This window comes from Oryzias latipes, chromosome 13, assembly GCF_002234675.1.
Source record: "Oryzias latipes chromosome 13, ASM223467v1".
NCBI lineage: Eukaryota > Metazoa > Chordata > Actinopteri > Beloniformes > Adrianichthyidae > Oryzias > Oryzias latipes.
In genome coordinates, this window is record NC_019871.2 from 26,550,203 (window position 1) to 26,614,331 (window position 64,129).

General features: G+C 41.1%; 1 protein-coding gene across 3 annotated transcripts; it reads right to left on the reverse strand.

Moving 5' to 3' along the window:
* Positions 1 to 16,412: 16,412 nt before the first annotated feature.
* LOC101159690 (protein c-ets-1-B) lies at positions 16,413 to 53,591 on the reverse strand. Of its 3 annotated transcripts, none has more exons than XM_011482903.3 (10): positions 53,390 to 53,591; positions 52,235 to 52,311; positions 46,096 to 46,243; positions 27,574 to 27,693; positions 26,855 to 27,055; positions 26,491 to 26,568; positions 25,985 to 26,230; positions 23,111 to 23,371; positions 19,640 to 19,758; positions 16,413 to 19,432 (listed from the first exon to the last, which is right to left on the reverse strand). In XM_011482903.3, exons 2-10 carry the CDS (start codon positions 52,301 to 52,303, stop codon positions 19,217 to 19,219), a joined length of 1,458 nt encoding a protein of 485 aa, XP_011481205.1. In that variant the 5' UTR covers positions 52,304 to 52,311; positions 53,390 to 53,591; the 3' UTR covers positions 16,413 to 19,216. The 3 variants fall into 3 exon arrangements, with proteins under 3 accessions (XP_011481205.1, XP_011481206.1, XP_004075911.2); XM_011482904.3 differs by having other exon boundaries at positions 25,985 to 26,182; positions 53,390 to 53,498; XM_004075863.4 differs by lacking the exons at positions 46,096 to 46,243; positions 52,235 to 52,311; positions 53,390 to 53,591 and adding an exon at positions 37,581 to 37,943.
* Between the last annotated feature and the right edge of the window lie 10,538 nt (positions 53,592 to 64,129).

Sequence of the window (64,129 nt, forward strand, 5' to 3'; positions counted from 1 at the left end):
ACGTGGGTATTTACCTAATTGGCAGCTCAGTCAGCTATTGTTTTCATTTTTATATAAGTTGCTGTATTTTTGGCTCGACTGGCTTTAGATCCATTTTGATAGAAAATGTTTTTCATCAGCCTCTCAGCTGCCTTGTTGTAGGTATCAAGGGAGCTACTTTTTTTTTTTCCTTCTTACCGCCTACTCTTCTCCCACCTAAGAGGCTGTAAGAGGGCAAAGACAGTAACATTATTTCTATATCAAAAGTTCATTTGTGCTTTTACATAAATACAGTTAAATGTTTTGTTCCATAAAACTATGACAGCCAAAGGTCAAACCATTACCCTATTGCCTTTGCAACATAAACAGGCATGAACTTCTTTTAAAAACTATATATAAAAATGCCCCTCTCACACTCCGCGGGTGGTTTCTCCTCCAAGCTTGGGTCCTCTACCAGAGGCCTGGGAGCTTGAGGGTCCTGCAGTATCTTAGCTGTTCCTAGCACTGCGCTCTTCTGGACTGAGAGGTCTGAGGTCTTTCCAGGTATCTGTTGTAGCCACTCCTCCAGCTTGGGGGTTACTGCCCCAAGTGCCCCAATTACCACAGGCACCACTGTCACCTTCACTTTCCAGGCTTTCTCCAGTTCTTCTCTGAGTCCCTGGTATTTCTCCAGTTTCTCATGTTCCTTCTTCCTGATGTTCCCATCAATTGGCACTGCCATATTCACCACAACGGCTTTCCTCTGTTCTTTATCCACCACTACAATGTCTGGTTGGTTTGCCATTACCATCCTTTCAGTCTGGATCTGGAAGTCCCACAGGATCTTTGCCCTCTCATTCTCTACCACCTTCAGAGGTGTTTCCCATTTTGACCTTGGGGTTTCCAGTTCATATTCTGCACACATGTTCCTGTATATTATTCCAGCCACTTGATTGTGGCGCTCCATGTATGCTTTCCCTGCCAGCATCTTACACCCTGCAGTTATGTGCTGGATTGTTTCAGGGGCCCTCCTTGCACAGCCTACACCTTGGGTCTTGTCTGGTGTGGTAGATCTGAGCCTCTATCGCTCTGGTGCTCAGGGCTTGTTCCTGAGCTGCCAGGATGAGCGCTTCAATGCTGTCCTGTAGGCCAGCCCTTTCTAGCCATTGGCAGGAATTTTTGTTATTAGCCACTTCAGTTATGGTCCAGTGGAACATCCCATGCAGGGGTTTGTCCTTCCATGAGGATCTGTCCTCCAGCACTGTATCCTCTGTTCTCCATTGCCTGAGACATTCACTGAGCACACTGTCATTTGGGGCCTTGAGCTTGATGTACTCATGCATCTTGGATGTTTCATCCTGGATAGTGGCTTCCAAGCTCACTAGTCCTCGGCCTCCTTCCTTGCGGCTAGCATTCAGTAGGGTATCTGATAACTGCCAGTGCATAGCTGTTTATTGCCCGGGTCTTGTTCTTGCCATTGAGCTGGCTTCTCAGGACTTGCCTTACTCGTTGGAGGTATTTAGCTGTTGCAGCTTTCCTTGTTGCCTGCTCCAGGTTGCCATTTGCCTGCGGAATTCCAAGGTACTTGTAACTGTCCTCAATGTCTGCTATTGTTCCTTCTGGGAGTGAAACCCCTCATGTGTAGACAATGTCAGTACTGTAGATCCTGGTGGTGTGGATCACGGCGTCAATGTCACGCTCGCGATATATATATACAGTAAACCCTTGTTTTTCGCGGGGGTTACGTTCCAAAAAGACCCCGTGAAAGGCAAAATCCGTGAAGTAGAAACCTTTATTTTTTTAAACTATTATTATACAATTAAATACTCTATTATACATTGAAAAGAAAGAACAAACCAATTTACAGGCTCAAGCATTTATTTCACAAATAAAAATACTTTAGAAACCTTTTTTTCAACAAATAACTCTGTACTGTACTGTCAAATAATAATTTCAATGAATGTGAACAGAAGGCTTCAAATCGCGGAGGATAGCCCCGCCCACCGCGACCCGAGTATTGGATTAAACGGAAGAAAATTTAAAATGATTATGGAAAAAATACAAAGTACAGTTTGACAAATAGTGACTCAGGTGTATTTCACTGCTCTTCAGTCTGAGCCGCTGCATCCTGACTCCACTCTGCAGTGTTTTCTTCTTTTGAAGCCCGCGGTGAAGCTGTGTTTGTTCAGGAGAAGAACATAGTGATAGGCAGTGTTGTCGCTCTTTTTTCTGCTTTGCAAAAAGATCCTTATACACCGACATGCCACCATCAAGAGAATTTGCACGTAGTAATGAAAATTTGGCAAGCTGATTTACGTACGTGTACATATTAAACTGCAACGTTATTGACGCACAGGTAGAGAAGAAGCGGAGTGACTTTTTAGCCAATCAGAATGCAGAACACAATGCACGATGCAAATCCGTGAAGTAGCGAAACCGTGAAAAGTAAACCGCGTTATAGCAAGGGATCACTGTATATATACATATATATATATATATATATATATATATATATATATATATATATATATATATATATATATATATATATATATATATATATATATATATATATATATATATATATATATATATACATACATATCATAACAAGCATAACAATAATAAGAGCACGTTCAGAAGAAAATCTTGTATATTACCGAGCAGCCAAATATATGCATGTGGCAGCTCGGCTTGTTTACAGCGAAACTCATTTCCTCTTCCGGTATTTTAGAGAGTACTGCGCATGCCCAAACGATTTATTCCGACAGAAAGTGTGGCGCATGTAAACGTTTGTTATAATCGGAAAAAGTTTTTTTGTGCCAATGTACACGGTTGAATTCTGATCCGAACAAAACATTTTGCTCATGTAACCGCGGCTAATGTGTTCTTCAAAAAAGGGTGGTGTTGAGACAGATTGGTGACCTGCCCAGGTTGTACCCCACCTTTGCCCAACAGTAGCCGTTATCCACTTCCTCATTTAGCATTGCCCCACTTCGTTTTCAGTTTTTTTGTTTTTTTTATCATTTTTCGCCCAATTGCAAATTTCTCTACTCGTTGAAATCATTGAAACATTGCAAACAAAGCAAAAACTGTTAAAACTTGGCTGTTTGTGATGCATAACAGAGAGTAGTGAATGATTTGTAATATCGTCATTTTTTGTAGTCACACAAAGTCATGTAAAAAATGTTTTACATCTTTTAAAAAGTTATCTTTTTTAGAAATTGATTGTGCCAAATTTTTTTAGAGACTGAATAAAATATTTTTTTCAAATTAGCTTCAAATATTAAGTCCAAAAAATAGCTACATGTATGACGTTGACAGGACTGTCTGTGAAGGGGTATGTTTGTGTGGCAGGATGAGTTAATTGGGCTCCCAGGTGTAGGCACTCCCATCCTGGTGCTGCTAATGAGCACCAGGCCACTTATAAAATGGGAATGAGCTGGCTTCCCTGGCTGGTTTCCTGCAACTGTCAGTGCAGTGCATGATATCACCACCCCATGTCTCACAGCGGGTCGGCTTGTGACTAGAGTGGAGGTGAAATGGGCTCCATGTTCCACGCCGTGATATCCCGCACTGACTGGGTGTATAGGTGGAACCCACTGCTGCTGGGATGGTTTTTGGCCTTCATTTGGGAGTGTTTAACAGTTTTTTTACACGGGTCCCTCTCATCCACTCCACTGGTCCAACGGGTTAGCCGCTGACACCTCTCTTGCGGCCGACCACGTGACTGCACAGGTGCTTCTAGGACCTGGAGGCCTGTTGGTACTCGTGACCACCTACTCCTCTCTGGCCACCTGCAATAGTGACTCTAGTACACAAGTGGGAATTCACTTGTTTGTTGTTTACTTTTCTTTGCTTTAATTTTTTACAATGTATACCTGCATGTGAATGGGGTGTTTTGTTCTGTTTTGGTTCTTGTTGTGTGCCAGCTCTGCTTGCATGTGGGCTTGAGGCCCCTCATGTTTTTTATTGTTTTAATTTTGTCTTTTATTCTATTTATAATACATATTTTTAAAAGTTGGAACAACGCCTCCACTTGGTTGAATCCCCTTTGACTAGTGTGCCTGAACCCCTCGTGTTGCCACATTTGTATCACTTAAGTATGTGTGTGGACAAACCCCACCACTTCTGACTAACATATACACCAGATAGTAATGATGATAATCACCTCTGTAATCATCCACCAGATTTCTGTAACCCCCCCCTTTCGTCTGTGCCCTTTGTCTCTAACATCCCTCCCTTCTTCTTCTTTTCCATCCGGTCCAACAACAAAAATAAAGGCTATAAATGTAATGAATATAGCTAAAGTTTAGCCTAGATTACAAAATACACATCTTGTTTGTCAGAAGATCCACAACCCCCTGTTCTAACAGTAAAATATGTCCAACACAAGAGGCATTTAGCTCCTTTCTGTCTGCTCAGCATTGGACAGGACGAGTAAAAAAAAAAAAAAGACAGACACTGGATTTATTAAGTGGACCTGACCCAGGATTACTTTTGTAGATCAGGTAGCTATAGTGTGTTATAAATTAGGACTTGCCCAGCAGGAGCCTGACCAGTAAGTCAACAGGGTTTAGAGTCAAAGGTCAACAGGGGGGAACATAAAATCCAGGCAGCTATTCTCTGAATTCTGCAGTTTTTGCATAAATATTTTCACTGCATTGTTTTTGAAAAGCCCAACACTAAAAATATTTATTCTAAAAATCTATCTGCACAATATCATCAGCTGGAGGCAGTCTCCGCTGTTGGTGGAAATTGTTGAGCCTTGTAGAAAGCTAGCCTATTACCCATCTGTAGCAGAGGACCAACTGTAATAACTCCTAAATTTCACTTGACCAGCCTCATAACCTCCAAGTTATTTCTCCCATGATTGTTTAGCGGTGGGGGCCAAAGCCTATTAAGCAGTTTTCTGGCAGAAACAAAACAGCCGGCCTTACTAATAGCAAGCTATTGCTAAGAGCTGCGGGGAACAGTTGCTTACATGGTGTGTTTGTCTTTTTAGCACAGTGAATCACCATGCTTATTTCTGAATATCTGTGGAAAGTACCTGCTAAAATAAGCAGGATTGGCTTTATTTGTTAATCTTGTATCTGAAAGTCATAAAATCGAAACAACTGTCATGACCACACAAGACGGCTGAGCTGTGAAAAACTGAAAAAGGAGTCGGAGGCGGTGGCAAAAACTAGCCCTTGTGGTCAGAGAAGTTTACCTTTTGAGGCAAACTCTCGTGAAAATAGTGGGTTAAAGAGATGATGGCAGCAGCAACAGGGATATTTAGTGTTTAGCTGAGTTTTCAACCTACAATTTTGTCACCATCCACTTCAGCTAAATTTGATTCACTAACCACATAATGATATTGCATATTTGTGTCCAAACGTCCTCCTTTATCTCCTTAATCTTGCCATCTATAGTACAGTATGTGTGTATGGGTGTGTTGAAGCCTGTGTACAGCCTACGGGCCAAAGAAAGAATGAAAAAGCAGCCTTTTCTCGAGCATTGATTGGAAGCAGATGTTGAGCCAAGCAAAGTCAGAGAATAAAATGTTTCGGAAAATTCTCAGGGCTCTCCCTTCCCTTTCTGGGCTCTGGCCCGGGGAGCCAATAGTTACGCAGCATCTACCGGTCTTTGGGGTGAAAGAAGCACTTCAATTGGATAGTGACACAAACGTGGGTGTTGGGAGCAGATGTCCTGGGAAAGTTGCTGAAATCCCACTCGACTCACAGCAAATGCAGAGCAAAAACATTTACTTGTTGAACTGGACAGAGACTGAAAGCTTGTGTTCATCCAGCGGAACTTTTTATCCTTTAAACTCATCAAAACGTGAGGTTTTGGAACGACTCAGTTTCACCTTTATTTAAGGTGTGGCATATCAAGCAGTCGTACAAATAAAAATGTGGAATAATCATTTGAAGTTGACTTTATAGCGGCTTTCTGTTGTGTTTGCTTATGGATGAGTTTTGAGCTAAAGGCAACTGAGCCTCTCCACACCGTTGAGATCTCTCATCACTCATCTTCCTGTTCTTTCACCCCTCTGCTACTCCATTACTCCTTTCCACCTCCTAACCTTTAACCCGCCTTCATTCAGCATTCGATTCCATCTCTCACCTCGCTCCGTCTCCTTTGCCTTACTGCCCCCCCCACACACCTTCTCACCCGTCATCAGCAGCCCTGACTCAGTCACACTCTGGTTTGCATCTGCACACAAAGCCCCATCTCTTTCTTTTATTGTGCCAGTCCATCGCCTATTCACAGAAACGGTACAACACAAATCAATCATCTTTCCCTAATGGAAAGTCCACATTAACATGAGAGGACACTCCATTTCCGTCCCAGAATGCCAGGTCGACAGGTACCTGAGCGTCAGCCAATCTCCATCCAGGGGCCAGCAGGCACTTTCATTTCGGGAGGTATAGTAAGGTGATTCCGTCGAGCCCAGAGGTGGCTCGAGGTGTCAGTGGTGTATTAACTGAGAATGTGACAATGGCAATAAAAATGCAAATTACCAGCCAAACAGGGGATGGCCTGGACCTGCCCTTCATAAGCCTTGATAATACATTCACTGCACCTGCCAAGACATGTGCTTCAACACATCTCAGACACAACAAAACAGCAAACCAGAGAAAGGGAAGGCAGGTGAAGAGGTTCAGAGTGTGTGTTCAACCTTGAGACCATTAGAGCTTTGGCAGAAGAAGATGTTTTTGTTTTGCTGACAGTCATTTCTGATTTGTCGAATAGCTCTTATTCTACTCAGTTAACCTTTGTCTTTTGTTAAGTTAATTAAGGAAATGTGTGGTTGAAAAGCAGTAAAATGACTGTCACATAAAATGATTTTGGATTCTCAATAAAAAACTTATTTTGAGACTGTTGATGACCACAGATTTTTTTAAGAACTTCTTTACAATCCTTATGGAATTGCAAATTTTTTATGAGTTTTAGATACTTTCAAAAGTGTGATAAACAAAATGCAATTGCCGTGACTTTACTCCATTCAAACATTGCCCTTATGCTTGAAGTTTAGTTGCCCCCCTGCATTGAACTGATCATCTGTGTACTTTAGTTAACAATTATGATAGATAATGTTTGTTAATGTCTTAATACCATTATAGCTGACATTGGCCCCAGGAACCATGTATTCAGTTGAGCAAAAAAGAGCCTCCTGGGAGAGATTGACCATATTTTGTAACTTTGCTGCGTAATGGAACCAGTGACTTGGTCTCTGGTGTGTCATGAAGATTCTCGCTTGATGGAGACCACATTATTTCAATGCTGCGAGAAGAAATACAGTTATGTTAGAACATGAGTTATTTTAGGCCTTATACACATTCAGGCTATGCTGCAACTTAAGTAAATAAAACAAGTAAATGAATTTCAGTAAATCAAAACAAACAGAACATTCTTTGTTTTAGCTTAAGAATTCAAATTGTTCCAACATTGCTTTTTCATATAACGGTCAGTTATTGTAAATGTAGATTGAACCCCTTTTAACCCTTGTGCTATCTTAGATGACCCCACCCTTACATTGACGTGTTCTCCCTACCATGACAAAGGTGGATAAAGGTGGAAAGATTTCATGTAATCCATGGACACCAGTGAAGATCACAAATCATCGAAGAAAAAAGGTTCAGAGCACTGTCTAGTGGGTCTAGATGACAACTCCCAATGTTAAAGTGCCTAAGATAGCACAAGGGTTACAAGAAACTGCACACAACTTAATGGTATGGTGGTTTGGCCATAAATATATATATATATATATATATATATATATGCGCATGTAGAGTGTCTTGACAATCTCTGGTGTCACCTGTATGTGGTCCCCAGCCAACAGGCCACAGACAAAGACCGGTCTCTGGAGCAGATGGTAACATGCCGCAGAAAAATAAAAACATAACTTGTGTTTTTTTCTGTTTTATTTATTATCTGATTCTAAAGGAAGTTTTATTTTGGAAAATTTCTGGATTCTCCCCACCACATCTTGACGCATGTCAAGTTGCTCGGTCACGTTTCGAAAAAACATCTCTTACTTTCTTAAAGCGGCTGCGCCGATTGCTAAATGACAGACCTCAAGCTAGCAAAATTGACAAAAAACAAACTTTTGGAAGGTTTATTCCTGCAGAAAAGATCCAGAGAGGAAACAGAAGAAGAACCGTTGACTTAAAAAAAAAGAAAGCTGCTTTTAAAGGCCACAAAATCAAATATGGATTTATTGTGACACACCAAACACGCTCTGTATAATATTCAGCAACCAGCTGTCTAATATTGCAAAGATGCTGCTAATAAAGGTGGATTCACACGAAATACTAGCTATTTTTCTAAAATGCCAATTCTAGCGACCATTTTTTTTTTTTTTTTAGTCGCACCTTAAAACTCTGATGAGGTTGAAGAAGGTGTCCAATTTATTTAGCTTTCACTTTGACAGTTATGGGTTGAGGGATATGTTTCATTTCAATAGTTCCTGCACAAATTCTAGAGTAAAAAAAAAAGAGTTTAAACCAACTGTAGGTATTTAACAGAGGATGAAGATAAACTTCACCCAAGTTAAAGGAAACTGGAAGCTAAAAAAAAAAAAAAATCAAACGCCCACTTTAGCCTTGTACAGGCCGGTCCATGAAAACATTGTCTGACATTGGACCGGTCTGAAAAAGGTTGGAGACCTCTGACCTAAGGGGAGCCTTAGCCCTGAAGTAGGATGAGCATCTTGACTGTAGTTTACTCCATCTGAAAAGTGGAGTTATAAAATGAGTTGTGTTGACTAAATTAAGACAGTGCAGGCAACCCTGCTGACATTGGTGGCTTAAGGAGTTTGTTATGTGGTTTATGGTAGTAGTCATTGTACGTTAGCACTCATTTTTTCAAGTAAAAAACAGGTCAATGAGATCTACATACTGTACCTTCTCAAAAGTTTGCATGGCAACAACATTAATCAGGCAGGCATATTTTCCTCTTCTCCGCACACTTGCTTTTAATCTTTCTCAATCTCTCCGGCTCTTATAAAAACTGCATGCATGAAATAGATGTCTTTCTGTGAAACCCCTAGAATAAATATTTAAGTTAGAATCTGACAACGAGCTCCACTCTGCTGTCAAAAGAGCTGCAAACTGCTGACATCAGGAGGTGATGCATTTTGTCAGGGGTGGTGAAAATTATGTCTTATCTCTTCATGACTAGGTGTCACTGTTTTTGACTTGCATACTCATCTTTTCCATTAAACAATGTTGCTTAGCACCACATATCAGAATTTGAATTAGTGGACGATGTCTCTGAATAAAGATGGCTGTTGTTCACCAGGTAAACTGATAGATTGTGTGAGTTAAAATATGTAGACTACTTCCAGTCAAAAGTAGGTGACAATTAATTTTAAAACAGGGAAAGGGAGCTCTGTGTTTAGCTGTTGAGTAGTCTGTTATGAGTGATATCACAATGACTTGGATTTTGTTCAAAGTCTGTTGAGCATGCGGTGTCTGGGGATGTATTTTAAAACCTGCCCGTGATCACGTCTGGTCTGGATCATCAGCTCAGACAGAGTGAAGGAGGTGGAACACGAGCAGAACCACCTGGGTAACTTCAGTCTGTCCTCTGCCAAGAACACATGCAGCAGGGATTATCTGAAGGGGAGCCATCTTTACATGTTTTAGGTTACATCAGTAGAACCATTGCATTTCTGTGTTTTTTTTTAAATTTATTTTTCAGTTTTACACTACTTTTGACAATCACACTTTTCCGGCTTGCAGGTAACAGTTTCAATGCTCAATTTTATATTGAGCATTGAGCACTGACTCCACCAGCTGGGACCAATTCACCTCATCTCCATTTCCGGGTGAGCTATTCCCAGTGCTAGCTGTGTGACTGCTGTCCTCTTGTTTGGCATTAGCCTTACTACTATTGCTTACTCTAAGGGTTATCTGGGTTAATATTCACATCTAGTACCTTTTATTAGCGAATTCACCACTGTTAAACCGCTTGCTGTTCACTTTTCTCATTTTGCTAAATAAACCACTTCTCTTTACTTAAACACCACTAGCCTTAGCTTAGAACCTAGTATGGCCACCACCACTCCTTCCGCCTCTCCTCCTCTCTCCTGCCCCATGTGCCATATGTTTAGTGATGATCCTGCCTCCTTTAGTGAAGATAGGGGTAGGTGTGTTAAGTGTAGTCTTGTGTTAGACTTGGAGGCCAGGCTGGAGCAGTTAGAAGCGCGGCTCCGCACAGTGGAAGCTAAGCCGGCTAGTCAGGTCGTTACTCGTAGCGCGGGCCGCGCTACCAGGGCTAACTTAGCTAGCACCCCAGCGCCCTCCCAACAGCCGGGAGACAGTCAGGGGTTTGTACCGGTTGGGAGGAAACATAGTGCTAAACGCAAAAACTTAGAGCACCCGAGACTCCACGTTAGTAATAGGTTCTCCCCCCTCAGCGACACACCCGCTGAACACTCAACTCTGGTTATAGGCTCTTCTGAAGTTAGAAACGTGGAGCTCCCAGCGGCTACTGTCAGGTGTTATCCGGGGGCCAGAGTTGGTGACATCGAGGGGAACCTTAGGATGTTAGCTCAGAGTAAGTCCAGGTTCCGTCGAGTCGTGATTCACGCAGGCGGTAATGATGCCCGACGGAGACAGTCAGAGGTGGTTAAGTTAAACGTAACTTCGGTGTGTAAACTGGCTAAGACGATGTCCGACACTGTAATTTTCTCTGGTCCCCTGCCGAACTTAGTCAATGATGAAATGTACAGCCGCTTTTCATCATTTAACCGCTGGCTTTCTAGATGGTGCCCAGAAAACGGCGTTGGTTTTGTGGATAACTGGAGCGCGTTTTGGGGGAAGCCCGGTCTCATGCGGAGAGACGGCGTCCATCCCACTCGGGACGGTGCCGCTCTTCTTTCTAGAAACATTTCTGCTAGCCTTAGTCTGTTAACCTGACAATCCAGAGACGAGACCCGGGCGCAGAGCAGCAGTGTAAAACGCTCCTCTGAGCCTCCCTTAGGGTTAGTGCCGGTGCAAAACCCATGCAGGGAAAGTCAAGCAGGTCCGAGCTTTAGCTTATGTGCTGAAAGACAAATGAAAGGAGCGCGTCATAGAAACCTTAAAGTGACAGACAGCAGTTCTCACAAGCAGAATTATGATGTCATTAAATGCGGTTTATTAAACATTCGATCCATTTCCTCCAAGTCCCTCTTAGTCAACGAGTTAATTACTGATAACAATCTTAGTCTTTTAGCCTTAACAGAAACTTGGCTCCATCAGGATGACTATGTTAGATTGAATGAAGCAACCCCCCCCACTTATGCTAACTATCAGAAATCCAGGATTTCAGGGAAAGGAGGTGGTTTGGCAGTAATATCACAGTCTAGCTTACTTCTCAGCCCTAAAGTTAAAAATGCTTATAATTCATTTGAAAGCATCATATTGTCTTTAAGTCACCCAAACAGGAAAACTCGAAAACCTGTTTTACTCATAATTATTTATCGCCCCCCCGGCCCATATTCAGAATTTTTAACTGAGTTTTCCGACTTCCTATCGACTATTGTCTTAGATTCTGATCAAATTATAATATTAGGGGATTTTAATATTCATGTTGATGACCCCAGTGACTGCCTAGGAAAGGCTTTTGCAGCTTTATTAGATGATGTTGGTTTCACCCAAAGTGTGAATGAACCCACTCACTGTCATAAGCACACCCTGGACCTTGTTCTAACCCATGGGATAGAGATCAGCCAGCTGAGTGTCCTTCCTCTTAACCCCATCATTTCTGATCATTTTCTGATTACCTTCCAGCTTACACTGGAACATCCTTCTGCCCCAGTGAATAAGAAACAGCTTAGAAGAATCTTAACTGACCGTTCTGTGTCTGAGTTTAAACACACAGTTCAGCCAGTACTTAGTGATATTCTGAGAAAATACTCTGAGACCAGCTCCCATAGTATCAGTCCTAGTATAAATGACCACTTTGTTAATGATGCCTTACAAGCCCTCAGGAGTACACTCGATGTTGTTGCCCCCTTGAAACCTAAGTTCGTCAGACAAAACCGAGTAGCACCGTGGTTTAACGCTGAAACTCGTTCTCTTAAACGAGAAACCCGTAAGTTGGAAAGAGAATGGCGCCGCTCCGGTTCAGAGCAGTCTCTGGATATCTGGAAACATAGCCTATTAAATTATAAAAAAGCTCTGCGTAGAGCTAGAAGCCAGTACTATTCAACCTTAATATCAGAGAATGGAAACAATCCAAGATTTCTTTTTAGCACTATAGCTAAATTAACTCGCAGTCAGAGCTCAGTAGAACCACATGTTCCTGTTTCTCTCAGCTCTGATGATTTTCTTACATTTTTCGATAGTAAAATCTCAAATATTAGACATAAGTTAAATCAAGTTATTCCTACTATCAGCCCAGAACAGGCTGAAGCGGTAGAAATGGAGGCATCCATAGAAACCTCTGTAACATTAGACTGCTTCACTGCTGTGGATCAAGCGGAAATAACATCAATTATTACGTCCTCCAAATCCTCAACGTGTCTGTTAGACCCAATTCCCACTAGACTTTTTAAAGAAACTTTTCCCCTAATTAATGATCCCATATTAACAATGATAAATGCCTCTCTGGAAACGGGTTACGTGCCACAGTCTTTTAAATATGCAGTTGTTAAACCTCTTCTGAAAAAGCCCAGTTTGGATCCTAGCATCTTGGCCAACTATAGACCGATATCAAACCTGCCCTTTATTTCTAAAATCCTAGAAAGAGTTGTAGTTAAGCAGCTTTACTGCCACCTACAGGACAACAGCCACTTTGAAGACTTTCAGTCGGGGTTTAGACCCCACCACAGTACGGAAACTGCACTAGTTAGAGTCTCTAATGACTTGTTATTGGCCTCAGAAAAGGGACTACTTTCTATTCTGGTCCTGTTGGACCTCAGTGCTGCCTTTGACACTATCGACCACGGTATTTTACTCCATAGATTAGAGCAGGACATAGGGATCAGAGGATCTGCTCTCCAGTGGTTTAAATCCTATCTGTCTGATAGGTATCAGTTCGTTAATGTAAATGGCCATTCCTCTCAGTGCACTCGAGTCAACTATGGAGTCCCACAGGGCTCAGTCTTGGGACCGATCCTGTTTACGCTTTATATGTTACCCCTAGGAAACATAATCAGGAAACACAGCATTAATTTTCATTGTTATGCCGACGATACGCAGTTGTATTTATCCATGAAGCCTGACCAGAATGACCAGATAGAGAAACTGAACGCCTGCATCAGTGACATCAAGACCTGGATGACAATTAATTACCTCCTCTTGAACCCAGAAAAAACTGAGGTCATTATACTTGGTCCTAAAAACCTCAGAGATGCTCTGTCTGCTCAGATAGTCTCCCTGGATGGTATAAGTATAGCCCCCAATTCCACAGTTAGAAACCTTGGGGTTTTACTTGACCAGGATTTATCATTTAAGGCTCATATATCTCAGGCGTGTAGAACTGCCTTTTTTCACCTGCGGAATATTGCTAAGATCAGAAATATACTTTCTAAGAGTGATGCTGAAAAACTCATCCATGCATTTGTTACGTCGAGGCTGGATTACTGTAACTCCTTGTTAGCAGCGTGTCCTAAGAGTTCCTTAAGAAGTCTCCAGCTTGTTCAGAACGCAGCTGCTAGATTGTTAGCTGGAACCAGCAGAAGAGATCACATCACTCCTGTGTTAGTTTCGCTCCATTGGCTCCCAGTTGATTCTAGAATTAAGTTCAAGATCCTCCTGTTAACCTATAAGGCCTTACATGGAATGGCCCCGTCCTATATTAAGGACCTCATAGTCCCTTACCAACCAATCAGAACACTTCGCTCGCAAAATGCAGGACTGCTTGTGGTTCCTAGAATTGGTAAAAGTACGGTTGGAGGTAGAGCGTTTAGCCACCAAGCCCCTGTCTTATGGAATAAACTCCCAGCTCATATAAGAGAGGCCGACTCAGTTTCTACATTCAAAGCTAGACTGAAAACATTCCTCTTTGGACAGGCTTATTGTCAGACTAGTTAGTATTCAGAGATTATTTAACTTAATGTTAGTTTGTTTAAATTAAACTTAATAATAACTATTTCTTTTAAAAGGCTGCTAGAAGTTGAAGCTGGGGTAACTATGGTACACTGGGGTTCTGTCCTCTTTCCTTTTTTACTTCTACCCTTCCTCTCCTCTATTCTTGATCATAATTTATCATTTAGTTCTCCATGCCTCTGTTTGGTGCAGTGCGATTCATGTATTGTCCCTCTTTTCCTCTCCCCTCCTGGGGAGTGGGAGTGCTTCCAGACTCCAGTTGGCTCATCCGTGCTCCAGTTCCTGACCGTTTACCTCGCCTTTGCTCCTGCTCCTACACCTGGCTGTGGATCCTGCCTCTGGCTCATCTCTGGCTCGTCTCTGCTTTGTACCTGACCGAGTACCTCGTCTCTGCTCCTGCTCCTACACCTGGCTGTGGTTCCTGTCTCCGGCTCGACTCGCGCCTTTGACTGTCCCGATAACCACGGCTGGATGAAGCTCGTCTGCTGGACTTTTATATATGTAGTTGTAGATTTAGATAAGTTAATTCTTCTCTAAGATTTCTGGTAAATCGCCTGTCCGTCCTGGGGGAGGATCCCTCCTTCATGTGGGCACCCCTGAGGTTTCTTCGTTTTTTCCGGAATCCGGTTTTTTTGGGAGTTTTTCCTTACCGCGAAGGGGGGTCTAAGGGCAGGGATGCCAGTATAGCTTAGTCAGTTTGTTAGTTCATTTTAGTATTTTTCTATTGAACTCTTTGTATTCGTGATCCTTTTGATTTCATGTTTTACTTCGAAGCCCATCGAGACGACTGTTGTTGTGATTTTGGGCTATACAAATAAAATTGAAAATTGAAATATGGACCATATTTAAAACACAGCCTTAAATTGTTTTCTGTTTTTGATGAACTCTCATCTCATTTATTCCTTCAGACTTAGCCAACTGAAACACTCAGGGATCTTGACCTGGATTTCTCTGTTTAACAGCAGCACCGCTGAAGCTGGCCCAAACAGCTGTGCAGTTCTGGCCAACAGGCCCTAGAGCTGCATGTTTTCTGTCTGTAACAGATTTTATGTGAGGGGTTAAAAGCACATGAATGGGCCCCTCTGTGTTGGTTCCAATTTAACTTCACCTCATCTGTGCACAAGTGCTAGTCAAAACTGAGGAGCCAGCGGCCAGCAAGTAAGTGAATCTACAGTCAAAACATTCAAGCCAGAGTTAGAGGAAGCCAAACGTGTTCCCATTGTAGTGTGCATTGTTCTTCTTGAGCCCCAAAATGTTGCAGGATTATTAGATGACAGACCAGTGCTCCTGCACTTGGCCGTGGACCTCGCCTCTGGCTCGTCTCGCACCCCCAGGCGACCCCATTTCAATCTGGATGAAGCCCTGCTGCTGCACTTTTCAAACATGTACAGTAGTTGTAGAGTGAGATAACCTAATTCTTCTCTAAGATTTCTGGTACATCGCCTGTCCGTCCTGGGAGAGGACCCCACCTTTATATGGACATCCCTGAGGTTATTCTTTTTTTCTGGAATCCGTTTTTTTTAAAGAGTTTTTTTTCACAGAGAAGGAGGGCAGGGATGTCCAGTTTAGCTTAGTCTGTTTAGTTTAGTTTAGCAGTTACCTACTGTATTTTATGACAGATTTCATGTTCTTATACAATTACCGGCATGAAGCCTTTTGAGACAAGTGTTATAATATTGGGCTATATCAATACAATTGAATTAAGTCTAAAAATATTCCGAAGTTTTACAATTAAACTTGGCAAAGCAAGTTCTGTTTTGCAGGATACAAACTGAACAAGGTGTTGTCCTTGGGTGATGTACAAAATTATTATATCCTTGGTTAAAATATTCTTAAACATGTTACATTCCCAAATGGAGCAAGTCATCACCGCATATATTTCTTATTTATGTTTTGAACAATAAAGCAAAATCATTCTTACATATGTACTTTTAAAATTGGCCTACAGCGACACATAGTTGGGGCAAAAGAAAGGTCCCAAGGCATTGGGGGGGATCAAACTATCAATATTTCAGTTCAAACTTTATTCCTTTGTGGAAACTTTTTTGTTGCCAATTTTGATAATTTATGCGTTAAATAGATTAAGAAAAATGTATTTTACGCATGGGTCGCTCCACTAATGTTGAGATGATGCTCGTTTTGTTTCATTCTTACCCATCCCTGTTTGCTGAAACAGCTTAAGATTTACGAACCTAGCATGTCGATGAGTAAAAGCAAGAAAAACTTGCGACTACAAGTCTTTTTACATTAGTTTGCTTAAAAAGTGATATTTAATTAGTTATGTTGCTGACTAGAAAACAACTGAAATGTGTTTTAATGACGTAAATGATGCAAGAAATATTGTAATTTTGAAGAAAATTAAACATAATGGTGATTTTTATTGTATCCATATGAGAAAGAAATGAAAGAAGACACCACACAGAGTTATAAAATCTGTCTTCACATATATTTTATACCATTTGGAAGTACATTAAGTACATTTTAGAAATAGAAGCTACAGTTTATAAAACCTTTCCAGCAGAATCATTGATGGGCCAGCATCAGCCTTTTTTTTCCTAGCAGACAGGTCAATTTTGTTTTAAGAGAAAAAAGAAAAAAAAATACAAAAACAAAAAAAAAACAGATCGCTACATTGCTTTGTCCTGCGCTACCTTTAAGTTCCCATGAAAGCACCAGCTATCTGTGTCTTTTGTCTCTTATAAAATATAAATTATTGAAAAATATTCAAATGCTTGTGAACTAAATATAATAAAAATGATCTCATAACAAAAATACAGACACAATATAAAAAATATACACAAAGAAAATACATCCAAGACAATAAGGCTTTTCCTTCTAGTATAGTTCTGAGATATGCATATGTCACAAAATATTGGTTTAAATACACTCGTCTGACAAAGAGACACACATAAACAAGTCCTGCAGTAGATTGGAGTCTCCCATATGAAAAAAAGTATATTTTCCTAACAAAACATTAAAAAAAAAAACATTTAAGGTAAGAAACTGTTTTCTCCACTTGTGCAGCCATACTAATATTCGGATTTTGTTTTTGTCAAAGGATTTTATCTTTACAAAGGGGTTAAATTGTAGGAAAAAAATGTGATAATGACTAAAAAAAAAACAGTGTTTTGAAAAGCAATATGTATTTACCCCCAAATACTTTAAGATCGGATTTATGTTGAAAAGGTCACAAGTTTAAAACTTCCTTATAATGAAAAAGCGAAAAAGATCTCAAACATTTACTGCACCTCTGTTCTGCATTCAGTTAGAAACAAAGACTTTGTCCTATATGTGTGTGTTCTTGAAAAAAAAAAGAAAAAAAAAAAAGACAACACTTTCCATATACATGAGAAATTTTTGGTCCCTGTCCTCTAACGCTGTGGATACCCCAATGCACCGTGGCCAAAGACCTCACATGGGCTTTGGTTATTATTCCTGCTTTGTCTGTTGCTTATTTGTGTAATCTGGGTCTCAATAAAGCATTATGAAATACAATCTGTACAAATAGACATCTCAAAAGCTATTTTCATCCATATAGTAACATTCAGTCACTGTAAACAATAACATTGTATTCTAAGATAATATTCAACTTTGGCATTTCCCAGTGTAGAGCCACTGTTCCCACTGTGGGGAGGAAACTGCTGCCCGTTTGTATGAATGCAACCAGTGAATTGTGAGGAAACTCCAAAAAAGAACCCTTGTGTGTTTTTCATACAGTTTGAAATCAAACGCTCTGCCATTCAGCCAACAGGTCTCAAGTGAACTAACTTGCTTTATCTCTGTCTATTGCTTTCGATGATCGCCTGCGTTATCCGCAGATTCCTTTCTGGCACCTTCATCTCTCTCCCCCCCTTGGAAAAAAACAACAACTTCACATTCTGTACATTTCCTATCTGCTATCCTTACGATGTACCTCCTCACTGCACTGGAGCTGCACTCAGACGGCCACAGCAAGCTGTGTGACAGAAAAAAATTGAGGAACATTTGACATTCTTAGGGCTTTCAAAATAAGAAATAAAATAATAAAAAACAAACAAATCTCTTCCTCAGATAAGTAATGCCTTTTTCACAGAACAGACAGGACTACTGGGACAACGCAATCCTAACATAAACAATGACCCGACAAGTTATTCACTTAATCCGCACATCAAACAGTTCTTCTTAGCAAAGGCTCCTGAATTTCCCCGCATAGATTGTCTACATTTTGCTAATACTGGTGGTAAATGCAAAAATGCACAAGTTTCAGTCACAATATGTGTCCTTTGACAAAATGGCAAACATATACATAAAGGTGAGTCAGTTTCTAAAGCAACGGTTACTTTCATTCGTCTTTCAGACACTATGGAAATGAGTCATCTCTACCAAGGCTTTACCAGGCACAAAGCTCAGGGCCAGTGTTTCTAGTGTTGTGTGATCCTAAATCAGCACATTTCAGTTAACGGTCCTTGAGATAAGAGAAGTTTAACTTGAGTCTTCACAAGCAAAACTCTCAATAATTTAATTGGCCTGGCTGGTTTACCTCGGTCCTTTCTAGCAGTATAATACTGGCACAAACTCCTGAAACATCAAATTATGAACAACAATTTGATTTTTTCTTTTTTTTTTTTGGTCCTGCCGAAAAAGTGTCTCCTCTCGAGATAGAAATCATGTCTTTAAATACGGTACAATGCCTTTCTCGGTTCAGATTTGACTTTTTGGGAGCGAAAAGGGAAGTTTTCGCTCCCCTTCTGTTTAACTGAGCTCTGAAATGCATCACTATAGTCAACTCCTCCCCGCTTGTGGTTCACCCTTTGTCTCTTGCTGCTCCTGCCTCCCCCACTTTTATAACCTAAACACAAGAAAACCAGCAGTCTACCGGTAAAGCTAAGGTATATATACAGACATATATATATACAGACATATATATATATATATATATATATATATATATATATGAAATAAAATGTAAAAAAATGACACAACTGCACATTCGCTCGCTCACACCTCTCCAATGCAGGGAACGAATACAGGGGTTTTTGGCTTCTGCCTTCCTTTAAAACATGGTCTGAGAATCAGGAGCTCAGAGCTGAAAAAGACCACAGTTGGTCATTAAAAACATTCGGGTCCCCCCCCCAAAATGCTTTACCAACTAAATCAAACAGTTAAGACTATTTTAAAAGCCTCAGTCCGTGTGGCTCCTAAACTTTGTCCTCACTTCCTTCATTTTTTTTGTCCCCCTCCCATCTCTGCTTTCACTCGTCCGTATCAGGCTTTACGTCCAACATGGCGTGGAGCTCCTCGGGAGTGTAGCCCAACAAGCTTTTCAAGTCACAGACAAAGCGGTAGACGTAGCGCTTCCCAGACGTCTTGTGGATGATGTTCTTGTCGTAGTAGTAACGAAGGCCACGGCTCAGTTTCTCATAATTCATCTTGGGCTTGTTTTTTCTCTTCCCCCACCTCCGGGCAACCTGGAGCAGCACAGATAAACAACGACAGGCCCCAAACATTAGCATGTATTTATTAAAAATCCCTCTGCATATAAAAAAATACTACTATGATGAGCTGGAATCATTTTCTGCCACTGTATTTAGAAAGGAGCCATTTCGTTCATATGGCTAACTACTCAGGACCTCCCATCTCGTGTGCTGGTGACCATCAGGGTCATGACCTCTCACCTCATCTGGATCAGAAAGCTTGAACTCCCAGCCGTCGCCTGTCCAGCTGATGAAAGACTGGCAAGACTTGTCGGTCAGGAGCTCCAGAAGAAACTGCCACAGCTGGATGGGGCCACTACCTGCAGAGCAGACGGCGGAAGAAAAGGAGGTGTTCATTTGAGCCGCTTCAACTGGGAGGAAGCTCTTGTTGGGACGATTGATCACTGTGATGGTTAACCCTTGTGCTATCCTAGGCACCTTAACATTGGGAGTGGGGTCATCTAGACCCACTAGACAGTGCTCTGAACCCTTTTTCTTCAATGATTTGTGATCTTCACTGGTGTCCATGGATTACATGAAATCTTTACACCTTTGTCCACCTTTGTCATGGTAGGGAGAACACGTCAAAGTAAGGTTGGGGTCATCTAAGATAGCACAAGGGTTAAATCACACTAAAGCGTCAATGCATTCAGTTTCTACATTTCAAATAATTACCAGTCAGACGTCTTTCTCTGCCAACTTGAGCCCAAAGGACTCAAAAATTCATATCGGCACAACAAGATTACAAGCAGACATTGTAGGACCATAAATAATCCTTTTTATTGCACCACTGTGGAAAATGTTGCGCCTTTTTTCTTTTACAAAAAAAGAAAGAATTTGAGGTCTAAAGGAGTCAGATTCTTTTCCTTTTGCATGTGAAACTGCTAAATATTCATGCCAATTATTCACTTAGCTCTGAATAGAAACAAAGTAAACATTCTAATCTGGGTCAGGGAGAAAAACTGAATTGGAACCAAATGTCCGACTAAATACAACAGTCTCATTCATATTCCCTGTCTGCCAGTTGTTCTGTACAGTATGTGAATTTAGAGACTGTGTCTATATGAGTTCCAAACTGATGAAATCACCGTTTGTGAAAAAAAAAAAAAAAAGTGTTGTTGCCTTTGGGCCTCAGCAGCAAATCTATGGGAATTGCGTGCTTGAGCACAACAGCTTTCCTATGATACAATGCAACATATTTTCGAAAGAATCAAAACAAAGATAATTAGTTGCACAATAATTTAAAAAGCTGATGCTTTTTTTTAAGCAGTTGACAGAAAAAGACGCAAAAGCGGAACAAAGAGGCCCTAAAACAAAAAAAAAGGCCGGTTCTCTCTCTGAACTAGATTCACTGTGCGGCACTTTAATCGTGTGGTTTTCTCTGCATACACAAGAACCCACCCACTTTTGAGGCTCACACGTTCAAAATCACACCTGCCGGTGCAACATGCCGCCTCAGCAAAACTGGAGCTGAGCAAAAGTCACCTCTTTTAGAAAACCAAAGGTACCTCTGCACGATGCAAACAAAAGCTTCCTTGGAAACAGACATGTGGGTTGAAGCACTGAAATGGTACTTCAAAGCCGTTCTGTTTTTTTTTTTTTTGGAAGGATTGAAGGTGGTGCGCGACAAAAGGCCCCTCCGAGTTTGGAAAATGGGCGCCTGTGCAACACTGCGTCTCTTTCACACCGAAAAGTGCGGCTCACATTCCAAAAGTCTGCCTCTGCGGCACCCGGCCCACATAAGGATGATACCAGCCCCCCCTTGCAATCTCACGCCAGCGACCCTTTTTACACACACACTCAACTTTCCAAAAATACACGACAATTTTTTAGGCACAATGGGACAGAAGCACACTGTGCAGCAAAAGGGCAGCAGCCTCCAGTCCCAGCAGTGTTCAACAGGAATTCAATGCTGTTGAAGTTTTTCTATGTGCAGCCAAGGTTTAGGAAAAAAGAAAAGGAAAAAAAAAAAGAAAAGGCCTATTTCAACATGACTTTATTGTTGTTCAACCTGACTGCTATTAACAGCAATGCCAGTCATAGACTGATGCAGGCATTTTTCCATATCGCAGTCAAAGAGACCGAAGAGAAAAAACAACGACTGAAAGTTCATCAGGTTGCAGGGCTTTCTGAAGTTGCTGCAGGTAGGTTGTAAATGCTGAATTATCACCGGAAAACCACAAAGATGACAACTGGAGCTTGAGCTATCTAACTGCAGGCTTATCTCCCTCCATGAGTGTCACCTGTCACCTCGTCACTGGAACGAGAGGCCACGCAGAGCAGCCTGCCTGTCGAGCTGCAGCAGTTTTGAATTCAAAAAAAGTAGCTCTTTCAATTTAGATTCATTTTCTTCCCTTTTATTTTGTTTTATCGCTGCTGACATTTTTGCTTCTTTATTTGGTCTTATGCATCCCTAAAAAAAGAAAAAGGAAACACGCTTGATGTTCCCTGACAGATAGCTGTTTAGAAAATATTAGCATGATTATATTCTTCCATTTTAGTCTAATGGTTTGGTAAAATGGGGTGGGGGGGGGGGGGGTGTAACTCCAGCTCTAATGGTTCAAAGGGAGTTCGAGATTGCATTTTACTCTTCATTATTTGATTATATCGATATTATGGCATTCTCCAACATCATTAAAAATGAATGACTCATTGTTCTTCAAGAGGCTTTTTGAACTAACATTCACAAATATAACCAATTACTAGTGCATACTGACTTTAGGCCCATCCAATCAAATCTGTAAGGCATTGTTGATCAATAGAAAGAGGAAAAATCCTTCTTAGACTTCGCCATGTTTAACACAGATTTGATCACAACTAATATAGCCCCAAAATTTGAAGCTATCCAAGGGCTTCATTTAAAAAAACAAAGATCCTTTCCTTTCGGCCCAACATGATCTTGCAGGATAATAATGACCACATATATAATAATAGCTGTACTTATGACTCACAGTTCAAATATAAATCCACATAACCAGTTAAAAGTAGCAGGAACTGCAACTTTCAAGCTGAAAACCAATAACACATTTGCTTCAGAGGCTGCAAATATCTCCACATCTTTGTGAACTAGAAGAACAGATACAAGCGGCTTCTTCAAAATGTGTTAAGTGTGAAGATGCCTCATCAGATGAAGAGATAACTGTGCTCTGGTGCAGAAGCAGGCATGATTTCTGTGTTTCACTCTCGTTGTTAGGGACAAGCTGTTAAAAAAAAAAAAAATGGGTTGAGATGCGGGCTGCAGATAAAAAAAACAGGTATACGAGAGATGTAGATAGAGCGAGAGAGTGAAAAAGAACAAGTTATGAGCAGAATCTATTTTGTTTCCTGCCAACTTTCAGGGCTCTAGGTAGAGGGGGGGGGGGATTTTTTCCCCCTCTCTAAAAAGGACACATTACAATCCTCCCACATCTGGAGCTTTTGCAGAGCATCGACAAATGTGTAACAGCTGTATACCCAAGTGATGAAAATTGTATATAAAGCACGAATGATCAGAGCTAAAGGGTTTAAACAGGTTGTTTTACTTCAAACTACTGACTCAAACTAGTGTGGAAACTGTAATTACAGACACAAATGGAATTTTTCCAAGACACCCTTCACGATGTTGCGTTCGGCCTTGAGGATTAAAAAAAAACGTAATGAATTCAAGTCTGACCCTTGGACATGTGACAGTACCTGTGTATCCTGCCAGCGCCGCTGCTGGGATGACGGGTTTATCCTTGCTGAGGTCTGAGCGCTCCCTCACGTAGTCTTTGAAGGTGCCCTTGGGTTTGTGGCCATGCAGAGCAGTGGAGTAATCTTCCGAGTCAAAGCTGTCGTATGACGGTACCCGCTGAAGACTGTTGAATGAGGACTGGCTGCTCCATGACTGGGTCAGTCGGTCACAGCTTTCAAAGCTATCAATGCTCTCAAAGGAGTCTTGACCTCCGAGTTTGCCTGATTGGAGAAAAAAGAAAAGAAAAAGGGGGAGAAGACGAGCGGTTATTGGTGAAGAGGTGTTTTTCCATCAACAGGTACTGTAGTAATTAAAGGCAGAAATTGAATGAGTTTAAGTAATTATTAAGTTCCATCATCTTTTGATCTATTGTAAAAGTGTTCCCAATGGTCTTTTAATTATGATTATGCTGTTTTTAGCCAAAATAAAAAACATAATTTCAGCAGAGAGGCAGTAGTTCAATAAATGTTTGCCTGCAGGTTATGGGCTGTTGGTGCTGAGCAACTCCGCCCCCACTTCCCATTTGTTTACACTCTCTCCTGCTAGCTTGCAACCTCTCACAACCGCAGTGTAACATTAATGGCAAGAAATATCAAAACTATCCAGCCGTACAATTTTGAGCCAGAGGTCTGCTCAGACGTGCATGGATCTATTTGTCTGCAGGTGGACACTGGAGCAGGGAAGGGGGTTTATGGGCCGCTGATAGTAACTTCTATGCAACATCTATAAGCTTTTTCCAGCTGCACCTTTTCATCTACTTCTAATTCACAGCAATTTTAACAAAGAAAGACTCGGAAATACAGTTTGAAGGACTTATATCTTGTAAAATCTTTTAAGTGGATTAGAATGTTAATTTCTCACAAAGAAACATCCCCAAAGTGGTATTTTGAGTATTTCTCAAAAGAACTCACACCCCGAGGACCAGCTCCTCCCAATCCACGAAAACAAGTGGGTTCTAACAGTGTGACATGGATAAGGGAGGAACAGCCCCTTCCGTCTGGGCTATCAGCACCGCCGCCAGGCTAACACACACACACACACACTTTCTCTGCAGAGCTAGTGATGTTTGGCAAAAACACTTTAATGTTATATGCACAATCTGCACATCCATCTTAACAAAGGTTTGGATGCTGCCAACGCAGGCTTTAAGTTGACGTCATGAAATGGGCGGCGGTGCCTCAGAGATCGAGTAGTCTTATTTCCAGGTAGGAAAATGAGCTGTGAAAAAAAACTAATATTTGATTAAAAAATGTTCTTTAGAATGCCAAAGGTCATATATGATCATATATATTCATTCATTCATCTTCTTCCGTTTTATCCCTTTCGGGGTCGCGGGGCTTCCGGAGTCTATCCCGGCCACTTATGGGTGAAGGCAGGGGACGCCCTGGACAGGTCGCCAGTCTGTCGCAGGGTCACACATATCACACACCCATGCACACTCACACTCACACCTATGGACAATTTGGGTTGACCAATTAACCTATGAAGCATGTTTTTGGACAGTGGGAGGAAGCCGGAGTCCCAGAGAGAACCCACAAATGCACATATATAAAGACATAGTTTATTCTGAAAGGCTTAAAAAAAGCATGATATGGGCCCTTGAATTTTCTTTTTACATGACCTCCATCATCAGAAAAATGCTACAAGAACTGTTAGAAACACAGGAAAAACTCCATTTGTCATCTGAGTGTTTTGGTTTTTTTTTAACACAGGAGAAAATTTAAATACACTGACAAAGACAAGAATTTGTTACGTAACATTTCCTTTGTCAGCTAGAGCTCTGAGATGTGTCAATCTGTTTCTAACTTCATTTCCCTTTCAAAACAACCATTTGGGTTTGTTTTTTCCTAAAAGAAAAGACAATCACACAAATGATCTTGCTATTTTTGGCCTTGTCAAAGACAAGCAGAGTGTTTGAGTCCTGAACAAATGACAGATAATGCAGTGCCTTCTTACACTGATGCTACAACCTCAGCAACTGAAATTGAAGCCACATGTGGATTGTCGGTGGTGCTACAAAGTACTTTCCCACGTCAGGGAAAGCACAACACAATGCTTAGAAGCTTGGCATGCATGTTGCATTGATGATTGGGCTTCAAATCTTACAGGGAAATGCTTGGAGACCTAGAAGGGTTCTTGAATGACTTATATAGATCACGCTATTCATTTATACAGCTGGGGGATTTGTGAGAAAATAGACCTAGGCTTCATAGCTACAAATGTAAACTATGCTGCTAATTCCACTTTAAACTATCAGTGGGAGAAAAAACAAGCTTGCACGTTGAAAAAAACAAAAAAAAAGCAAACAGTTTCATGAGAAAACCCCTATGCTTGCTGACTGAAGATGACACCTCCATCTCCTTACCCAGAATGTAGAGGCTGAGCCGAAGAAAGGAGGCCAACATCAACAAGAAAAAAAAAAAAAAAGTCTTTAAGGTTACAGCGCTTGAACTGCTTTACATAAGGACAGGCGGTAAGAGAAGAACGAATTGCGGCTTTGGTTTGTGTATCAGTCTGACAAAAACAATAGAGCTCTCTTTTTTTCCCAACTCAGTCTAAAGTGTGTGAGGCGGGTTTGTTTGAACCACAAACCAACCAGAGTGCCTGCTTTCCTTCTCTTCTAATACATGCACACTGATGTGGCATGACAAGATTCTGGTCGCTTCAGCACAATCATGTGAAGAAAACACCCACAGACACCTTTAAACATTGTACGTGCAGTAACACAATTGCATGCATGCACAGGCTCACACATTCGTAAGGAGACGAATGTAGGTACGACGTTACCGAATTTCAGTTATAGTCTTAATCATGCGGTTTATAAACTCCCTCACCTCTGCTGAGGCGTCCCACACACATGTTGTCAGGGGAGACCACCTCCTGCTTGACAGAGAAGTAGTCCCCTGGCATGGAGTTCAGGGCCGTGTCGCGCAGGATGACAGCGGGGTATTCGCTTTCATACTTGAGGGTGAGCAGCTCCTCTGAGCTGATGGGATGCAGGGTCTGGTAGGACTCTGTGATGAAGCCGGGCTCTGAGTATTCAGAAGGAGGGACACACTGAGCATGCTCAACACCATAGCCTGGAGATACATAAACCGATATTAGTATAGAAAAGAAATAAAACAAAATAAAATAAAAACAGGAAAGGACCAAACAAAACAAAAAGGAATAATTAAAAAAAATATATATATTTTGCACTGAATTTGGGCTTGAAATAAACGCAAGATAGCTCATTTCTAATAATGTACAAGTGATAAACATAAACAAAACAAAACTAAATGATCCACGACATTAACCGCTATTAGAAAGTGTGACAGACGAGAAAGTAATGAGTACTTACTGAAAAAACAGTCTGAGGTATAACGGGATTCCTGGAAGTTGGAGGTCAGTCCATTGATGGGGTAATGCTTTGTATCCTCTTCATGAAAAATGGATGAGAGTGAACGTCATTGACCTCATTATTGATTTTTTTTTTTTTTTTTTGTATCATGTAACTGCATCAGAGTTATCAAAAATTAATGACCTAATAGCCAAACTGTGTTTTCTAGTTAGGATCCTGTTACTAAAGTGAAAACCATCTGAGTCCTTCATTTGAATGAACAGTAATTATATTTTGCATTGAGAGTTTTTTTTTAATTGTTTTATAATGAAAAGAATTCTCAGCGAATATGTGGAATATTTCAATTTCAGTGTAGTCATTTTACCTTTTTGAAGCATTTCTAAATGTTCCCAAAGGATGTCGCCTACAAAGTCAGGAGCTAAGTCCAAGAAGCGCTCTTTCCCCATTGCACACAGGCTGGCTCCATTCATGACAAACTTATCAAAGTCCACATTCTTCAGGCTGAACTCATTCACTGTCCATGTTAGCCACTCAGCCACGTGGTTTTCTGTCCACTGTCTGGGATCTGAAAATGATTTGTTTGCTTATTTAATTTCCAGTAAAAACTAGAGTTCAAACACAACTGGTACACATTTGTGCAGCAAATTCGTCTAAAATTGAGATTGACAAAGAGTGTGAACAGTTCCTGCTAGGATCTCTATATAACAGAATTTGCAAAATGTCACTTCAGCTATCACTAAAGAGCAGGAGGGAAGAAAAGAGAAACTGTGGCCATCAATTAAACTATTGCGCAACTGCAAGTTGACGCATAAAAGTCATGTTTTAGAAAAGCTTACGTCCAATTTTAATATTAGAAGACTGCTTGTGAGTCAAATCTAGAAGTTTGGAAGTCACTAACTGAGTGCATCCTCCATTTTTCTTTGCTGACTGCTCTGATTCAGCTGTGATGTGAAAGCATGTGCTTTCCTGCCATGTGAAACACTGAGCTTGTCTTTCAGGCTCACGCTTAATCGACGACTTTTGATTTCCTCAATGGAAATGTTAACATGGACTAATGAGAACACATGCAGCTAAGAGTTTTACCTTTGGGAATTCCCAGTCGCTGTTGTTCCTTTGTGAAGCCGCTGAAGGTGGCCTTCAGAGCCTGAGACATCATCTCTTTACTTCCTGGAGTCAGCAAGGGCACATCGCCGCACTCTGGATCTGCAAAACACGAATTGCAATTGTTAACTTTCAAATTTATTTCTGTGGATTATCAACAAATGATTTGTTTTCCTAAGATATGAATAATTGATTTGCTAACTCAACAGACTGCGCAAATGCACCCAACAAACAAGCCCAGAAAACTGGAATGTATTTCATGCCAATGAACCAGACAGAATGGAAACTTAGCTGAGAGGATATGAAACAGAGGGGCTTGTGGATGTAATTCAAATAGACATTCACACCAGTACACTCATGCAAACAAACCTACTGATGCACACACACAGACACACAAAAATCAACGGGGTTAGATATTCCGTGATCGACGACATGAAACAACAATTACAGTTCGTCTAGACAGAAACCCCTCCGTATCAAAAGCAATCCATTTCAAAAGGGCGAGCCCACAGCTTTGGATTAGATCTATTCAAAAACAATGGATGCAAACACATTTTTCAACCGAAAACAATGTTCAAACCCTACTGCAGGTAATTGAAATATTTGAAGAAGCGGTCATTTAAACATAGTTTCGTAATACACCGTACATTTTGAAAAGGGTTTCAGTGTCTGAAACTACAAGGATCATTCAGCATATCCTCCCCATCTGACATGCAGGTGTATTTACAAAACGTTTGTCTCAGCTAGACTTCCATCCTGGGTGGGGGACCGAGGCCGCCTGCCCATCGGTGAAACTGTGACCCCTGCTATCCCTCCTACTATGCTGCCCCAACACAGTGATCCCACTGTCACAAGACCAAGCACTGGGTCAAACATGCTGACAGGTCAAGGGGCAAGGAATGGGGTGATGATGTCGCATCGGCTGCTGGCGGGTGGCTTAAGGAGTTAGGGGGTGGGCTGTCTCAAGGGTTTCAATCGCACACTGGGGTTACTGTTCTCTGCTCATTGCCAGTGGGCACCCAGTGGGGAACAAAGCCCCCTTTGATGGCCTTAAACACTGCCTGATGACTCGCACTCATCTAATTAGATCCAACAGACTGCAAATGTGTGGGATAAGAGGGCAAAGGAGGTGAGACAATGGAGGGAGAGGGGGAAAGACCCTCAAGCAATGGAGATCAGAATGGATAACTGATAAACAAACTTCACAAAAAATACTTGTAAAGAAATGAGAAGAAGCTCTGTAAAGTGAGGATCATTTGACACTTTTTTCATACTTTACATGACAAGATGTGTTTGAGTAGCACACACAAATGTTCGTGAGGCCTTAAACTATCAAAAGTATCTTTAGGTTTGTCTGGATGATTCAGGAAAGTCCCAACAAGGCTGCTGGGAAAGCAGCTAGACGGGACCCACAACCTAAAGTACCATCATCCCCATCCCTAAAACTCATGTCCTGGCGTCTCAAGTAGCTGGAGGTTTTATCAGAGGAGTACACTGAGACAGAATTCAGTCCGCGCTCGTTCTTACCACTCACTAATGTCATGACCTTGTCTGGAATGCACAGCAGCTGTCCCAGCTTCGCCCAAGTAGCCCATGTCTGTCTGGCTAAGAAATTGGGTCTTTTTATGTGCATGTCTCAGACGAAAGAAGCCGCTCTACAGACTGACTTGTTACAGACGAAGTACAAAAGAGCACTGCTTCTTCATGCAATTCAATTTGCCCAGTAGTAACGTCGCTCTTCTGTACACTTGTGAACATAAATTCAACCAATCTTAGCAAGGCAATGATTGATGGTAAACATTAATATAAAGTTATGCAAAGCATCTGGCTATGGATTAGTTCAGTATTATTGAGATGACTCAAAATTAAGAACTTGGAATACACGAAAAGTAGCACCCAAACTGAACATTTATCTTCATTTCAACCTAAAAAACCTTAGTCTTGTCATCTAGCAATTGCACTTTTCTATTAAGTAGCACTGGCAGTTCAGCAACATTCGTGTAGCACAAGAGCTGCAAGCTGAGATGAAACTGGGGCTCAGTCTGCACTTTGATGTAAAGGCAGGGGCAAAAAGGTGGCAGTTTATTTAAGCTAGATGGAGTGGAGTTTGTCTGCACTTTCGAAGCATTTACCCCCCTCCCTCACCACAGCTTTCATCAGCCCGGCCCCAGCATAGTTGCCCACACAGACTTGAACCCACTTGAGCACTAAATCCTCCATCAAAGACACTCAACACTATACAGTATGAGAACAAACAATAAGCACTTTTAACAGAAAATTGTGAAAAATGGTTTGAAGTGGGGTTGTTGTTTTTTTTTTAACCCCCATTATATTTTAGCAAATCAAAGCAAATTTCTGAAACGGTTAGGTGACAGAAAAATTCTTCCCCTCCAAAATATGTAGACTCTTCAGCTAGATGAATATGCATGGCTTTCTTGCATCTTAAAACAGTGGGCACAACATTACAGAGAGGCACTCCCTAAATGTAACAGCAAAGTGATAATAGAGAAGTCTCCATGGTGAATGATCTATATGAAAGTTATCTGTGGCAGTGCTAATGTACAATGTGCATCCATTAGTGGGAGGGAAGCGAGCATGGATCTCTGGTAAATGATGAAGTCCTGATACGATTTCAATGCCTGTGAGTCCCATTAGATGCAGAATGGTCAGTGTGCACCGAGAGTTAAAGCATCAACAAGTCATCACTTTCCACATTAGACGGTGCGGGTCTGTCCGGAAAAAGAGTCCCATCCACTTAGCTCACAAAATACAGGAGAGAGTGTAAATCGCAGACAAGATTATGGCGTTCACATTTCACCAGCGAGACACAGTCTAAAGATTGTTTGTCTGGAAGCTGCAAGATGCAAACCTATCCTAATAATACAGAAAGAATAAAATAGTCTTTTCTAAGAGTCACTGATTAAGTGCGATTCATGTTTAGTCTACATGTGAGGTGAAAGTAGCCACTCAGCCTTGCTATAGCAAACAGGCATGAGACTTTTGTTTCTCCATCCACTGATGTTTAAATCATTGCTCTGCTGTCATAATCACATGGTATTTTCTCTTTAGGGCATACTTGACACCTTACAATTTTTATTTAAAAAACAGAAAACATTAACCATGCAAAAGTGCAAGTGGGAAATCTGGAGTCTGGTAGCTGGGGAAAATGCCCATTGGTCTGAAACAGGCACAGCTGAGCAAGGTAGGCTTGGGAAGATAGCAAGGGAGCATCTTCGGTGGGTGAGGGGTGACTGAAGAGGTTGGTGAGTCACCGACTTGAAATATGAGCCCATCACAGGACGCAGCAACCAGGGCTGGGCACAAAGATTGTGAGACAGAAGCAGCAGAAGCAGACAAATGAATGGAGGGGGGGGGGGGGGGGTCATAAAGCTCCCTCTCTTCTTTTCGTCTCTGGAGTGACATCACAATGGGATCAGTGCCATCTCCCAGCCTCTGCCGAAGGCTCAGTTCATTCATAAAGCCTGGACTGCTGCCTCTCCTCAGAATGATGCAATGTAAAATGCAGAGCAGGCAACCAGACCGAACAAATAAGGAACAATATGCTTTCTATCATGAACAAGCTATAAATAGCTTTGCAGAGTTAACAAATGGGTGTGTTGAGAAAAATAACAAGTAGACTTTGACCAAACTTAGGACTAAATCTATTTGGTTGTTAAAAAAGAATATACCCAAATATAAACGAGTGACACTTTTTACTCTTAAAGCACTTCTTTAGTTTCAGTGTGGGTTTAAAGTGTAAGAGTGTCCATTTTTGTGGCTTGATTGCAACTTCCTGCTGGAAGTGAGGTGAACTGTGGGTTCAGGCGAGGGTCATTTAATAGAAATCACTGAGGCCTTTATAACTACCCTTACATTCACAGAGGTATATATCAACATTATCCCTGCAAGCAGCTGGGAAAAAGACGGGAGGTCTGTGGCAGCCCTAAGCTGGGTTTTTAAAGACAGGCCAGTCTACCCACATCAGACAAGAGCTCACAGTGGTAGCTGAGACAGCCTTTGATGGAGATCTATATCTGGACCCCTGTTCAGGGAAGGCAAGTTCATAAACCCAACTTGCATAAAGGGGGCTCTATTCAGTGCCACTGGGCGATAAAGTGGCTACTGAGTGCTGCAGTGCAACAAGGAAAGGATAGATTGGCAGTCTGGTTTTAAGAGGTCTAAGAATATTTAGGTTTCCATCTCAATGCCAAGAATCACCAACACAATTGTAGACAACATGATGCAGCTATGTCAAACCTCAACCAAACCATTCATCAAAGCAGGACAATGTAGGGCTTAGGTGATCCAGTGGAACGCCAAAATAAAATACAATAAAAAACTCCCACCATTACCCAGAACATTGCTGATTCACTCCTTTTTATTCTAAGATCCCAACCACGGTATACTGGCCAGAAACACGAGCCTGTGGTGGTGTTTGGCAGCTGTATGGGACAAGGCCAGTAGTGCTGACATCTGTCGCTGGCAGTGAAAATAGAGATGTCCAGGACCAACAGCACTACAGACATATTGCCTACTGAAGCAGACAATAAGTCAGCCTGATACCCAATAGCTGCCTTTTCTGTCTTCCTAGCCCTCAGTCTCTCAAATCGTATTAGCTTATGATGTGAAAGTGCATTAACTCCAATGTTCGTGCCAAAGTCTCAGCATTTGATAGGACATTGTGTTGCCAATGGTCCATGCCAGAAACAGAAGCTAAAAAAAACTTTATAAAAAGCTTTTTTTTTCCTTTTCTTTTTTCTCTAGAATTGTCAGTGAAAAACAATTAAGTTCCCTCTGGGTCCTTGGTCAATGTTTAACAGCCTTCAAGGTTGACTGCTCTGTTATCATGAGCAATGTAAAAAAATGTCTGACATTTAAGGAGGCTTCAAGTATTCCAGATTGAGCAACATCAATGTGCAATAGCAGTTTTAGCTATAAGGGTCTCTATTACCTCGAGACAAGTAGGGATTGAAAACTGACAAATTTTGAGTGATTTCCATGGTTTCCCTATCGGACCTTAGAATAGTGGGACGGAGAGGGTAAGTAACAGGCAAGCGAAATACTACAGAGTGTAGGTGGTGCTAGCAGCCCCACCCCCAACAGCCCCCACCCATTGCCTCCATCACTGTTATAAACAGACATGGGATGCTTTGGGGGGACTGTTTAGGCATTAAACCAAACACAAGACATATCTGACAAACAGTTTACTCTCCACGTTGCATTTTTTCCACAAAACATGGTGCCTGCCACATTTTCAGTCCAAACGGATACATTCCACAACAAGGTTGCTGATACAAGTGTGAACTGTGTGGGACAAAATAGAGAAACCCATTCACTCACACTCATGCCCCCCAACCAGTCTCTGGTTTGACGTGTATGCATGTAAGTCATGTAATGGCTGGGTCTAATTATATATCATGCATACACAAAAGAGGGTTGCTTGTTTGAAGGCAAGCTATGTTCCACAGATGGATACTTGATAAATAAATTCCCTGCAGACCACACTGTTTTCATGTTGCATGCCTCACATTCCACCTCTGTTTTACAATCACTAATGTGCTTCTCACAGCTTTCTTGTTTTCCTCTAATGTGACCAAAAATGACTTGCGGTCTAAGTGGCAAGATGGTTTCAGCTCTGGATGATGAATTGGATTTCTATTTTAGGCTTAGTGTCGCCTCTGTAGCTAATTGGAGTAAAAATGAAGTCCAATACCTGACCACATCTCTCTTCCATTATCCTAATTTGATATGTGGACTTTTCTTCAAAACACACACAATCAAGAGCAGACAAGTTGTGACTCATATCATCAAAGCATGACTGGACTTCAGGGGATAGCATGCAGCTTCTTTAGACAATGTGACTGGTCATGATGAACATAATGACCGTATCTTGTAAAATTCCACTCCATGACTCATGGTTTACCCAGTACCTTGTTGCCACATGAAGCAATCACACACTTCATGGGAGTATACTGTGTGTCTCTAGTAAGGTATGAAAGGTAGGAAAGTTTAAAAAATAAACACAATGAGAGGTTTCGTTTATTCCCTTTTCCCCAAATAAAGTATAACTGCCTGCTATCCCATCATTTTACCCATGGTTGATTCGATAAACATCTAACTAGTACAGCCCAGTAAAAGACGAAAATTTGAAGAAAAATTCATAAGCAATTGCTCATTGTGCATGAAATGCTTATGAAAGAACTTTTTGGAGAAGTGTAGGAGATCTTTAGGATGGAAAAAAAGAGAAAAAAACACTGATTTAAAGATTAGACCTTTTGTGGAACACAACAAGGTTCATGTGAATGTAGCCTCACTCAGTACAGCCTTGATACTGTTGGTCTGATCCACATTTAGTCAGCAGCTTTGCCCCATTTATTCATCTGATTACAAAACCAGCATGCATTGCATACAGACTCAAGAACAGGTGGCGTACAACAAGACAGGGAAAAAAAAAAGAAGAAGATCTGGAGCAAACCCTCAAACAACGTGTGTTGTATGGCCTCAATTTGGACAGCTAGATATCAGTGTTGACACAAATCTTCCAGGAGGCTTGATGTATCTCACAGAAGTCGAGTTTCTGTAGCAGCCTAGCTTTCTTATCATTCACAGGAAGCGCTGCTCTTGAATGTAAGGTCATAGCACAAGAGCAGAAAAAAAAAATAAGTAGAGCAAAATCTTAAAAAAAAAAAAAAATTTGAAAGTAAGTAAATGTGTGGGTAACAACTTCAGGTAGGGTCGAGCAAGTTAGTTAACTATTAAGAGCAGGATCCAGTAAGCTGAAACACATTTGGACAGCCAGTGGTGTGTGGTGCAGCAGGAGTCTAGTGGCATGACTCAGGGATTACAAGCTGACTGGTGATGGGACAATGTGGAATCACCAGAAACCCACCAAATACCACATCAAGGAGGCGTGAGAAGTCTCCATGTGGCCAACTAAAAGCCATGGAAACAGAGGGAAAAAAAGGGGAATAGGGAGTGGAGATTTATTGTGAATTCTGCTCGAGGGTGGGTGAATGACTAAAACACTGGCTCTTACCAAAAAAATAATAATATATGTGAGCGTTCTATTTCCCCCAGAGTAAAATATCTAGGCGTGTTAATCTGAGTGCTATTAACTGTAGAAGAACAATTGCTAAAACCAGATGCTACATTTTGAATGCCACTTTCTAAGTTGTTACACTGTCATCGTATTGACCAAACGTGGTGATTCCTCAGCTCATCTCTCAACAGATGTTTGTTATTAAGCAAACTCTTGTATATGCTGCTGGCGCGCCTTAGTTTATGACTCAGCTTTATACGCAAAAAATAGGGCGTGCCACTGGGAAAGGTTTGATAAAAGATTCACATCATATTATGTTTTTTTTCTTTCTTTCATGAGCGGCAAAGTAGATGATGGTTCAGAATAGTACCAATAAAAGGGAACATCAATAACAGAAAAAGTTTCCTTGAGACAAAGTGCATTGCATTGCAAAAAAATAAAAGAAACAGGGTTGTTGTTGTTGAGTCACGCAGACCATCAATTCATTGACACCTACACAATCGTCTGTCAAGCCAATGCAGTGAGGTCTATTGAAGAAGCTGGCAAATTGTTTGCCCTGTAGGCCCAGACAACTGAACACAATTACAGCAGCATAATGGACCGAACTACTTTGTCCACTGATGTTTTGATTTTGATAACCACACTGGCTTCGGTTTGGCGTGACAAACCTCTGACAAAAAACTGACGCGTCGGATCCATTTGGCCTGGACTCAGTGACGGAACACATCGAGAGAAACCCAGTTCCCCAACAGTGTTTGTACAGCTGCCAGCCAGTCATGCACTCTCAAACATCAGCATTTATTGCACCGTGCTACCAGAGTAGTGCTGACACAAAAAGACTACAGCTAAAACTTTACGATTATGTAACTCCTTCTCCAAAGCTCCATTCTGGAAGCACTGACTTTGGGACACTCTTCAAAGTCTCCAAGTTTGCCTAAAAGCGCTTTGTGCAATATGGCTTGTGTGGAAGGGGATGCTATTTAAGACCCCCTTTACAGAAACCCAAAATCTATCAGTTGCAAAACACTGCAGTATTTTGACAAGATAAAGGTCAGACTCCCCCGAAGCTGTTTCTTTTGCTTCAATGCATGCCACCCAGCAGGGCATGCTCACAAACATTCCTGCCAGGCACTGAACCCCGACTTTCAAGCCTGACAAAACAAAAGTAAAGTGAAATTGGGACAACACAGTCATAAAAAAAAACAGACTTGTAAATGATCGACACACCTTGTCTCCTTAGGATTACATCTTCAACTGCATGAAAGTTTGCTTTGATTGCTTGGTAAGACACTCTTGAAAGAGGCCTACATGTTTCAGCTCACTGTAAAGCTGAAGAACTGGGTTTTGTTATGGCTATGTGATGCATTCACTAACAAACCATGAAGGTCAGGGTTACCATGAATTAACTGCTGTGCCAGCAATGGCCTACTGTAACAGAGAAACAACAGCTTGAAGGAACATTAGAAGCTCTGTTTGGTTGCACCTTCGACCCTGACGGTGTGTGAGCGCTCTGAAAGGAATTACTTCATCTGCAGAGCGAGGACAGGCCCTGAGTAAGCCGACACTGGCTACACTTCTGTCCCAAAACGAAAACAAACAGTACAGTAAGGTGGGCTGGAACCATTTAAGCCTGTTAGTTGGGTATGCATGGAAGTACAGTAGGCTATTTAGATGCAGGTGTTCCAAAGAGAGTGGGGGGGGGGGGGGGGGGAGTGACAGCTGTACTTCCCACGGTGCCATGAAAAGCAGAGCGGCCACGTCTGCTGGGAGAGTTGTTCCTTCCAGCAGATACACAGCTGCATAGCAGCAAATATACTTCTGTTCTTTGGCCTTTGTCAGTGCAGGGTACAGCTCTTCACATACCTGCAAGGCTGTCATGTCTTTAAAAGGTTAGGATAAGAAAAAAAGCTCTAAACTTTTGGCAGCACAACCGTGTGTGCACATAAGAGACCATAAAGACGAGGTTGTGAACTACTCGTTGATGCCCAAGTGCACCTAAGTGAGTGTTAGAATGCTAAATGTTTGTGCAAGACAGAGCAGCACTTTCGTGACTTTGTAGTAGCTGTCAGCAGAATTACAGGATTTCCAAAGATATGAACGTATGACGTTGTATTCTGCAGCTATTGACAGCAGGTAGACAGACAGTGGCTAATGTGGTGACTCACAGCCCGTTAGTTGGGTCAAGGCGAGCAATTAGTATCAGATTTCCATGATGTGTCAGCGCTGCTAAGAGGTTCAAAGCCACCTGATCTGCAAAAGCCTACAGTAGGTGAATGGGTGACATATAAAAAGAAGCTGCAAAATGCAAATCTTTGTGCCATTGCTGTGGATATGAGAAACTACAAAAAAAAAAACAGAAAAAGAGAAGTGAAACCATGCAAAAGCTTTAGAGCTCTGAAGGTGCAGCTTTTACTTGTCACTGCCCCTGAAGCAAGCCAAGGGTTCCGGGCAGCATGAGATGGAAAGGCAAGCCTCAGCAGTGCAGATTCATCACCTCAACCTCTGAAAGAGTCCGTTTCACCCTCTGGAGGAGGTAAAGCATGCTGGTAAACTACAGGCAGTGCAAAGAAAAAGTGTCAAACAAACACTGTTTTGTTTGTTTGTTTGTGGCATGATGATCTCCTCCATAAAAAGTAATATCTTCATCATCACCACTCACTAACTGCAGGTTATTGTGTGACTGGAATGAAAAGCCTCCGGCACATCAGCATTTCTTTCCTCTCTTGCGTGCTGTCCGATATTGAGCAACCGACACCTTTACTGGCACAGAGACGTGATCAGGACGTCATGTCCCTCGCCTCACATCTAATTGACGACAATTAACGGCGTGACCGACTGTGTCAGCAACGTGCCTGCCGCGCGCCTCAGAGCGGGGATGCTCGCGCCTCCTGATATCTATATCTGTCTGTCAAGTCAAGCCCTCGCTGTAAGAGTCAGTGGGATTACTCACCGTCCATCTTCTCAGCCTTTATGATTGTTAACGTCGGTTTCATATCGACCGCTGCCGTCATGACCATCAGATCAGCGTGGCTCAAAAAATATAAAAAAAATAAAATTAAAAAAAAGACTTGGAGGGGAAGAAAAAAAAAAGAAAACACCGCGTGCCTTTTTTTTTTAAATTGTAACAGCTCTAAAAACTCAAAACGAGCGAAAAAAATCTTCACTTATTTAAGGCGTTCCGGTTAAACTCTCTACTTTGGTAATTGTTTTCCCTTCTAGTTGCTCCTAAAACTAACTCTGACAACTTCTATCTCTCTTTTTCAGCTGTACACACACTCTGCTTTTCCTTGTTCTTTCTTACACACTCACTCACTCCTCCGTGTCTTTGCTTATGGGCGTGGCTATCGCGTGACGTCGGGGAGTAGAGGCGGGGTTTGTGGAGCAGACTTGTCAGTTGATTCACAATTCAATCGTAAAGACCCCCCTCCTCCCTCCCTCCCTCCCTCTTTCCCTCCCTTGCCCCATCCCCATGCCGACCCCACCCACCCTCAAAGGGGGAAGAAGAAAAAAGATTTTAAAGAAGGGATGCGGTAATCCTGAAAAGATGTTGGAGTTTTTGAAGGAGTGCAATTACATTTGTCAGCCTATTTGAGTCATTCCATCATATAATCCCTCAAACAAATCAACATTACACACGGAAGCACCCTAAAAATGTTGAAAGCATCCCAAATATAGGAAAAAGACAGGAGAGACTGCCTCACTCTATTGACTGAAAAGCAGGACAAACAGTATTTTCAAATGTTTCCCCCAAAACGTTTGGTTTCTCTGACACTAGAGTCCAGACTGACCATATGCAGACCCAGCCTTCCTCATAACTTGTAACTCATCCTCATAAACACTTCAGAGTATTTCCTGTTCACCTCTCACTGATCAATAAAGCCTGCCACGTCTAGTTTTTTTTTTTTTTTTTTTTTGTTTTCCTGCTGCGGTGTCAGTTGAGAGTGCAAAAGTGCAGCTTCTAATGCAACAGAATGTAGGGATGCAACGATTCACTTATTTCCTATGATTTGGTTCAAAACTCGATTTTTGGTCAGGATTTTGTTTTGATTCAATATGTGTTAACAAAAAACAATTCAGAAAATCCTCATTTTAATTTGCTAATAAGCAAATATGACAGAGAAAGAAACCTTTAAGCGGACTTAGAATAAGCCTGGTGTAAAAATAATAAACCATTTCTTACGAACATGTTAGACAATTTCTAAGTAAACATACTGTTATGCAATAGGGATTCAGCGATTCACTTTTTCCATGATTTGGTTTAATGGTGTGACAAACAGTTTGGTTTTAATCCAAGAATTGTCATAGATTGCACAAAAATGCAATGTATACTTTAGAATATATTTTAAAAAGTCTGGCTAAGACCCTTTTGGGACTCAGACAATCAATGAAAGTCTGAACAAAGTAAAACTTTTACAGAATTTCTTTTTTTTTTTTTTAAATCAGTAATAAGAAAAGCAATCAAGTTTAGCTAGAAACCAAAAGAAGTCTTTGTTTTTCCAAAGAAAAATAAAGATGAGAGAAATTTTTGGTCTCTAAGGCATCAGGAAACATTTCCCATAGCAACAGAAAAACGTAAAAACAGATTTTTAGGTTTTGCTTTTTACAAATGCAAAAAAAAAAAAAATGAATTAGTGTTTACTTCCAAGTTATATTTATCCAGCACTTAAACAAAGGGTTTGATTCATTTCATATATGATTTGCTGTCTGTTAACTATAAGCAACATCACTGTCGCCCAAAAATGCACATGATCCTTCTGAATTTCCTACATACATGCATATCTGAATGTGCGGATCAGGGAGAAGACAGGGGAGCCAGGAATATTGATCACACATGGATTTTTAAACCAGCAGTACTTCACTGGCTCCATTAGCAGCCCCAGATCAGGTTTCATTGCCTTGATATGAGCCTCATCTGGGAGGAGTGATGGTGGGTTTTGTGGTGAGAAGAGCCACCCCACCAGGGGCAAAGCGGAGGGGCTGATGGAGGAGAAGAAGGGAAGGATGAACAGAACCTTTCTGTCCGCTGTCTCGGACTGACCCTCTTTGTTTTCTGGTAATTAACTCCCTGGTATCTGTTCTTGAAAGGACAGCCATGGTCCTTCAGTGCCTTGAGGCAGTCATTTAGGGTTTAACAGTGTTACTAATACCCATGATGGCACCAATTTATCGAGTTTCCTTTTTTGTGCATTAAAAACCAAGTTTTTCTTTTTTTTGGGGGGGCAAGCATATTTTGATGTTAAAACTCAATTTCCATTCATCCTTAATCTTTAACCCAAAGTCATCCTGTTCAAGGCTGCAACTAAAGTCTGTTTTCTCACAGGCTTTCTGGCTGAATGATTCAAGCAGAAATCTTAAAGACTTAACTAAACCTCCAGATTGTTTTAACCCTTTGCCGCCTGAATTTATTTCCAGCGATGAAAAAAAAATAATCACTCGTGTTTTTGCTTTCAAGTAGATGCTAAATTAAGGTCATTTTGGAGCCGAAGGGGTTTGATGCATATTTCCATCAATGGGCATCAAGGGGTTAAAGACCAACTGCTTTTTTTAAGGGTATTTTTTTTTTTGGTTTTTTGCACATAACCACTTATCTCTTTTGACATTGCTGCAAACACTTTTTTTTTTTAGAATCACGGAAAGTTCAAAATAAGGAAACACTGATGAGAAAGTTGAAATCAAAAACGTTTTTGCACAAGACTAGCAAATATAAGCATAAGAATGTTGAAACTCTTGCATCATTTGCTCTTTAGACAAAGCGACCGTTAATTGTCTCACAGAAAGGCCATTCCGTGTCAGCGACATATGTGCAAGAGTTCACTTGTTTCACTTCAAATAAGTCAGGTTTCTGTCTTTTTTTTTCCATCTGTTTCTATGGTTTTGACAGTTAGCAGCCTTCTTTCATTTGAGTATGGCAGCCAGTGCTGAAGCAGCCCTCTCCCATCTCTGCTGGCTGCTGAGCTTCTTTCGCTGGCACATCTGCGCTGCCTGCTTCTCTACAATTCTAAGATGTAACCGTTGCACCTGCCACTTTTCACAGAGTTAACTGAAAGGTTATTCGATTTGGAGCAATCTATGCAGCTGTCAAGAGACATTCATGTTTGATGTTGGTGCCCTCGCAGCACGTTGCGAGAGTTTGGACTGCTCCAAATCTTCAGAATTTAGTTGTTTTGTTTTTTACCGCACATTTTGTGAAACGACGACCAAAATTAGAGTGTCATTCAGCTCAAAGACTAAAAAACAAAAAAAAAAACAAAGACTATGATGAGATGGATTTGGCATGTTTTGTGAATAGGCAGCCTTTAGCATATCATCACTCGTTTACCATAAAGGACAAGCACGAACACAGACACGCAAAGAAAAAGGCGAGGCAGACAGAGGAACAGTAAAACAGTGGGTCCTTGTGGCTGCTGTCTGCCAGCTCAGTCATTTCTCTCTGAGCTGGATGCTTCTTTGTGAAGGTGCCACAGGCTGGACGCCCCCCTGCTGAGATCAGACGCTGACTTGGGACTGGATTCCTGCATGTGTGTGAGTGTTTGGGCTTATGTGAGTCTCTTCCGTGTGCCTCACATTCCAAAGTGCCTCCCGAGAGCGTGTGTCTGCGGGCACGCCGCTCTGAATCGTGCACACGTGTAAGTGCACTGGGAAAGTAGCAGGGCCTCCCTGAACAAAGGCTCAGCTCTTTTCTGAACAATTAGCTTCGCTAAAAAGGACATCTCTTCCTCCATTAGCGGCACCACGTGCCCCCCATCACTCTATTGTGGAGATAATTCAATTATCCCCACCCCCCTCCGAGGCTCTTTGCCTCCCAGACCTCCCTCTCTTCATCTCAGCTTCTCTCTTTACTATTGGCAGAGCGCTCTCCAAAAAAAAAAAGGTTGCAGCCTCACAGCTGAGAGGGGCAATGCAACAAGCTGCTGTTCACATTTATTTCTCATTAAATACATAAGCGCTGTGCTTTATGGGCGGCGGGGATTCTCAAAGGAAAGTGGCTCTAAGTGGACTCAGTTATCTGTCTGCAAATACACACAAAATGGCTGTGTGCTTTTTTTTTAGTTGCTTCAAAGCACTTTATATGGATATATTCTCATTTTTACTGTGGGCCTTGAATACCACAGGATAGAACAAGGCTGAGTACAGAACCCAGCCATTCCATAAATAGATAAATGGTAATTGTGCATATTTATTACAGCTGACAATCAGAAAAAAAAAGAAAACCTTGAAACAATAAAAGGTCCCTCTTGAGGTTTAATAAAGAGTTGCCTTTCCCAATGAGCTGGCACGGCTTGCATCATCACAGGTCACCGGTTGCATGCCTTTCAGAACAGCATGTACTCCTACTGGAGTTTCTCATTAGTCACTGCACACACCAAGAGGAACATCGCATAACGCAACACAGACAAGAACAAAACCTTGTTATACTTGAAGAAGAGGAAGTTTAAAGAATTGACTGGTTGATTGGATGGAATTTTTTTATGTTTGGAAAAGGGAGAACAGTTTTCCACCTAAAGACTTTTAGCTGTTTGCAAAGGCAAGTCTTCTAGAGTTGTTACCTCAAAAAACAAAAATGCCTGGTCTATGTTATTTTTCTCTTTTATCCTTTTACATATTACCTCTAAGAGGCTCTTGGTTGACAATCTCCACATCTAAACTATAGTATTTTATTTTTTAAACAAATATTAGGCCTTTGGCTAGTAGAGAATGAGTCCAGTTGGTAAAACAAACGTTTTAGTCAACATGTGTTGACTAAAGGTGACAGAGAAGTTATTTCCTCTGTCTATTGACTAACGCCCTTGTCTCAGCGCTATCATCATATTGTGCAGCTTCAAACCATGGCAGTTGCATGGTCTATTCCTTCTCTGTTGTCTGTGGCTTTTCCGTGTTTTAACTCTTGTTTTGTTATATTGTTAGAGGGGGAAGTGTGCACTGGCCTGATTAGCATCACTGTTTCCTCCTTTCCCATAACCCCCCAGACCCCAGCAGGCTGCCTGTTTACTTTAAGAAATAAAAAATGGGCCTGCGCCCGTGAGGACGTGCCCCTCATCAGAGGCGAAGCCCCCCCCCTCCTTCTTCTCTCTCTTGGACCAACTCGAGACTCCACTTCTCAGATCCTCCTCCTTTCCTCTCCACTCCTCTCCTCCCACTAATGCAGTTCTGTGACTTTCCTGATCCATCCTCTCTCCTTCAACTGTATTCCACCAGCTTCCTCCCACTGTCCAGCTGTCAAATCACATCAAATAAAACACAGGCCAATGGTCCCCGAGTGCCAGATCACAGCTGCGTCTGTGTGTCCTAAATGGGAGTGCACGTTTGAATCTGCAGTGAACTCACAACGGTGTGTGTGTGTGTTTGCTTCAGTGAATGGAAGGATGCTGTAATACAATACACACCAGAGAGCAGGGTGTGAATTTAATGAATGAATACGTGGGGTGTGCATCTCTGCAGGATGTTGGTGGAGTGTGCACGAATGTGTGCGATGTCTGCTCACGGATTTCGGTGAGACTGCGCAGACGTACACATTTTCCCATGCACACACGTATGGAAGAATTTCCATCAAGGGGGTTTACAACATGTCTTTTTTGGTGTGAGTGCTGGCAAGTGACTAGTAAAGCCGGGCTAGAGTAAACACCGCTGTGGCATGGCTGCTGTCAGGAAGCACAGTGTGTGACATTAGGCTCAGAGCCAAGCATGCAGTCCCTTTTTTTCTTTTTTACATCCAACATCTCCATCTGCTATGTACTTCATGTTTCTCTCATAGACACATTTAAATACCACTGATAAGTTGCATTTACAGAAAAAACACTAACTTTAACAGAAAAGTTAAGCAAAAGATTCTTTAAACTGACTTTAAAAAAATGAATTTTATGAATGGAGTTACTGTACATGAATACCAGAAGGAGAGAAACCCCTAGAAATGCTAAATCATTCCATTCCATTGTGCAATTGATTATTTTCCTTTAAGGGAATCTAATCAGGTTTCAGAACAACACTAAATGAACATTTATTATTTAGTTTCTAAATCTTTTAAAAGTTTTAAAAACAGCTGTTTTCGTACAAAACTTTTAAATTTTTCATAAAAGGTTTGGCTTTAGGAAACTCTTGGTTCTGTCTGGGTTAAAGAGAGACATCATGCTGCCTATCAATGTGGAATAAAAGCTGTTTCACTGAAGTGGTTTAAAATCACTCATACGTCCATTTTACTCATATGCAAATTGAGAAAGAATATTGACATATTTCAAGACTAACGCATTTCTGCTGATGTCTGTCTGTTTTCAGAGAAATGAGTCAAAGCTACAGCTCTAGAGTGTGGAGACTGTCAGAGGTTCCTCTGCTGTTTCTGAGGTTAACTGAAACTCATAACGACTTAACATGGGAGCGCAGAAACCCCAGTAGCTCCATCCAATACCAATGTCAGGATCTAAATGACTCTAACAGCATCTCCAGGTGTCTGAAACCCTCTTCGACCTGCAAACGGCATGAATTTAGGAGACAAACGAGGGAAAAAAGGTCAACGCTCGGTCATTTTTTTCCACTCAGCAATGTTTACGTCAACAGTTTAGCGCTGGGGAGGAATGAAGTGAGGGCTCCAAAGGAGTGTGTCTCTGGCAACAAACATCAGCAAATCCCATCAAGTTCTGACTCCCTCTTGTGCAGTTGCAAACTTGCATACGCACACAAACGCACTTTCTCACTCAGGCCCCCACTGCCTCTCCAGGGACCAAACTGGAGGCTTGGGAAAAAGATGGCCGCCCTTTGGCCTACTGTCTTGCCCCCAGCATCCAGCTCAGGGAGGTGACGGAACAAGGTTTGTGCCCTCACTCCCCCTGCAACCCTACCCTCCTCCCATGGCGTGTGTCCCAGTCCACCAGCATCAATCACTTTTGAGGACAAGAAAAGGCCAGAGTCAAACACAGGCAAACGCTCTGCAAGGAATGTTCCAGCTTTAAATAGAACTAATCTAAAAACAATGAACGAAAAAGTGGAAACAGAGGGTTGGAAACACGAAAACGCAGCACATGTGGTTGACAAAAAAAGATAGAGAAATCAAGGAGGTGTATCTGGTAGAGGCATTGCCCTCAGGGTCAGCCTAACCAGCATCCCCTCTGCTGCAGATAAAGAACAGCAGGCCAAGTTGAAACCAAATGTTTTTCTGCACGTGTGACATGTGTTGTGGAGACATGAAAAGTATGCCTATTTTCACTGAAGAAACTTTCCTGTTAGGGAGACAAATTTGTAGGCTAAACGACAACCTGTCATCTTTTGTTATTAAAGGGTTAAACTAGAGGTTTGCAGCAGATTTGAAGTTGTAAGACCCTCCCAATTAAGGTCAGTGCTTTTATTTTCTACTATAAATGTGCAGTTTTACTAGCTTTTGTGACTTAGTTTTACATTTCATCCATCCATTTTATTAACCTGTTGTTTTCTTTTTGTGGTCACAGGGTTGCTGGAGCCTGTCCCAGCTACTGTTGGACGAAGGCAGGGTACACCCTAGATAGGTCACCAGTCTGTCGCAGGGCAGACAATCAGTCCCACACACATTCACACATGCTTTGCTCACCTAGGGATACTTAACCCTTGTGCTATCTTAGATGACCCCACCCTTACATTGACGTGTTCTCCCTACCATGACGAAGGTGGATAAAGGTGGAAAGATTTCATGGAATCTATGGACACCAGTGAAGATCATCATTGAAGAAAAAAGGTTCAGAGCACTGTCTAGTGGGTCTAGATGACCCAACTCCCAATGTTAAAGTGCCTAGGATAGCACAAGGGTTACGAGGAACCAATTAACCTATGAAGCATGTTTTTGGACTGTGGGAGAAACGGGGGGAACATGCAAACTCCACGCAGAAATGTCCCAGCCGGGATTTGAACCAGGGCTTTCTAGTGTGAGGCAAGAGTGGTAACCACTGTGTCACTGTGCAGCCCCGGGTTTACAGTTATTATTAAAATAAAAATTGACACTGATTGGTTAACCATAAAAAGATGGCTATGTCCGAATTCCCACCCTAATCCCTAACTACTAAAACACTATATAGCGGGACTATCTAATGCCCTGGATTTTAGAGGAATGCAGACACCATGCTCACTACTTTTTTTTTCCTTTTTAAACTGCGAATATGACGCCAAAGTGAAAATTTCATTGATATGAATGTTTTGCATCAACCATTTATTAATTCATAAAGTTCTGACGATAAAAAATGTGATATTTTACATATTCTTTGCAAAAATTCTTTAAACGCAATGCATTGTGGAAATCTAGTGAGCATACAAACTGGTTTTTCCCAGAGACTTCTGGGAAATTTCTAGGGCACTTGATTTTGGAATTGTAGATTTGGACAGCACTACAAAATGGCAAACGCACTATACAGTGCACTATGTATTTAGTAGTGGAGGAATTGGGACATAGCCAATATTATCAAAGTCCAAATATGGCTGACATGTGAGATACAGCAGTCTGTGTTTCTTACCTGTGGGACAAACATCATGTCCATCAGGAACCTCCTGCAGGGGTATGTCATGTGGAAGAAGTGGCTGTGAAGGGTAAACCTGGTGCTGGGGGTGGACCACGCCTGAAAGCTGGTTCTGAGGGCCCACTGCCACACCGCCATCCTGTCTCTAGAGACAAAAACACATGCGTGTTCATATAACGTGAATAACTGACAAGTGAAGTACATGACATTAAAACTTAAGAGAAGAATATTTTCCTACACGTAGAAAAACTTTTCCCGACGAGTTTCAAACAGATTGTAGCCAGTTTTCAACTTGAGTTCAGTTCGATTTGAGGGTCCGTTTTAGTTATTTTAGTCAAATTTTGGATTTCAGACAAACTTTTAGCCGTTTTCAGCTAGCTTTTCAGCCATCATTTAGCTAGATTTCATCCAGTTTCCTTTATAAATTCTGGCTAAAACTACTTTTCTGTTAAATTCCCACTCTGATCAGCTGTTCCCAGTCCTCTTTTAAATAAGGTTATGCCGTTTTTACCCAATATCCAAAAAACCTGTGTAATTTTCCAGGACGTAGTTCCTTCAGAGCGGCAGTAATTCATTAGAAATGTGCCTGAGTCATGGATGGATCGTTGCCGCAGAGCAGCCATGCCCCCACCTTCCCCTTCCTGTAGTGTTCTGTTCACTCTGTTTAGCTAGACCCCTCAAACCCCCCAACCTAACGTTACCGGTGCAACAAAAATGGCAAGCAATTGGAACTATTCAGTTGTACAGTTTTGATCCAGATTCCAGCTCAAACAAGGAAAACAAAGACGTACATGAATCCATTTGTCTGCAAGTGAATGCACACAAATTGTATTTTCTACGTCACAAATATGCTCTTTTTCAAACTAATTTTTTTTGTCTGCTCCTGATTTACAATTATTTGAATAAAGAAATACTCAGAAATGCTAGTTTAAGCTTAATTTTCTCTATACATATCCTCCATCTTTTGAAAAATGCTACAAGAACATGTTTAAAACACAAAATTTACGACTTTCATCAGAGAGGGTCTTTAAGTTGAAACACACTCATACTAGCTGCATTTTTTGTCTATCATTCTTTGAAGAGTATTTCCTGGACCAGTGGGGTCTTTAAAAACTGTTAAATGTATGTTTACATTTTAAATCCATCAATCCCTATCTATCTTACTCAAATAAACATCAATCAATGAAAAGCATAAATAATAAGCCATACCTTATCATGACACAATAGAAAAGTGGATTACATTCATTAAACAGAAACTGGAATCAATTAATTAATTTATTTTCATTTATTCGAAAGGCATTAAAGTCATCCTAAATGTTCAAACTGTTGCTAAAAAAAATAAGTAAAACACCCCTTACATAATTGGTTACTTTCTTTTATTAAATAAAAACTAAGGTTTTTGTCCGATAAATAGTTTTAAGGAATGACGGTCAAGTAGCTAGGGCTAACTGTATAACCTTAAATTAAAAAATAAACACTTTTTTCCGTTTCCGTTGTTTTTTTTTACATACAGATAAGCCTTGCTGTTAAATTTGGCTCATTCTGTTTATCTTCAGTATGTTTTCCTTTCTGCTTATCACAGAAATTTTCAAGCATTACTCTGAACTAAAGGAGGAGAAGTCTAAAGTCAGCACTTGACTGGGGAGCCAAAGGAGATATACAATTCGGGGTGGGTACCAGAGAGAGTGGGGAGGAAGATAGCCACTTGGCCATTCTTTAGCAAATCAGAACTTTTATTGGAGGTGGATTAAGGCATTTTGTGCCTTAAATCAGTATGCTTCTTATGGGTTCCATAGTGAACTTTGTATACAGTCTTTTCTAGTGACATATTTGTCAGAGGACAAAACTATCATTCATCAAACTGCAACATGATATCTACTGTTTCAAGAGTTTGGCTAATATTTTCCCTGGATTTTCAAAGACACTGCTCTCCCACTGCAATCTGTTATCTGCAATGGAAAAAAGGCCAAGAGCAATCCTTGACTTTCATATGTTATATGTCACGTGTGTATCTGACAGCCTGGCAGACGGAGTAACTGCCAATCTGATAAGCAGACCCTGTTAAGCTGCAGCAGCATTTATCAGAAGCCATCCAGCTTCATGGACTGCAAATGTGACCAGAGGATCCGAGGGGCCGGCTTGCAGGGCTTTTCGTGAGGTTTTCATGGAGTGCTGCTATCTCCTATCAGGTCAGACAGCAAGGGAGGAATGTCAGATAGGCAGAACAGGAGCCACATAGATGATTTATGGATTATGAACCGATAGCAAAAGTGATAGCAACAAAGATAACATCTGCACTTTAACATTACTTTTGATCAGTTTTAGTGTAAGACCATATTAAATAAAGAAACACCAACATTTGTGAAGGTTTTAACTACAAAGTACCCAGAGTACAGCTATACAGGGCTTTTTTTTGTTTGTTTGTTAGGTCAACTTTTAACAATAACTTTAATTCAGTGCAAATCATACAAGTGTATTTTAAAATGATAAACTTTAAAACGGCAAAACAAGACTTAAAAACTTTACTTTAAGTCCCACTCTGATCAACTTGTGATGTTTTGTAAAAGTGTCCCCAGTGGATTTTACTTAGGATTATGCCATTTTTAGCAAAAATCCAAAAACTTTTGTTGCTTTCTCTGACATAGTTCATTAGAAATTTGCCTCTAAGTTGTGGGCGGGACTGTTGGTGTGATATGAGCCCCCCTGACTTCCCATCATGCTTTTGTTTACACACTCTCCTGTTAAATCACAGCTCCTCAAAACCCCAACATAACATTAATGGTGAAACAAAAACGGCGAGCAATATTGGAGCCATCCAGACGTGCAGCTTTGATCCAGATTCCAGCTCAGAAGAGGAAAACATAGACGTACATGGATCTATTTGTCTGCAAGTGAATGCATCAGAATGGAGCAGAGCAGGGAGCCCATGGAGTGGGTGTTCCAACTGCTTTTATTTTGTAGCATCTTTGTATGCACTGACAAAGATTGCAGATTAAAACAACTTTGGACGGCTTTAGGAAGCAAAATAATGAAAACAGAAGACAAAGTCTCTGCTAGTACACATTCTAAGAATCTTCATTGGGTTAAACTGCAAACAAAGAAAGAATTTAGAGAGTTTTTACTTACTTTTTTTTTTAGAAATTATTTATCATATTCTTATATATGCTGGTTTAACCTGTTACTGTGTTTTGTCTATGACTGATACTGCAGAGCTTTGAAGATTGTATTGCTTTTTCCTTCTTTAGATGCTTTATAGATATCAATTAAAATTTGAAACAAAGTAATGCTATCAAACAGCTTTTTGAGTGGCAGATATATATGTTGCATCAGAAGTCTTAGGCTGCATGTGGTTTGAAAGGTTGGAGAATACTAATAATGTTCCCACTCTGAAGGCAAACACATAGACTGAAGCTGATCAAGCAGTTTGTGAAATCACACAGTTCTAAAGGTGCTGAAGCCAATATTGCCAGATCAAGATGGGAGAAAAAGTAAGTAAAACTGACTCGCTCCACAAATCTTCGGATTGTCCCGCTTCTTCAGATCTGCGCTGCGGCCTCTATTCTTAGCAGCTCCTAATATGCATGGATTTGTTCCCTTCAATTCACCACCTCTCTTTTGTTCACCCTTTAGTAAACCTGTACCCAAATCGTCAAGCGGACTAACGTTTACTAATGTGGCCCACACTAGAGTTCAAAAGCTTTCACATTTGCAAGATGAAATGCATAAAACAAGAACACAAATTGTGTTATGAATGCACCCCTAAACAACATTTACAATAAAAAAAGGTAAACTCTTCCTTTTTTGAAAAAAGCACATTTGTCCTCATTATTTTAGAACATTTCCACCTTTAATCTATTGCACAACTTTAATCTCAGTTAAGTTATTTTGTGCCATTTAAAAATACAAACCAATAGTCATGTATAAATCAACTTTAAACTGTTATAAGTAGTGGCTGGAGACATTAAGGGGCTCATATCAGTTATTTTCTAGGATTTATTAATTGAAACAATCCTTCTAATTATTCATATCAATGTGTGTTAATTGTAACACGACTTTCAACTCCAGTGTGACCATTCTCCTGTCACCACCACCATCATCGATCCAAAACAACAACATCCTTTTCTTGATAATATTTTGTAAAAAGCAGAAATAGATTAACAAGTTATTTATCACCAAAATGGCTTAAAGTCACTGTTATTTTGCTTCCATTTGTTTTAACTTGTAGTTTAAGGTTCACATACATGCCTGAATTATCTTTTATCAACTCAAAAACATTTAAACACTTTTTTAATCAAAAATCATTTTCTAGTCTGGAAGTTTAATGACTTGTTTCGTTTTCACTGCCCGTTACTTAATTTGCAGTAATTCTAACATCTCACAAAGTGGTTGTAAACATGCATAGAACTATAAAATCTCAAAGCTCAACATCACCACTTGCTGTACGGAGATATACATCTTATGAACGAACGTCTTTTTTTCTTATTGTGTCATCATCAGACATTTTTTCACACATTCCAAGACTTGTTCCGACATCCTCACCTTTAATTTACTGATGATCAGAATGGTTAAAGAGAAATTTAAGCTCCGTTTGTCATAATTTTTATTTTGCAGCTTGTAATAGAACTTTATGGTGTCAAGCTCTTGCAGTGGCCTGATTTGTTTTCAGCATTTGTATGTATCAGAACACCAATTGATCTTACATACAATAATGCATTCTCTAATTGATGAATAAAGGTGTTTTTTTTTTCGTTCTATACCTAAGGCAGGGACGTTTCATGCTATAATTCCACATTAATTAAAAATTATTATTTGCAATAATGAGTTAAAACCGTTGTAGCAAGACAGCGGCTGTCTCCTTTATCTATGTCACCTCTTTGAGGTGCAGCTATGATCACAAAAACAACAAAAAGGAAAGCACATCGCAGCTCTTGCTCTTTGCAAATTATCCATGTAATTTCAGAGCTACAGAGGTGACATACAGTAGATTCACCTTTTGAACCAGCAGTCCTGGTTTACAGTGTTCTCTATTTCAAAGGCAAGCCCTGCCACCTGAGCCAATTAGGGATCAGGAAGCTGTTTCCTTCTGTGTTGTCTGTCGGGCCAGGAAGAGGTTGCCATTTGCATGTAACCTCAGTCTATTATCCTAATGTGCTGGTGCTATGCATACAAATGGAGGCATTTTTTTTCTGCTCCTTGGCCTTCAAATACTCACTCACCTGACAGGAATCCCAATGTCCCCGACTGGCGACTCAGTATGTGTATTCTGTGCTCTCATTGGTGGGTTTAGAGACCCACTCTGAAGAAAATCGTGTTTTTGGTGTCTTTAGAAGACCTTCATGATGCCAAATCAACTTATCAAGCTTTTAAATGTTTTACAATATACAGTGCGCTGAACCTTTTTTCTTCAATGATTTGTGATCTTCACTGGTGTCCATGGATTACATGAAATCTTTCCACCTTTATCCACCTTTGTCATGGTAGGGAGAACAAGCCAATGTAAGGGTGGGGTCATCTAAGGTAGCACAAGGGTTAACAGCAACAGACTGGTAAAGGGAGGGATGGGGTAGTTTGTAGTTTCGCCCAGAACTCAGAGATTAACTAGTGCCGCTCTGCAAAAAATATGTCCTAGAAAAGGACACATATTTTTGTTTGTTTTTTGGCTAAAAATGTCTTAATCCACTGGGAATGCTTTTAAAATATGTCAAAAGATGATCAGTGTGGAACTTTAAAGAACCTTGTGTCTCTGCAGAGAAAAGTATGAGTTCTGTAAGTGAAACCTTTAAAAGCCTGTTGATCTGATGATTTTGACCAATACAGTATTTGCTAAAGGAAGTGCAAGGTAGTTGTGCAAAGCTGTGCAGAAATTATTGTTCAACCATCCGCACTTATGCTGAAATTCAGAGGAACAGCCCATCCAAACAGATATCTCATTAGCCCAACGTTGGAGGACTAAACAAGAAAATCTGTCATAATCTGCTCCGGTGATGGAATCCATACTTACTAATAAACATCTAGTGCTCCTGTGCACGCTCCTGCAATATTGGTGCAGCCAAACCTCACACTGACAACTCACACGGCAAGCAAGCTGTGTGGTAGGTAGACTTAACACGGATAATTTATGAGTAGGGGGTCTTACCGTTACGCCCAGACGGTCACAGGGGTGAAGGGCTGGGTAGGAAGAAACTGGATCCACGTAGTAACTCATCACGGACACTGCGGACAGGAGACACAGGGCCTGCTAAAGGGATCAAGATGCAGACAGTCCAGGCAGGGTGGACTGACCCATCTATCACTTGTCGTTTACACTCTGTGTGTGCAAAAGTGCTGTATAAACGAAACATTCGTGTGTGTCGAGGTGTGTGAGAGGAGGGAGAAAAGAGTTCTGGAGAGAGACAGGAAATCTAAAAGGTAAAGTTCAGACTTCTGAAGGACAAAGTGTCAATCAATCAGATTTCTTGATTTTTTTTTATTCATTTAAATATATATGTTTTTTTAAGTTATCTATTCTAAATACATCTTGCAAATTTCCTCCTTCCATCTCTTCCCGCATGCCACCTCCTCCTTTCATCTACCTCCCTCCTTCCTCCTCTTCTTCTCCTCTTCCTCTGCTCCTCCCTCTCCCACACACTTCGATATCACTTATCATTGTGTACTACAGGCAGCCCCGACAAAAGAGGCTCCAGCCTGAGATGCAGGATTGCAAGAATTGGGGTAAAAAAAAAAAAAGGTGCATATGGGCAGTCGCGCGCAATGCAGCTCCCATCTTCCTCACATTCATATGTTAAGCACTTTGGCTTTCCTAGGTTGTGGCAGCTGCTGGCAGACGCGGAAGATGCTGGAAGAAGATGCGCTCAATGCTCGCAGATGTTCAGCAGTTCAAAAAGATTCAGATGCTCTTGTTTTAGGAGAAAAAAGAGGAGCCGTGAATCCAGATTCCAGTTCTATTCCTACCCTCACATCACCACCTTGTGCCTTTTAAATTTTAATTTAAAAAGAAAATGAGGGTTTAAAACTCTTTTCTTTTGTCAAATATTGACAAAAACTTTTAACTCATATTTGAGACACCAAAACTAAAATAAATATTTCAGACGCTCTAAAAAAAGTATGTTGTAATTGCAAAGCTGCGAAAAAGAGTGCGTTTGTTGTCAGAATTCCTGTCGGGAAAACTTTAAAAACGCTGCGCTTAAGGCATTCAAAAAGAGGGCGCATGCGTTAGTGCACAAAAAAAAACGCACGTTTGGTCACTCCAATCAAACTTTTGTTTATTTATTTATTTATTTTTTACACTTACCTGCAGCGAGGAAAGTTTGTCGTGAAGTGGAGACGCTGGCCAGCTGAGCGTGACAGCCGACGGTGGACGACAGAGATGCTGTACCTGCTCGCAGCGAGTCCCAAGGAGGAGGAAGAAATGTTATGCACACTTTAGTCCCTCCCTCAATCTCACGATGATCATTCCAAATCCCATTTTTTCTCCCCCTTCTGCATGTTGGCTTTTGGACTTCAGATGTGCATCACATGGAGCTGCTTTACAGGTGGGAAGAGATTTAAGCTGAATATCCAGAAATAAAGTCACATTCCATGCGGCAGGGTGTAACAGAACATGTCTTCAAAATCTACAGAGGAAGTTAAGCGACAAAATATCCTTGTATGACAACAATCTTCCTTTAAAATAAAACAAAAATCAACAATCTTCATTCTTCTCTTTTTATATTTCTAACAGGTTGTTTGTATGACCCACTCTGTAAAAGCGCCAGCGGTCATTATAATGCCTTTAGTCGAAATAAAAAAAAAATAAGCAATTGTTTTCAAGAACATTCTGCAGAGTGGCAGGAGTTCATTAGAAGTTCACCAGAAGCTGTGGTTGGGACCATTGGCACAGGGCAACCCCGCCCCCCCTTCCCTTCCCCGTTAATGAGAGCTCTCTGTTTACACTCTCTCCCGCTAGCTTACAGCCCTTCTGCAACAAAAATACTGGAGCCATCAGATGTGAAGTTTTGAGCCAGATGGCAGCTCAGACAAGAAAAATGAAGATGTTTAGCTTTCTAGCGGTGGATGCATCAGAACGTAACCAAGCAGGAGTTTGTGGCCCGCCCACTGTACTGGCTACATCACAAATAAACCCTTTTACGAAGAAATGTTTTCGTCTGCTCCTGATTCACAACAATTTGAATAAAGAAATTACTCAGAAAAACAGTTTTAATCTTCATTTCTTTTTACATAACCTTTATATTCAGAAAAATGGACAAGAACATGTTAAAAACACCCAAAACACAGATTTCATCAGAGTTAATCTTCAAGGTGGAGATTCTGCTTTTCTGTTTGCCATTATGTTGCATGAAATCACAGCCAGAGACTTTTACTGACAACACAACAAGAAGCTTTACGCCTCCCCCGGCTCTGATAGCTTACTGATAAGAGGACGGCGTTTATCATTTCCTTATTTATCGCTTTATTTGTTTATTTATTTTTTTATCCATCGGGTGCACAAACTTTTAACTGACTATAATAAAAGGAAATGGAACATCTTTTGCCGTCGCTCTTCCCCTCCTATCAGCCCAACACTCACCACTTGTGAGTGATCTGAAACACCTTGTGGCTCCATGATAATTCCCTGACCTTTGTGCAACATTTGTTTGAATTAGAAAGTGCACGGTTTAAACCTCCTGACAGCCACTGCTCTCTCCAGTAAATCTTCAGTCTGGGAGTGAAGAGGTGTGTGTGTGTGTGTGGAGAGAAGGAGAGGGTGGTTCAAGTCCAAGGTGAGAAGCGTGGAGAAGGACCGTGAGGGGCTTAGTGGCCGACAGCCTGCATTTTCTCAAGATCTCATCTGAATCCTCTGTGGGCCCCAGCACCCTGAGCCCCCGGGGGACGCAGATGGGCAACACGTCAAGGGCAAAAGGCGAGGGTATGACTTATTGCCGTGTGGTGAGAGAAAGCATGGGGCCCATTGATGAATCTAAATTGAATAAAAGCCAAACTGAATGTGATCCAGATCACAAGCCAGTGCCCCAGCAATGCTGTTTCAATTAGCTGGCCCCACCAGTTCAAAGGCGAGGCCCCTGGTACCCCCCCCTGCTCTGCTCGAAGACACGACCATCACATTGGCCTTTGCCTTTCACCCCCCTACCCCGAGGTGGTGCCATCCTTCCCCGTTCAGCGCCTCTGTCTGTCTGCTTGATGTGCTCATGCTTTACATTAAACAGATAGTGGAGCCCTGACCATCCCTGCCTGAAGGGGTTGATGACCTGCATTCACCGTTTATGCATCCACACTATTGCTAAAAATAGATCTTTGTTCCTGTGATTATTATAAGATGTGGTTTTGTTTTTTTTATTTTCATGTTGACTCAACTACCTAAAGCCTAGCAGACAGCATGCACTCTTGTGATGCCTCCCTCATTTTACATCTTGTTGAGCAGCTTCTCACAGTCAATTCTCTTTTTTTTCCCCCTCATTTTCTCATTTGGGATCTTCCAAAGATAGCACTGACAGGTGATATTAATGATCTTTTATTAGCATCGCTCTGATTGCTGCAGATTTTTTGGAAACGCAAGACAGAGGGAGAAGGCTGGGGAGAGGCGAAATGAAGGAGAAATAAAACAAGGAATATGGAAGTTGTCCACCCACTGCTTCTCGCTGGAGATCGCCTCTCTCTTTGATAGCTTGCCCGAATCTATTCCCCTCAATGAAACTGCCCCGCAGATGTTGTTGCTGTAAGCAGACTACAAAGAAGGAGCCCTTTATGAGAAGAACTTCTATTTTGGGCCGCACTGTTTCCGAGTCGTGGAGCTCAGTGAGAGAAGAGCAGACCTAATCTCCATGCTGCTGAAAACTTTGTTTTATTCTTTGCCCACGATATATTTAGATTAAAGCCCAGCTCTAATGAATAAAGGGAGGCTGTAATATATTATGACAGTATCAATATGCCATCACTGCAGTGGGCCTGAAACAGCCAATGCTGCTATTGGCATCAGCGAGAAGGAATCGGGGGGAAAGTTTGGGCAGTAACTTCAGGAGTCAGAAGCTTTTGTATCAAACCAGTCTTTATTCATTCAGAAGTTTTTAGACAGAACCATGAATTTGTGGCTGTGTTGACTGTGAGGCAAAAGGTCCATGGGGGCAATATTAGCTCTTAATATTATTTTTAATTAAAGCACCAATCCCTCAGCCAAGTTGTCCAAACAGTTCTAAATAGGCTCAGTAAATCAGACAAACATCCTCAATATTAGATGAGTTGGGAGTTTGCACTATAGCCTCCAGATGGTTTGTGTTTCTCAAGCGTTTTCATGAGGGATGGTGCGGGACAGGGATCTTCTGTTCAAGTGTGCCTCTTGACGGAGAAAGTTCCTCCAAATCACATGCTAACTCGCTGGATCTCTGCCTGGATCTCTGCATTTTTCTTTCTCTTTCTGCGTTTTTATCTCTTGTGAGTGAGTTTACTTGTGGGCCATGCTGAACTGTAGCATTGTCCTTTGTCGGTTTGCACTAACTGATAGCAGGTCCATGAACATTTTTTCAAAGCTTAGATTGTTCCCAACACAAGAGATTTCGGGGTGACGGATCCTGTTTTTTTATATAACTTCACACCATTTTCCATTCTTTTGTCATCCAGTGGAAAAGAAAGTGGTATTAGAAAGAAAACAAAGGGATGATGCAGGCCAGGATTTAGCCAGCCCCACTATGGGGCGCAAACAGAAAATCAAGGTTGGAAGTCTGGATGTGCTGAGAGTTTGGGGTGTCAAATCCCTTCAAGCCCTAAAATGCATTACAAAACATACTAAAATCACATCAATTTATCTTTTAATATATCTTATCTATTTGATACGTCTTATAAGTTTCGTGTTGAATACTCTTCCTGACAGCTTTTACCAGGCTTGAGTCAGGTACAAGCAGGACACAGGTTTGTACCCTGTTCAGACTGCGTTTATCTTTTTTTTTCTTTTCATGCGTGTTTATCTATGTGTCCTTTTGTATGTCCATACATCTTTTTTTGTTCTTTTTATTTCTTTAAGTACATTTGTGGATTTTTGTGGGCTATCAAATGTAGAGGTGGCATCACCCCCTTGTTGCCCTTGCCTAAATCCTATGGAGTTAATTCAGTCTCAATAATCAGAAATGCACACAAACTGTTTTACAAATGCACATGCTCCGATTAACTCCATAAAATCCAGCCTTGCGATGAAGTAAAATGGCGTATATTTGTATAGCGCTTTTCTACCTATAAGGCCCAAAGCGCTTTACAGTCATGACCCATTCACCCAGTCATCCATTCACACACACATTCACACACTGGAGGCCGCTCTGCTGCCAAACACAGGTGCCTACCCACCAACAGAGGCAAGGTGGGGTTCAGTGTCTTGCCCAAGGACACTTTGACTCATGGGCGTGCAAGGCGGGAATCGAACCTGCAACCTTACGATCATGGGTCGACCGCCCTACCGCTGCACCACGGCCGCCCAAAAAAAGTAAGATGACAGGAGAAAGCAGACGCAAGAGAACTGCTGTATAGACTGAGACCAACATGCCCCGGTTGATAAGCTGCAGGCCTGGTGCCAGAATCCTCCCTCCATTCACACAAACACACACTGAAATGCCCTGCCCAGTTGTGAACTTAACCCCCCACCACCAGCACCACTTCAGTGGCGTCTCCAGCTCCCAATCCCTCTTCATTAGTGTCCCAGAACAAAATGCCTGTCTTGTAATTAGCAGAGTTGGCTCTCTGAGTGCCTATGTAACACACTCTCATTAGAGGAGTGCGAGAGGGCTGCGTCCACAGAGGAGAGGTGAAGAGGCAGGGGAGGGAGGAACGAACTGTGGAGGAAACATTTGGGAAGGGAGCTCGTTAGAAAGACATGGAAGACATGGCAGAGAAAAAAAGAGCTCAAAGTGGAGGAAATGAGAATTCCATGCTAAACTTAGTTCTGTTTTTAACAAAAATTTAAAAAATCCACTTAGTCAACTTGTTTTGTGTTCATACATGGAAATTATTAATTAAACAAGTCTTTTTCTTGTAAGCACTGACATTTTGATTGGATTTTAGTCAAAGATATATAGCATAAACATGTCAAAGACCCACAAAAATACTATTTTTGGGTGTTTTAAACATGTTCTTGTGGTATTTTTCTGATGATGGAGAACCTGCATAAAGAAAATTAACTTTAAAATTGCATTTCTGAGTCTTTCTTGTGAACTAAGAGCAGACAAAAAATGCTTAAAAAACAGTTTTATTTGTGACATAAAAACTACCCTGTGGGCAGGCCACAACCTCTCCGCTCCAAGCTCCTTGCAATGGGGAGGGGAAGAGGGTCGGGGGTTGCTCCAGGGTCACAGTGACACCCACAACTCAGTGTTGAACCTTTATTTTATCCAGGTTGGTCTGTAGAGAACAGTTTCTTATTTACAGCAATGAATAAATACACTGGTAATTTTCTTATGAACAACTGCCGTTGTGCAGAACTATGTCCTAGAAAAGGACAGTTCTTTAATTTTTGAGTTTGTCTAAAAACAGCATAATCATAATTAAAAGACCACTGGGAACGCTTTGACAATAGATTAAAAGAAGATCGGAGTGGTACTTTAAAACCGTGTACTCTAAGCTCAGTTACCAATTCACCAAAAACATCATGTAACCAAGATAACATCTATGTGCCAAAACATCACTTCCTCTGTTACCTAAAATATACATCAATCTACTCTGAACCAGACTCAAATCCACAGTAATCAATGAGGAATCATCAAAATCATTAGATCCTCTTCATTTCTTTTCACACTGATAACAGTGCTGTTTGTAGAAGTTGTTGGCTTCATTCACTTCACTCAGCGTGTGATAAGGTGTGCTTCACAGTGCAGATGGGGACTTATCAAGGGGATGACAGTGAAGACGAAGTAGCTGTGGGAAGCTAGATTTCTATTGAGTTTGTAGCTGTACCACTTCGGGAAATGCTAAGGAAAAGTTCCATTTGTGTCTATTAAGTTATTCTGATGATCGAAAAACAAAAATATTTGGAGAACAGTTTTGTGGACAGAAAATGTTCATATGATCACAGCAAAAAACAAACAAACAATGGTTTCAAGTCACAATCTTAAATATTCCAGCAGCAGTTGAAATTTCAAGCTTGACCGTCTATTTAAAATAACACAATTGTTCACTTCATGTTTGCTTTCCAACACTGCGGTGCACATTAGAGAGGAAAATACCTCCCATTCTGAGATGTTTTCCAAATTAAAGTTGCCAAATTAATAAAAAGTGATGATGCCTGCAGTCAGAGACAAAGAGCCAGCATGGAGAGGAACACAGAGGACAGTTGGGTACAGGAGTTTGAGTTATTTACCAGCCATCTATTTTCTTAACTTCCTGTATTCCTTTCGGGGTCACGCGGTTGGAGGAGCTTGTCCCGGCTACTGTTGGTCAAAGGCGGGAGACACCCTGGACAGGTCACCAGTCTGTCATTGGGCCACACAATCCCTCCAACACACACTCACACCTAGAGACACTTTTTGGAGCAATCAATTAACCTACGAATGCATGTTTTTGGACTCTGGGAGGAAGTTGGACTGCCTAGAGAAAACTCACACATATTGGGGAGAACATGCAAACTCTACACAGAAAGGTCCCAGCTGGGATTCAAACCGGAGCCTTCTTGGTGTGAGGTGCGGGTGCTAGCCACTTCACCACAGTGCAGCCCCTGAGTTATTTACCAAATTCAGTTCTTTCACTGTGCAAATTGTATTGTTTCTTGTTGTACAATGTAGGTATTTGCAAGTGCATCTGTTATCTTGTCATTGCCCTTGAAGCCAGATATTTTGCACGCTCAAGTGATGAAGAGAAGGTGGTCGGCTGAACAACACCTGGTGGGGAGTTGGATCAAAGAGCAAGACAAGAAGACGGATAGGCCCCAGATATTATTAATATTCTAAAAACAAATGGCATCAGAATGGTTCTAGTTCACAGCTCTGCACTACCATCATGCTAATTGTGGTGTTATGCCATTGTTTAAATAGAAATCTGTTAAAGAACTACAGGGTCCCATTTATATGACATCACGGCTGTGTGAGGGCAGCGGGGAAGCGTGGCTAGACCGAGAGACACATGTTGAAGGCTGATGGCAGCATACCCTGCCACACCCACAACAAAATGGCGGTAACCTCCCCCCAGCATTGCACACTTTCTTTTTAATTTTATTATTAAAGATTCATTAGTCTTAAATAAATGCACACATTTCTTTGAGTTAAAATATACATTTTTTTTATCTGTTTTTAATAATCTGTAGCACATGTACATTTGTTTAGTTTACTTATTTTGGTTTGTTTAATTAATGTCACCTGTTTTTTGAGTTGCCAGTGCTGAGGGTGCTACTGGTCGCTACGGGTGTGGCTGAGGTTCTGCTCCTGGAGCTGTGAGGCCTGGCAAAGGGGGAGGTCAAGTCTTCACAGCCTTTAAATACTCCAGTCAGGCAATTGGGCAGGCGCCATCGACAGAAGCCTCTAGGGGAGAAACCAATGGACTTATTTAATGTTTATTTGCTTTGCTTCTGTTGGTCATTATTCATTTTGTTACACTTTTGATGATTTTTCTTTTCCACTAAGAGACCAAGTTTGTGTTTAGTCTTGTCTTTATAGTATTTGTTAAATGTCTGTAGTTATGTTAGTTCCCCCCCCCAATGTTTCTTAAGTGGTCTGATCAGCCACTATATATGTTCCCCTGTTGTGTCTTTGGTTGGGTCAGTTTGTTTCTGTTACTTGTTCTGTTCAGTTGGTTAAGTTAAAGTTAAGTCAAAGTTAAGTTTGTTGCCTGAGTTGATTTTGTTTCTGTTGACCTCTTTTAAGGGCCCAGTTTGTTGATCTTTTTTACATTTCATCTTTTGATAAACTTCTGTTGTCCTCTTTGGCCACTCAATCCCTCACAAAGGCTGTCTAAGAAATGTTTGAATAAAGCGCCCTGACAAGCAAACAGTTGGACCCTTATTTGTTTTTCTCAATTTAAATAACACAACACTAATAATCACAAACTATGTGATGATACCTGAGTAAATTGTAAGGGTTCATCATTAAAGTTTTCGGGGTGGATGGACTGCAACTGGGGATACTGTACCGAAACTGTTGGGATCTGCATCTTCTATGATCTTTTATATAGAAATAAAAAGCAAGGGGCACTTTCTATAACTTTTACTTCCCCAAAAAAACACTTTCTTTAGCGGATGACTCTGTCCCATTGTCCTAATTGACCTCCAGCAGGTACCAAGAAGATTTAAAGTTTCCTGCAAGATCATGGTCCTCAACTGGAAAACTGGAAAGAGCTCAAAATTGAGAATTAATTACTCTTTGAGTGAAAGACTTGGATAACCTTTGTGTCTTGTTTTCTGTGGAAAGCTCTAAAAGAAGGACTCTGTCAGGATCCCCCATGAACCCATTTACATGCATATCTAATATCCAGTCCTTATCTAGTTTCTATAGTAATCAGATTGTAGTCAGAATAGTCTTTTTTTGAAATGAGGTGCTAAGGTCTGCCTGTACCTAATGTTTTTCTTTAACTATCTCAACCAGCAAAAAGAATCCCAAAATCTTACTTGATACAATTAACTCTTTAGCCTCACCTGTTGTCCCTCAATTTTTGCACTTAGAAGCAGACCATTTTTTTATTTCTTTGTTGGAAAAGTTAAAGCAAACATCTCTCCACTATCTTATTTTTTTCATTCTGTTGCTGCAGCATCCTTGTCAGATATGTGACCATGTTTCACAACAGGTTTCATCATATCAGCTCTTTTATTGTTAACCTGTTAAATGCATGACTTACATCTGGTGGCCCCAGCATCCTTAGCCCTTGTGCTATCCTAGGCACTTCAACATTGGGAGTTGGGTCATCTAGACCCACTAGACAGTGCTCTGAACCTTTTTCTTCAATGATTTGTGATCTTCACTGGTGTCCATGGATTACATGAAATCTTTCCACCTTTATCCACCTTTGTCATGGTAGGGAGAACACGTCAATGTAAGGGTGGGGTCATCTAAGATAGCCCAAGGGTTAAACATGTGTTTGTTGAACAAGTACTCTGTTCAACAACCATTCTCAACCCAAAAAACTACAAGCTCATTTCCAAACATCCAGTTTTTTAAAACATTTTTGAAAAAGTTGTTGCAGATCAACTCATAATGTAGAAGCAGAATACATTTAGCAGAAATCTTTCAACTAAAGCAGAGTTTAAAATGACCTTATGATAGCTGTTGACTGTAGAAAATGCTCAATCATGGTTTTATTAGACCTTTTCTCGGCATTCAGTGCTGTTCATCATAGTTTAGTGATAAGGAGACTTGTCGATCTAGTAGAATTGTCTGGTTCTGTCTTGAAATGGTTTTTGGCCAACCTCACAAATAGAAGTTTCACTGTTTTTGCTAATATTTTTTATTTTAAGATAGAGCACTTTTCATGTGGGTTGCCCCAAGGCTTATAGGATCAAATCTGTCATTTCCAGTTACTTCTATACTGACGATCTCCATCTGTACTGCTCATTTAATTATTCTGACTCACATTTTCCTGTTTAACTAACTGTTTGACTTGTATCTTTAAGTGCCAGTTGTCTTCATTAGAATTAAGGTAAAAAATAGACATTAATTATTGCTCTTAAGAAGAAGATTCCTCTGAATAAACACCAGCATGGTTCCCTTGGCCTGTCTTTACTGGCCTTCAAAATGTTGGTGTGATGTTTGCTGCTTTTAGGTAAATGTGGTTTTCTGTTTGCAAAATATTGTAATCTTGTGTTAATTTGTCTTTAATGCATTTTGTTTCTTGCTTTAACCTGTGCTGTGATTCATTTTGTGATTCTTTCAGGAGAAAATACTAAATAAATCAACTTTACTTACCAATTTCCTCCATCCATGGCAGATTTCTGAATTGTAATATCATACAGTGATTTCTCTCTAAAAGCCATTGATCTCGGGAATTTAAGCATTTTTTCAACTTGTTGAATAGGACGTACAGCAGCAATGAGGTTGTCTTTTTAAATAACATTTGTTTTTATATTAGAAGAATGAGGTATTAGGATGATTTATAGGAAGTAATTTTATAACCATCACTGCCAGGTTTACAGAGAACAAACCCAAAAGGGAGAACAGAAGCTTAGGAGTGCTATCCAAGGTACGTTAATTTGGGATCATCTGGACCCCACAAGCTAAACCTTTTTTTTCCAATGATTCTTGATCTTCACTGGTGTCCATGGATTACATGAAATCCTCTCCACCTTTATCCACCTTTGTCATGGTAGGGATAACATGTCAATGTAAGGGTGGGGTCATCTGGACCCCATAAGATAGAACAAGGCTTAAACCAACATGTAGGAATGTTTGCAGTAACAATTCAGACAATGGACTGAAATGTGTAAACTGGGATTTTCTTAAGACGTTATTGCAAAGTCATTTTGGAAATATCTGATTACTCTCACTGGCTCACATGCCCACTGAAAGACATGCGGAAAAATCTTTATGATGGGCAAAAAATTCCAAGCTGTTTTGCTTTTGGTTTTCCAATATCTGACCAGTAAGACCATGAATAAAAATGTTTATATTCTTCTTTTCTTCTTGCTCCCTCCCAAGGATGACTGTTTTACTTATTGGGATGGGCTATGGAGCTTCTCTGGGATGTACTGCAAGTGGAGTTGGAGGTCCGCCATATTAAAAGACGAATGAGCCAGTTAAAGAGGAAAGATTCCCTCTAGACACGTTCCAGGGAAAATAGCTTTATGTTGTAAATGGTAAATAGGGCCTATTTACTTTGCGCTTCACACTCACAATCCCATTTGCCCATGCACACATATGTGGCAGCTCTGCTGCCAAACACTGGCGCCAAACTATAACCACCAGGAGCAATGTGAGGTTCAGTGTCTTGCCCAAGGACACTTCAACACATGGGCTGACAAGACGAGAACCAAACCTGTGATCTTCCGATAACCCAAACTCCTGTACCCAACTGTGTTCCTCTCCAATGCTGGCTTTGTGTCTTTGACTGCAGACATTAGGGCTGCACAATAAATCGCAAATGT

Excerpts from the sequence above, each read along its gene's own strand:
- LOC101159690 (XM_011482903.3), bottom strand. The coding sequence starts at position 52,303 with ATGAGTTACTACGTGGATCCAGTTTCTTCCTACCCAGCCCTTCACCCC. Across the intron at positions 46,244-52,234 it reads GTGACCGTCTGGGCGTAACG|AGACAGGATGGCGGTGTGGC; the intron begins GTAAGACCCCCT and ends TTTTGTCTCTAG. Across the intron at positions 27,056-27,573 it reads GCGACTGGGAATTCCCAAAG|ATCCCAGACAGTGGACAGAA; the intron begins GTAAAACTCTTA and ends AATCATTTTCAG.